Source organism: Elgaria multicarinata, chromosome 3 (genome assembly GCF_023053635.1).
Source record: "Elgaria multicarinata webbii isolate HBS135686 ecotype San Diego chromosome 3, rElgMul1.1.pri, whole genome shotgun sequence".
Lineage (NCBI taxonomy): Eukaryota > Metazoa > Chordata > Lepidosauria > Squamata > Anguidae > Elgaria > Elgaria multicarinata.
Window position 1 is genome coordinate 151,051,415 of NC_086173.1, and position 72,089 is coordinate 151,123,503.

Genomic DNA, 72,089 nt, shown 5'->3' on the forward strand with positions numbered 1-72,089 from the left:
ATTGTGTTCTTACTGATGGCAGCCCAAGAGTCAGAATTAAAAGTTGGAAAACTGCAGAAGTTCTATCACTGGAATCGTGATGGAGCTGTGACAAACAGCCATGGCAGGAAAACTGACATATCAACTGAAACTAGCCGAAGTCAAAGAGATCCATCACACCTATTTCCCCCCCTGGTTTGCCAACACACTAAACCATAGGCCGCTAACTCTTTTGCAGCAAATGGTTAGCTAGTGTATTTAAACCATGGTTAGGAATGGTTCACAAGATAGGCTATATCATGGTTCACACAACACACTACGCCATAATGTTTAGCTCAAAATGTTTTGGGCACCGTGGCTTAGCGTGTTGTCTGAAAAGGGTCACTGTATTACAGTTAATGTGTTCATTTTCATTTCCATCTTCTGATTATCCCAATCTGTATATATTTATTTAGTGCCTCTTAGGAAGGATTTCCAAAACAGGATTGGCTTACAAATACATCTTCTTTTGGCATTTGGAATTTCTCCCTCTTTTTTCCTCCTTCTAGGACAGATGGGCCAAAAACTGTACCTGTTCTGAGTGGATCCCCCCTACCTGAGTTTTTTTTAAATTATTAACTAGCTAAGGTCAGCTCAACTGCTCCCTCATTAATCTATTTCAATAGATTAATAGATTTCAATTAATCTATTTCAATAGACACTGAAGAGTTGTGCAAAGTTGTTTTCTCTGGATGTGAATCTGCACAGGGAGCCACACAGACAGTCAATGATGCTGCGGGAGTGATTTTTCCTCCCTTATAATTATGAAAATCATGGTGATTTATTCCACTCCTCATCAAAGTACAAGGGATTTTTATTTCCAAAGATGACTTTGGAAATTGCTGCAGGTGTCCTCGCATCAAGAGCAACTTTTGCTGACTCGTCATATAGGAAGCTTGACAAGCTGGTGCATAAACACCACCTGTGCATCCGAGAGCCTAGGGTGAGAATTAGGGAAGAACAGGGGCTATGCCAGTGTGAGGTTTAAGATCATTCCCTTCAGTTCTGAGGATGTTCTAGACTCCACCTTTATTAGCAAAGTCTCTGCGAGGGAGTCTGGCTTCTAAAAATTAGGTGTTTCTGAGATGAGACACAGGTGTTTGTGTGTGTGCTTGTGCGTGAGCAAGCATTTGAGTGAGAGAAAGACTATAGCAGGCGTCTCCAGCATGGTGGTTCTGCTGTTGCTTATTCTACTGCCCCACGTTTCTTGTGGGATGCTGAAGACAAAATGCCCGTTGAGTTCGATAAGTGATCAGAATGAGCCATTTAATTATTACAAGGCGGGAGACTACTTGATTAGTGGAATCACATCGACAGCCAATACTGTATTTGAACCATTTCTTTTCATGGAGCCTCCCACTACCAAATTTACTTCGTAAGTGATGAATTGCCTAAGTTTGAATTCATACTTTCCGGCTTTTCTTTTCCAGGTAGGTGGGTGGGGGACAATGAATCTCTCTTTCCTGGGGTACATCTATACGGGCTCTATAAACTCGCCTGAGCTGCGCATTTCCGCATTGCTCATCACATGACGCAGCCGTCCATTTGCTGCTCTGCCGTTTTAAATCCCCTAAAATGCACATATTCGTGGGTGCCAATTTGCCACGACTTTTGTGATTTACCGTGCCTTTAATAAAACGACCACCTATCCAAGCTCTGAATGTGAAGTTTAAATTATATGTTCATAGATCTGCACGGACGGGGCTTTGTTCCTTTGTATGTTCCTTTGTATGTGGAGGTGCGCAGAAGGATATATACTTTAAAAAAATGATTCAACCCCCCCCCCCAAGGAACGGAGTGTCTTCCCCATGTCAGAGTAACTTAAACAAATGCCTCAGAACAGGCAGGGGAAGTGGTGGGTGGAGGGGCTGAGATGAGGGCAGGCTGCTGCAGTGTAACACTCTTTGAGCAGAAGCAAATCACGGAAAATGCAGGTTAAAAAATATTATTATTATTATTATTTATTTATATAGCACCATCAATGTACATGGGATGCAATCTAGTGGTCGTATAGCTGAGGGCCTGGTAGCTGAGTATAGTAAACCCCGGCCTTATTTTGACCTGTATTGAAAAAGTTCTATGGGAGGGTGGACGAACGCTCAAGCGTCATCTAGTTAGTACACAGCCTGTAAGTTCAATGCTACAGCACGTGAGGTTCATTTTGTTCAAATGTTTGTTGAACAAAATGTCCCACCTGTCCCACCTGTCCCACCTGTCCTCCAAGGAACCTGAGGCGACATACATATCATCACAACAACCCTGCAAGGTAGGCTATGCTGAGAAACTAGGCATAGGAGGCATAGAAACTAGGCATAGGAGAATGGGGATGTGGAGTAAATGATACCCATTGTATTCTTACAAAGTACTGTGAAGAAGGACGTGAGGGTCTGAAACATATATGAGCTCTCTTATATTAAACATCCTTTTTTCTATCCCATGGCCTTTGGCTTTTGGGGCAGTTCTTGTTGGTTTTTCCCTTCTTGTTGGCTTATCCTGAGAATCAATCATTGGCTTTATGGCCGAGTGGGGATTAGAACCTAGGTCTCCCAAGTCCTAGTCCAGCACTCTAACCACTACACCACACTGGCCCACTTCAGAAGACACCATCAACCACAGCTTTAACTGTGGTGAATAAGGCAAAAGGCCTTATTCACCATGGTTAAAGCCATCGTTGAAGGTGTCTTCTGAACGGGGCCAGTGGGTCTCTTTGAACCACATGTTGAGCTCTTCCATAAAACCATTTTGAGATCTTCTATCAGGACAGGTGTCAACATCTAAAATCCTTGGGCAGCTGCTACTGCCAGCAGTAGTACAGTTGGGCTGGACCACAGTGTGAAAGTCCAGGGTCCCACAGCCTAAGGGTCTACCAAAGATAACACCACCTCATGGGAACAGTGGCATGCTGGGGCCAGCCAGGGTGGACACTGTTCACCGCAGCATCTTTAGTTATTATTTTAAAATATATGTTTTGTAGTGGGCTGTAATCTGCATGGCATGTGCATTGTTAGAGATGCTCATTGTATCAATTTAGAACAAATATTATCCGATTTTGTTTTGTTAAAATGAACTGGTGCTTATTCCCAACTAAACGTGTTTACCATCCTCTCTCGTGCAAGCACTGAGTCATTACTGACTCTTGGAGGGACACCAGCTTTCACTGACATTTTCTTGGCAGGCCTTAGAGCGGGGTGGTTTGCCGTTGCCTTCCCCGGCCATGATTACCTTTCCCCCAGCTAACTGGGTACTCATTTTACCGACCTCGGGAGGATGGAAGGCTGAGTCGACCCGAGCCGGCTGCCTGAAACCAGCTTCCGCTGGGATCGAACTCAGGCCGTGGGGAGAGTTTCAGCTGCAGAAACTGCTGCTTTACCGCTCTGCGCTTTATTATGTAAGAACATAAGCCGATTTAGCCCAATGTTGCATTCACACATTACCCAACCAGCTGCCAGTGGGAAGCCTGTGTTTTCAAACATACAAATAGATGCTGTGAAGGGCAGACAATGAGGTCCAGGAGTGCAGGGAGTGGGGAAAGAGAGTGGTCCCCCTGCCATGGTCTCCCTGTCCAAAACAAGGGTCATCCCCTTGATACTGCTGTTCGCAATGGGAGGAAAGCTCCCATTGGTGTCAATAGGAGTGTAGTTCTAAGAGTAAAGTGCAGAGGTTTCTAGTGCCCCTTTTAATGTTTGTATGGGCCAGGTTTAAGGTTCTTTACTAGTGTACCAAACCCTAAACAACTTGACCCCAGGATACCTGAGAGCGCACCTTCTCCCTTACCAACCTGCCTGGTCACGGAGGTCATCGGAGGGCCTGCTCCTGGTGGTTCCACGTGGACCTGTGGCCTGATTGGAATCCACCAGGAGAAGAGCCTTTAGTGTGGTGGCCCCCTTCTATGTAGAACTCTCTGCCCCTGGAGGTCAGGCAGGCACCAACACTAAGCTGCTTCTGGTGCCTCTTGAAAACAACTCTTCCAGAAAGCATTCCTCAGCTGACCAGCCATTGTATTTATTAGTACTTTGTTTTAATTTATTTATTAAATATTTATTTATTTATCAAATTTATATACCGCCCCATAGCCGAAGCTCTCTGGGCAGTTTACAAAAATTAAAAAACAGTCGACATTAAAAAGTATACAAAATTTTAAACCATCAAAAAATATAAAAACAACAGTATACAGTATCCATTTTAAACAACAACAGTTCTGGGGTCCATTAAAAAACAAACTTAGCATATGTTGTTAAATGCTGTTAAAAGCCTGGAAGAAGAGAAAGGTCTTGAGCTGGCGCCGAAAAGATAACAATGTTGGCGCCAGGCGAGCCTCATCGGGGAGATCATTCCACAGTCGGGGGGCCACCACTGAAAAGGCCCTCTCCCTTGTTGCCATCCTCTGAGCTTCCCTAGGAGTAGGCACTCGGAGGAGGACCTTAGATGTTGAGTGCAGTGTACGGGTAGGTTCATGTCAGGTCAATTCTAATTAGCTGTTTTAATCTTCTTTCTTTTTTACTATTTTAATCCTATGTTCACTCCGGAATCTATTTTAGATATGGAGAGGTATATAAATATTATAAAGGAATAAATAAACGTATGTTTTCATGGAATAGAGAATGAAAATCTCATGACACCTATTTCTCTTGCAGTATAGAACCTATGAGGTACTGGTACCTCCTTCCCTTCTTGTTTGCCATTCATGAGATCAACCAGAATCCGAGGCTCTTGCCCAATATCACCCTGGGCTACAGCATGTATGAGAACTATTTCAGCGGAAGAATGACTTACGAGGCCTTGGTAGACCTGCTGTCTGTTGGGGAGCAGAATATTCCAAATTACAGGTGTGGAAGACAGAATAACCTGTTGGCAGTTCTTGAAGGGGCTGACTCTGAAATCTCCAACAAGATTTCAATTATGTTGGGCACCTACAAAATCCCACAGGTATGAATGGGGATTTAAGCAGGGTCTAATTCTACTCCGTAGTCTCTCTGGAGAAATCCAGGAGGTGGCATTGGGGTAGACATCACCGAGTAAGGCTGGGGACAGATACTATTTATCAAAAGAGCTGGATAAGATTTGAGAGAGGTTTTATTTTCCCTGGTGCAAACACACACACACACACACACACCATTTCTTTTGTCCTGTTGTCATCTCTGTACAAGGAATGTTGTGATTTTTGAAACAGCAGAGATAGTGTGGTGAGTTTTCAGATCTTGATATTGGATTGAATCCAGACTAAGAGCATCATCACGGGCGGGGCGGGGGGGTTGCATTTGTTTACCATCACTTCTCCACCTGCACGTTTGTCCCTCATTACTTCCTCTTTTGAAAGAGGAAGTAAACCATGAGCCCATGGCCCATTCAGTGGGCCATTTTGATCTCGCTGCTTCTCCTGCACACAGCAGGAGCTAGAGGCAACTTCCAATAAGTCGGACTTCCTGGGGTGTTTTGTGCGTGTGTGTGTGTGTGTGTGTGTGTGTGTCGTGAGGAAGACTAGAAGGAGCAGGAGGCGCATGGGAGGCAGACGACATTGTGAGAGGACACGTGAAGCTGTTTGGTGGGAGAACCAGGGCAGATAAAAGGAAGGACTTCTTCAGACAGCACATAGTTAAACTCTGGAATTCGCTACCATGAGATGTAATGATGGCCACTAATTTGGATGGCATTAAAAGGATAAATTCCTGGAGCAGAAGGCTATCAATGGCTAGTAGTCCTGATAGCTATGTGCTACCTCCAGTATCAGAGGCAGTGAGCCTATATATACCAGTTGTAGAGAAACATGGGCAGGAGGGTCTTGTTGTAGTGCGTTCTGCTTGTGGGTTCCTGGTTGACAACTGGTTGTCCACTGTGTGAACAGAATGTTGGACTAGATGGACCCTTGGTCTGATCCAGCAAGGCTCTTCTTATGTTCTTAACCTAATTGGCCATCACTACATCTTGGAGGAGTAAGGTTTTTTTTTCCCTCTTCATTATGCCCCAGGTTCTACTATTATGCACAGGCTAATGAATATCTGCATTTTGTTTTTAATCAAGACTAAGGGGGGATCTACACTACAGCTTTTAAAGGGCTTTAAAGCACTTTGAAAACGTTTTGAAAACTGTATATGCAGTGTGTCCTGGGCCCCAACAGTTGTCAAAACTGTTATAAAGCGCTTTAAAGCACTCTAAAGCAGTAGTGTAGATCCCCCCTAAGTATCAACCTCTTTCTCTCTTACTAGTTCAGTTATGGAGTTGTCAGTCACGTTGCTGAGGATAGAGACAAGTTCCCTTTTTTTTACCGGATGGTCCCCAAACAAGAACCCCCTTACTTGGCGATTGTGAAACTGCTCCTGCATTTCAAGTGGACGTGGGTCGGTCTCGTCGCTCCAGACAACGACAATGGGAAAAGATTCATGAGCACCTTTGTTCCCGTGATCACAATGAGCAGTATTTGCATTGCCTTCTCAGAAATCATCCCACAACTGGATTTGGGCACAGTAAGGAAGAACCTGATTTCGAACTTTCTGGACACTCATGCCAGTGTAGTTGTTTGTCCAGCGGACACTCAGGTCATGTTAATGCTAGGAACACTGATGCATGTAGTTAAACATATCAAAAAATCAACTATGGGGAAAGTTTGGATTGCGACAGCCCTGCAGGACCTCAGTGCGAGATTGTTTTTCAATCTGGTTGATTTCCAGGCCTCCCATGTTATGTTCTCCTTCTTAATCCACACGAACAAAAGGACACAATATGAGAATTCCGATCCTCTTTTCTTTGCTATCCAGCAGTTTGGGGAGAGAGCATTTCATTGTTTCTATTCCAGACACGTGCTGTCTGTGAAAGTCTGGAAAAGATGCACTGAAAAAGAGAAATGGGAGGACGTGCCTCAGGATGCGATGGAAAAAATCCTGTCTCAAGATGCCTACAATATTTACAATTCCATCCAGGCTCTGGCACAGACCTTAAATGCTGCATACTCGACTCGATCAAATCGGATGGTGGGTGGAGTCGGGTTGGCACTTCAAAGGATACAGTCATGGCAGGTATCTCTTCTCCTTCACTAAAATTATTTATTTATTTGCATTTTTATGCAGCCATATCTTCTAAAAAGCCAACAAGGTAGTGAACAACAATTAAAAAAAAATAAAACCAAAGAAAAGTAAAAAGAACAATATTCAATACATCAGAATATTAGAACTAAATATTTTAAAATGCTAAACTGGGAAAAAAAATGGTAAACTGGAAAGAGGCTGGGCACTGTAGTCCAAAACATCAGAAGGCACCAGGTGTTTTTTTGGGGGGGGGGGGGAAGGGCTGCTTTTGGAACATACAGCAGCCTTTCTGTTCTTAAAATTATTTTATGCATAACTTTGTTTGCTGGTAAAATAATCACTATATCTTAAAACATCTAGAAGTAAACTCAGTAAATTTGTAATTATCGGCTGAATAGATTAGAATGACTTTAAATGACTGCTACAGCATCAGAACGCCTCTCCCGACATGAACCTACCCGTACACTGCGCTCAACATCTAAGGTCCTCCTCCGAGTGCCTACTCCGAGGGAAGCTTGGAGGATGCCAACAAGGGAGAGGGCCTTTTCAGTGGTGGCCCCCCAATTATGGAATGATCTCCCTTTTTTTTTTTTTTTAATAATTTTTATTTGTTTTCTACACTATATAAACATACAACATTACAATAGTAATAATAATAAAAAAAGAAAACATCAAACAACTGCTACATACATATTGAATAAATGTTGAGTACATATATGTTGAATAAGTATTACCTATACATTATCATACTACAACATAATCATTCTTAACATAAAAGTGCACCCCCCACCTCGGGATCTATTCCTGAGTCCAAAATCTGATCGTTTCTTCTGCTGGCGGTTTCCCACTTCCCTTAGTAAACACAAATATTAGGAACTGTTTCCAGATTCCTTCAAACTCATTTATTTTAGTTACGCCTTTTCTCCACTTAATATTACATGTCAGTTTATCATTAATGGCTATATCCCATACTTCTTTGTACCATTCTTCAATAGAATATTCCCCTTGAATCTTCCAGTTCCTGGCTACCATCAATCGTGCTGCAACCAGCAAACTCGATATCAGGTCTATAGTTTCTTTTCCACACTTTATATCTTCAAATAGTGACAGTAATGCAATCTTTGGTGTTTGTTCTATTTTCATTCCCACTATTTCTTCAATTTCTGAAAACATCATCTTCCATAATCTTTGTACATATTTGCATTGCCACCACATATGTAAATACGTTCCTTTTTCCCCACAACCTCTCCAACAATTTGCTGAATGCTGATCATTTATCTTATTCAATCTAATCGGGGTTAGGTACCACCTCCACAAAATTTTAAAATAATTCTCCTTTATTCTCACTGATAAACTTCTCAACACTCTTTGTTTCCATAGTCCCTCCCAGCTCTGTCGCCCTATTTGTACCTTCAAATCTGATTCCCAAACCATTTTCTCTGTATTCTCTCTAAACTCCTTTTCTAACAATATTTTATATATTTCACTCATTAACCCTTTTAAAACTATACTTCCTCCTTTACCTTTTTCCTTATTTGCTATTAACTCTTCAAACTTCGTCATCTTTCTGCAAACTCTATTATCTTTAATCCACTTTTTATTCCATTGTTCTAATTGCCCATATTCTAACCAAGATAATTTTTTCTCCTTTAACAATTTTTCCATATCTTCTCTTGTTTTTATATCTCTTAACCAATCCTTTAGTTTCATTTTACTTTTCTCTTTTAATATTTTACATAATCTACCCTTCAGATCCTCTGGGAAATTCTTTAACATTAGGAATGATCTCCCTGACGAGGCTCACTTGGCGCCAACATTGTTATCTTTTCGGCGCCAGGTCAAGACTTTTCTCCCAGGCATTTAACAGCATTTAACAACATATGCTAAGTTTGGGGGGGGGGGGTTGTTTTTTTAATGGACTCCAGAACTGTTGTTGTTTAAAATGGATACTGCTGTTTTATACTGTTGTTTTTATATTTTTGATGGTTTTAAATTCTGTATACTTTTTAATGTTCACTGCTTTTAACTTTTGTAAACTGCCCAGAGAGCTTCAGCTATGGGGCGGTATATAAATTTAATAAATAAATAAATGAATAAATAAAACACAGGACTCTGTAGAACAAAACCCAAACTATCAAGAATGCACAATGGTGACTCTACTTACATGTTGCAAAACTGAGCAAATCAGATGAGTGTTTTTATTAGGGGTGTGCACGGACCCCCCGCTCCGCTTCACTTGCAGATCCGCCATTTTTCGGAGCGGGTCGCTCCGCCCCGCCCCCGCTCCGCCCACTTCCGCTCCGCTCCGCCCGGAGCTCCGGATCGGATCCGGAGCTCCGTTTTTGCCCCCCCATAGGCTTGCATTGAAAGCTAAAAAAGTAAACAACTTTTTTTCCGTTGAAGTTAGAAACCTCACGTTTGGCACCATGACACCTCATGGGCGTATACACACACACGCCAAGTTTCAAGGCAATCCCATCATCCCCTGATTTTTGGCGAATTTTTGAAAATCGGGCACCCCATTCACACCCCTTGGGATAGCTCCGTCAATTTGCATGTTACAAACCTCAAACTCGGCACCAGGGCAGCTTATCCATGTGTCCACATGCACGCCAAGTTGCAAGCAAATCCCATCATCCCCTGATTTTTGGCGCGGCTCTACCCTCTAACGCACCTCCCATAACCCTAATTCACACCCCTTTAGATAGCTCCGTCAATTTGCACGTTAGAAACCTCAAACTCAGCACCATGATAGCTTATCCACGTGTCCACATGCACGCCAAGTTTCAAGGCAATCCCATCATCCCCTGATTTTTGGGGAATTTATGAAAATCGGGCACCCCATTCACACCCCTTGGGATAGCTCCGTCAATTTGCATGTTAGAAACCTCAAACTCGGCACCAGGAGAGCTTATCCATGTGTCCACATGCACGCCAAGTTGCAAGCAAATCCCATCATCCCCTGATTTTTGGCATGGCTTAACTCACCCCAAATTGTCCCATTCTACAACTACGTCAATTTGCACGTTAGAAACCTCAAACTCAGCACCATGATAGCTTATCCACGTGTCCACATGCACGCCAAGTTTCAAGGCAATCCCATCATCCCCTGATTTTTGGGGAATTTATGAAAATCGGGCACCCCATTCACACCCCTTGGGATAGCTCCGTCAATTTGCATGTTAGAAACCTCAAACTCGGCACCAGGAGAGCTTATCCATGTGTCCACATGCACGCCAAGTTGCAAGCAAATCCCATCATCCCCTGATTTTTGGCGCGGCTTAAACTTTTTAACTCACCCCAAATCAAGTCCCATTCTACAACTACGTCAATTTGCACGTTAGAAACCTATCCTTTGGTCCCATGACAGCTTACCCATGTGTCCCCATGGACACCAAGTTTCAAGGCAATCCCATCATCCCCTGATGTTAGGGGAACTTTTGAAATTTGAACACTCCAGTATGTCAGGGATTTAAAGTTGCAATTGCAGACAGCTCAATGGGGCCAGTTCCAAGGCAATCCCAACATGCCACGAGATAACCCTAAATCTTCTGGCACATTTGAAAAAGGGATTATTGAATTTGATAAAGTCTAAGTGAGCGCAGGAAGGACTTCTCCCCTTAGTCAAAGCAAGACACATACACCATCGCTGCAAGGCGGGAAGGGGAGAATTATTATTATTATTATTATTTATTTATATAGCACCATCAATGGAAAGCAGGCAGGCAGCATGCATTGTAGTGCCGCAAGGATGGCTTGAGCACTAACGCATAGCAAACCAACCCATAAGTGGGCGCAAAGTGAGGCAAAGATGGCTGGTTGTTTCTTTCTAAGCCAGCAGTTACGCCTTGAGGGGCACAGAGGAGGACGATTGGGAGCAAACCAGGCACCAGGCGGGCAGAGAGGCAGGCAGAGTAGGCGAGGAGTCAGTCCTGGCAGATGCCCCACCACAGCAGCACCCCGGGGGAGGCGGGCAGGCAGGCAGGCAGGCTGCGGGCATTTCTGGGGGCACAAGGAAGTGATGGCTGGTTTCTAAGCCAGCATTGCAGTTAGTCACGCATTGCAAACGCAAACCATCCCAGCGAGTCGGTCACCGAGGAGGACAGGCTAGCAGAGGGGCAGGCAGAGTGACATGTCATAGATCTAGTATTGGGGAGGAGTCAGTCCCGGCAGATGCCCCAACACAGTAGCACCCTGGGTGGGCATTGGAAAACGCCATCTTGTGGGTCAATACTTCCCCCACCCCATGTCCTGCAGGGTTGCCTGCCTAACCCTTGTGGGGATGGGAGATGGAGAGCTTAGAGTGGCAGTGCCAGCAGCAGCCTTCGGCTTTCCCCTGGAACCAGTCGCCTTGCCCGCCTCTTTCCCCAGCAAGATCGCCTGGTGCTGCCTATGAAGATGCATCTTCATGCTGCTGGTTCCATAATGCCCTGTCGATGAACCCCTGCTTAGGCTGAGTTTGCAGTGGCGACAGACAGCAAAGCGGGGATCCGCTCCCAACTCAAAGTGGTCCCACACGATGCTTGTCTTTCGTTTCTGTGGTGACACCACCAATTGCCCGCCTGAGCTCTCTGGTGTTGCCACAGAAACAGGGGTGTGGGATGAGACTGGGGAGAGAGCCTCGGCCTGCTGCTGCTCCTCCTCAGCCCCCACATCCTGGAGGCCCACCGCCTCCTCCTCCTCCCCCCCCTCCACTGTGCTGAGGACCTCGTCTAGGTCCATCAGCGGGCTCGTGGGCTGAAAGGAGAATGAAGGAGTTGGGGATACTCCTCCTCCTCTAATGGCACTGCTGCCACGTGCCTCTTGCAAACGGGCACTTTTCCCATTCCCACCCTCAAAAAGAGAACGCCGGGCACAAGTTGCAGAAGAGAGTGGCTCTGCCTGCTGCTTGTCCTGCTTCTGTTTTGGAGCAGTCAGCCAAGGAGTTGCCCGTTTGAGTTTCACAGGAGGAGAGGAAGCCCTGCTGGCAGACTGAGCCTTGCTGCTTTCAGCACGCCTGCTTTCTCTTTTCATGATGACTAACAAAATATTAATACTACTAATACTATGTATAAGGTACTACTAAGAATATGTATAAGAAGAATATAATATGTTTAAATGTAGGGAAATGGGACAAGAACAATAAAATATACTACTACTAATATGTATGAGAATATACTACTAAGAATATCTACAAGAATATAATAATATGTTTTAGAATATTACTAATAAATGTAGGGAAATGGGACAAGAAATGGGACAACCACTACTATAAGAAGAACAAAATATGAATACTACTACTAATATGTATGAGAATGTATACTAATAGACTACTAAGACTATGTCAAAGAATATAATAATAATATGTTTAAGAATAGGGAAATGGTGTGCGTATGCTTTCCCCAAAATGCTCAATCTGTGGCTGCCTGTTGAACTTGACAAAAGCAGCCCACTCCGTCGAAGTTACACAGAGAAGAAAAAGAGAATCCAATTTTTTTGGTATATTTGGTATATAGAAGATAGAAGGAAACACAATCAGGATTTAAGAGAGGGGAGGGGGAAAAAGAACCAACCACTACTATAAGAAGAACAAAATATGAATACTAATATAATATGTATGAGAATATATACTAATGGACTATGTGAAAGAATATAATAAAATATGTTTAAGAATATAAATGTAGGGAAATGGGACAAAAAGTGTGTGTATGCTTTCAAAAGAAAGCTTTCACAAAAGCAGAACAGTCAGGCTTTAATACAGGGAAGGGGGGGGGCAACCAACCCAACCACACACTCCAAAATTCAAAAATAAAGTTTATATTAAATCAAAGTAAGGGGAAAACACAGGGCAAACTAAGCTACAAGTCAGAAAGAAGCAAACAAACACACACACGCGCCAAACTAAACCTATATTAAATTAATCTATCTCCAAAGCAGGAGCACTAGCTAAGTAAGTGTTCCCTCCACGAACGCCAACCCACAAAGAGACACAAAACAGAAAGTTCTCAGGGTGGGTCTGCCTTAGTCCCCCCTCCAACGCTGGGATTGGAGGAGGATGCTTTCTGAGGAGATGAATTCTCATCAGGATTGGGAGTTGAATGTGCCTGTCATCGCTTCCAAAAAAATAATAATAATAAAAAAAAAAAACCCAAACCCCGATTTTTAAAAAAATATTGCACGTGAACCACAGCACGCAGAAAGTTGAGAGTGGTCTCAAAATGACCCCCATCCACGACTCTCTGTGCACAAGAATTTTCAGAACGATAGCTTAAACCCCCCCCCAGTTATCCCCGATTCTTTCCCTCAATGCAATCCTATGGGCGAAAAGCCGAAACGGAGCCCCGCGGTTGACCCTATTTTTAAAAAACTTCTAGCCCGCGACCCGTACGATGCAGAAAGTTGAGAGTGGTCTCAAAATGACCCCCATCCACGACTCTCTGTGCACAAGAATTTTCAGAACGATAGCTTAAACCCCCCCCCAGTTATCCCCGATTCTTTCCCTCAATGCAATCCTATGGGCGAAAAGCCGAAACGCAGTTTGAGCCCCGCGGTTGACCCGATTTTTAAAAAAATATTGCACGTGAACCACAGCACGCAGAGAGGTGAGAGTGGTCTCAAAATGACCCCCATCCACGACTCTCTGTGCACAAGAATTTCCAGAACGATAGCTTCAAAAACAACGTAGTTATGCGCGATTATTTGCCGCAATGCAATCCTATGGCGAAATGTTTTCAAGATGGCGACCGGAGCGCTCCGACTGAACTCGGAGCTCCGAAAAATGGTCGCTTCTCTTCGCCTTGCTTCTAGGGGGTCCGCGGTCCGCTCCTACTCCGCCTCTGGGTAAGGCGGAGCAGGCCAATCCGCTACTGCTTCTACGCTCCTAATCGGAGCGGAGCACATCCCTAGTTTTTATTGCATGCTCATTACTGGGCACTCGTGGATTTTTGCAGGTCCCTCTCATGCCATCGTTTGCATCCCCCTTCTAGCCTTCTTTGAGCAACAACTCAACAACAAAAACACCCCAGTAAGTCTGATTTATTTTTAAAGACGGAAGTTGCCGCTATCTCCTGCTGTGTGCAGGAGAAGCAGCGCGATCAAAACGGCCCACTGAACGGGCCCTGGGCACAAAAGAGGAAGTAATGCCCTCCCCTTGGAGGCCCGATTGGCACCAACCTTGATTTCATTTCGACGCCAAGTAAAAACATGGCTTTTTAACAAAGCCTTTGATGGTTAAACTCACTGGCACATTGTTTTAACTGTTTTAACTGTATCTATTGCTTTTAAATTATATATTGTTTTAACTTGGATCGTGGTTTAATTTGTTTTTAACTGTGTATATTTATTGTTTTATACTGTATGTTTTTATCTGCGATCTTAGTGATATAGGGCGGGTTATAAATATTTTAAATAAATAATAAATAAATAAAATAATAATGGGGGACAAACGTGTGGGTGGAGAAGCAATGGTAAACAAACACGATCCCACCCCCCATATGATGACACTGTAAATGTCTATCATTAAAATATAACAATAATTTTAATGAGGAATGAGAGAACTAACTATGCTGGGAATACTACAGAGCATTAATTTATCTATTTATTTATTTATTTATTACATTTCTATACCGCCCAATAGCTCTCTGGGCGGTTCACAAAAATTAAAAACATTCAAGGTATAAAACAACAGTATAAGACCATAATATAAAATACAATATAAAAGCTCAACCAGATAAAATCAGCAGCAATGCAAAATTACAAATTTAATTAACCTCCCCCCTCCATGGCTTCATTCTTTCCAGACATTTTACATCTCTAGCCTTTCTATAAAAGTGTTCTTATCACACTGAGAACCAGTGTGGTGTAGTGGCTAAAGTGTTGGACTGGGAATCGGGAGATCCGTGTTCTAGTCCCCACTTGGCCATGAAACCTACTGGGAGACTTTGGGCCAGTCACAGACTCTCAGCCCAAACCACCTCACAGGGTTGTTGTTGTTGTGAGGCAGGATATAAATGCAACAACGTAGTTTTTCTAAATAATTTTGGGAGGTGTAAAGGTTAGGTGACAATATATAAATACCATGTGTTAAATTCTAAAAGAAAGCATTTCAGAATCCAAAGCTGTTCATTTCCCCCCCCCCAATTTTTCAGGAAAACCCCTGGATCCTGGGGGGGGGACAGAATAAACTGCAGTTTTTCTTATTCCGCCCCACCCCCAGATTTTCCCCCTTGACCATCACATCTCTAAGTAGAACACATTGTTGTTGTTTGTTCGTTCAGTCGCTTCCGACTCTTCGTGACTTCATGGACCAGCCCACGCCAGAGCTTTCTGTCGGCCGTTGCCACCCCTAGCTCCCCCAAGGTCAAGTCTGTCACCTCCAGAATATCATCCATCCATCTTGCCCTTGGTCGGCCCCTCTTCCTTTTGCCTTCCACTTTCCCTCGCATCAGCCTCTTCTCCAGGGTATCCTGTCTTCTCAATATGTGGCCAAAGTACTTCAGTTTTGCCTTTAATACCATTCCCTCAAGTGAGCAATCTGGCTTTATTTCCTGGAGTATGGACTGGTTTGATCTTCTTGCAGTCCACGGCACTCTCAGAATTTTCCTCCAACACCACAGTTCAAAAGCATCTATCTTCCTTCGCTCAGCTTTCCTTATGGTCCAGCTCTCGCAGCCATAGGTTACTACGGGGAATACCATTGCTTTAACTATGCGGACCTTTGTTGTCAGTGTGGTGTCTCTGCTCTTAACTATTTTATCAAGATTTGTCATTGCTCTCCTCCCAAGAAGTAAACGTCTTCTGATTTCCTGGCTGCAGTCAGCGTCTGCAGTAATCTTTGCGCCCAGAAATACAAAGTTTGTCACTGCCTCCACGTTTTCTCCCTCTATTTGCCAGTTATCAATCAAGCTGGTTGCCATAATCTTGGTTTTTTGAGGTTTAACTGCAACCCAGCTTTTGCACTTTCTTCTTTCACCTTTGTCATAAGGCTCCTCAGCTCCTCCTCGCTTTCAGCCATCAAAATGGTGTCATCTGCATATCTGAGATGGTTAATGTTTCTTCCTGCAATTTTAACTCCAGCCTTGGATTCGTCAAGCCCAGCACTTCGCATGATGTGTTCTGCATACAAGTTGAATAGGTAAGGTGAGAGTATACAGCCCTGCTGTACTCCTTTCCCAATCTTAAACCAGTCCGTTGTTCCGTGATCTGTTCTTACTGTTGCTACTTGTTCATTATACAGATTCCTCAGGAAGCAGACAAGATGACTTGGTATCCCCATACCACCAAGAACTTGCCACAGTTTGTTATGATCCACACAGTCAAAGGTTTGTGGAATAGATGTTTTTCTGGAACTCCCTGGCTTTCTCCATTATCCAATGGATATTGGCAATTTGGTCTCTAGTTCCTCTGCCTTTTCTAAACCCAGCTTGTACATCTGGCAATTCTTGCTCCATGAATTGCAGGAATCTACCTTGCAGGATCTTGAGCATTACCTTGCTGGCATGTGAAATAAGTGCCACTGTCCGATAGTTTGAACATTCTTTAGTGTTTCCCTTTTTTGGCATGGGGATATAAGTTGATTTTTTCCAGTCTGATGGCCATTCTTGTGTTTTCCAAATTTGCTGGCATATGGCGTGCATCACCTTGACAGCATCATCTTGCAATATTTTAAACAGTTCAGCTGGGATACCGTCGTCTCCTGCTGCCTTGCTATTAACAATGCTTCTTAAGGCCCATTCAACCTCACTCTTCAGGATGTCTGGCTCTAACTCACTGACCACACCGTCTGAGCTATCCCCGATATTATTATCCTTCCTATACAGATCTTCCGTATATTCTTGCCACCTTTTCTTGATCTCTTCTGTTTCTGTACTGGATGCGATGATGGTCATCTGGCTATGTTGGTAGAGTATGTATATCATGAAAAATCACTACCTGATTTGGTTTAGAGAGTTGCAAGAACTGTCCGACTTTGCCTAGCAATAGGACCAGCCCCTGCAGTCAGAACTCTCTTTAGGATGCAAAACTAAATTCATATGTCACTCACTCTTTCCCCACAATAAAACAGTGAAAAAGCAAGATGAACCTCAGGAATGGAACTCAGGTCCATTGTAAATGTAAGCAATGAAAATGCATATATTCTTTTCATAGTGACGGTGTGTTTTTGTGTGAGTAGTGGTATAGGGACACACATGCTGCCCCTCACACAGATGACCCCACCTCATCAGCCCCTGATCCTGCTGCATTGAGATCTGAATGGGAATTCTACTCACGTTCACTTGAAATGAGTAGAATTCTCCATGTGATCATAGACTCTGCATACAGGTTAATGTAGCATATTCTGGCATAACACGTGAATTGGGCTTGTGAGTCTCAAGGAATCCCTGGAAATTAGAGCTCCGGATGGTCAGAGACAGGATGTGCAATACTGCAATAGGATTTACTGTTTCCTAAATCTCTCTGTTTTTCTATGTCCTTCTAGTTTCACCCTTTCCTGAGAAACTTCCTGCTTTACAATGCTTCTATGGATGGAGCCTATTTGGATGAGAATGGGGAGCTGGCAGCTGACTTTTACATCGTGAACTGGGTGGTGTTTCCCAACAAGTCCATAGCTAGAGTGGAAGTTGGGAGCATAGAGAGACAGGCCACCTCCGAAGTCAAGTTCACCATTGACCAGAATGCCATTGGGTGGCCCAGGAGGTTTAACCAGGTAGGGGGAAACACTTGTTTCTTTTGATGCCCTTTAATATCTCATACCAGGCAATACTATGCATGTCTACTCTGATCATAGAATCATAGAATCATAGAATCATAGAATAGCAGAGTTGGAAGGGGCCTACAAGGCCATCGAGTCCAACCCCCTGCGCAATGCAGGAATCCACCCTAAAGCATCCCTGACAGATGGTTGTCCAGCTGCCTCTTGAATGCCTCTAGTGTGGGAGAGCCCACAACCTCCCTAGGTAGCTGATTCCATTGTCGCACTGCTCTAACAGTCAGGAAGTTTTTCCTGATGTCCAGCCGGAATCTGGCTTCCTTTAACTTGAGCCCGTTATTCCGTGTCCTGCACTCTGGGAGGATCAAGAAGAGATCCTGGCCCTCCTCTGTGTGACAACCTTTTAAGTATTTGAAGAGTGCTATCATGTCTCCCCTCAATCTTCTCTTCTCCAGGCTAAACATGCCCAGTTCTTTCAGTCTCTCTTCATAGGGCTTTGTTTCTAGACCTCTGATCATCCTGGTTGCCCTCTTCTGAACACGCTCCAGCTTGTCTGCATCCTTCTTGAATTGTGGAGCCCAGAACTGGACGCAATACTCTAGATGAGGCCTAACCAGGGCCGAATAGAGAGGAACCAGCACCTCACGTGATTTGGAAGCTATACTTCTATTAATGCAGCCCAAAATAGCATTTGCCTTTCTTGCAGCCATATCGCACTGTTGGCTCATATTCAGCTTGTGATCTACAACAATTCCAAGATCTTTCTCATTTGTAGTATTGCTGAGCCAAGTGTCCCCCATCTTGTAACTGTGCATTTGGTTTCTATTCCCTAAATGTAGAACTTGGCATTTATCCCTATTAAATTTCATTCTGTTGTTTTCAGCCCAGCACTCCAGCCTATCAAGATCACTTTGAAGTTTGTTTCTGTCTTCCAGGGTATTAGCTTTCCCACCCAATTTTGTGTCATCTGCAAATTTGATCAGCGTTCCCTGCACCTCCTCGTCCAAATCATTAATAAAAATGTTGAAGAGCACTGGGCCCATGTCCCATTGTCCCATTGAAATCAGTTGGGCTTACTCCCAGGTTTGCTATCTTGCGATCAGGTCCAAAGCACTTTGGGCCACCTTGCTGGGGGCTCTGTTGTTTCCTAGACCTAAGGTTGCAAACTACGGCAGCCATAAAGGGCCAAAATATGGCAGCCATAAAAAGTTCGGGGGAGTGAGTGGGGAGGGGGGAGTTGAATGGGCTCTCGGTTGGCCACACACCCTGGAAACCACAACAGCTGACCCAGTTCTGATCCAAATCCATGGTAGGTTAGCCTGGGCCCAAAGTGACTCGAGTCAGATGGGAGGCAATTTGGAAGCTCTGAATCAGCCTCTGAAGTGATTTGGGGGGTCCATGCACAGTAAATGGGCTTCAATGGTGCACCAGAATTATGGCAATTTGACCCTAATGATGGCCTGAAACATGATGGGGAATCTTCAGGAAATGAATTGTTGCTGTCAAACTGCAACTTGATGCCCACATTTCCCCTTGCTCCATCTTCACCAATACAGCCCTCCAAAGGTGTGTGTGTGTGTGTGTGTGTCACTGAGTGATAAAATCAGACTTAGGTTTAACTAAAGGTTCCTGTTATGCACTTTCCAACTGTATAATTACTTTCCACCAATGTAAATGAAACCTTGTAACCAATACCTTTTGCTTCACGGTCCTCCTTTTGCTCAATAGACCGTGCCTCTTTCTATATGTACTAGAAGTTGTTTCCCTGGATACTCCAAGGTGATGAAGGAAGGAGCACTGATCTGTTGCTACAATTGTGTCCCATGTGCAGAAGGAACCATCTCTACTCAGGAAGGTGGGTGACCCCAAAGCAAACAGTTACTCTCAAGGGATAGGGGCTGTCGTGACGGCACCACATCAATGCTGCATCCCCCAAACCGCCGCACTTTCACTCCTCTGGGGTTGCACTGGCCTTCCCCCTTACCCGCTGTGAAAGGAGGTGAGGCAGGTGGCTACCAGGAGGAGGGCCTTCTCTGCTGTGTCACCCCAGCTGTGGAATGAGCTCCCTAAGGAGGTTCGCCTGGCACCTACATTATATGCTTTTAGATGCCAGGTGAAGACCTTTTCATTCTCCCAGTATTTTAACAGTCTATAAAAATTTTAACTTTGCTGTTTTAAATTTGTATTTTAAATCTGTATTTTTGCATTGCTGCTGTTTTTATCTTGGTTGTGCTTTTATACTGTATTTTATATTATGGTTTTATACGGTTGTTTTGTTTTGAATTGTCTTAATTTTGTAAACCGCCCAGAGAGCTTTGGCTATTGGGCGGTATAGAAATGCAATAAATAAATAAATAAATAAATAAATACAGGCCATAGCTAGACAGGGCTTTATCCTGGGGTGATCCCCGGGATCATCTCTGTGTATTCACATGATTCACAGGGGATCCGGGGATCAGGGAGGTATGATCCCTCCCTTGCTCCGGGATATGGCCCTACACTTTAGGCCCATTTTTCCATGGTCTCGGGCTGATCCCGAGACCACGGAACGTGTGGGTGGGCGTCGTGGTTTGTCCCAGCTCCTGAGGAGCTCTGCCCGCATCGGGGTTGGGGTGGGGGGAGTGGGGAAAATAGCATTTACCTTTTGCGCACGAGCGCTCATGCACTCCTTCCTCTTTAAAAAAAAACACACAAAATGGTGGGTGCAACTTCCTCTCCCTCCCAGGTCATCATGCACCACGTGTAAACAGAGGGGGAGATCTCGTGATAAAATTATCGCAAGATCTTCACCCTTCCATTGCGTTAGACCGGTAGGTCTACCTGAAGCCACAATTGGCTCCTCTTCAAAAGGGAAACTTTTCTCCCCACACCAGAGGCATCATGGGGTGGGGGGCATACCGGCAGCCACTCGGCTTGCTGGCCTACCCCCAGTGAGTAATAGGAAATTGTCTTCCACCTGGGAATGCCCCCAGAGTGGCTCCGAGCAAGGACAGACTGGTGGAAGAGCCCGGTTGGCCTTGCTCCGGCTGGAAAAGTCGGGATACGCCCCTGACATTTCAGCCACGCCTCTTTGCTTCTTTGCCCTGGGGTGGCTTCGAATCTGTGGCTGCGTCATATAACTGACACTGTGTGTATTCAGAGCTACCCTGTGGCAAAGGATAGGTTGTCTGGGCTGGGAGTTGGATGCATTGTGTTGCAGTGGTTCCACTCCTACTTGGATGGCTGATTCCAGAAGGTGGTCCTAGGGGATTATTGCTCTGTGCCATGGCATTTAGGCCATGGGGTTCCACGGGGCTCTATTTTATCCCCTATGCTGTTTAACATTTATATGAAGCTGCTGGGAGTGGTTATCTGGAGATGTGGGCTGAGATGTCATCAATATGCGGATGACGCCCAACTCTACCTTTCCTTTTCATCAAACCCAGGTGAGGCAGTGACTGTTCTGAACCAGTGCGTGGGCACGGTAATGGACTGGATGAGGGCTAATAAACTGAGACTCAATCCAGACAAGGCGGAGGTACTGTTAGCGGGTGGTTCATCCGTTCAGTGAGGTGATGTTTGCCCTGTCCTGGATGAGGTTGCACTCCCCCTAAAGGATCGGGTTCATAGTTTGGGGGTGCTCTTGGGTCCAGAGCTGCCACTTTAGGCACAGGTGAACTCAGTGCCAAAGAGCACCTTTTATCAGCTTAGGCTTAGGACAGAGATAGCCTAGCTACAGTTATCCAAGCTCTCATAACCACTTGTTTGGATTACTGCGACGCATTACACGTGCGCTGCCTTTGAAAGCAGTCCGGAAACTTCAACTTCAATTTGCTAGACATTTTAAGGGCATTAGAAGTGCCATGCTGGATTAGATCAAGGGTCTATCTAGTCCAGCACTCTGTTCACACAGTGGCCAACCAGCCGTTGGCCAGGGATGAACAAGCAGGACATGGTGCAACAGCACCCTCTCACCCATGTTCCCCAGCAACTGGTGCACACAGGCTTACTGCCCACTGTTGCTATTGCTCCCAACCATTTCCATTGCAGGTCGTGCTTGCTCCATATGAAAAGGAATATTCCCAAGCAAGGCTGGAGGTATGTACTCTAGTGGGTGCATAGCCTGCTACTTCCCAATTTTACCTCCAGCACTACTTACTGTACAGGTGGGATAGGAGACCTTTTTCCTGTTGAAGTCCACGTTACCTCAGATAAAACCTGTCCGCATTTCCCACCACCACCACATTTCAGTACTTCTCACACTTTATTTATTTTATTTTATTATTGCATTTATATCCCACCTTTTTTTCCCTCCAACGAACCCAAGGTGGCATACATAATCCTCCTCCTCCCCTCCATTTTATCCTCACCACAGCAACCCTGCGAGGTAGGTTGGGCTGATAGTCTGTGACTGGCCCAAAGTCACCCAGTGGGTTTCCATGGCTGAGTGGGGACTAGAACCCGTACCTCCTGACCCTCAGCCCAACACTTTAGCCACTACACCACACTGGCTCTCCATTCCAGCAGTGGGTGTGGCCAAAGCCAATACTGGGTGGAGACAAAGCAAAAATGGGTACAGAAGTGACTAACTGAAGATGTAGAATAGCTGAGATGTTTACAGATAAGTAGTGGTAAAATCAAAATTTAGCACTTGAATCAACATTTTGAATTCTTTACATGCACGTCTGTTATGAAATCTTTCACTGTGTCATATATATTAAAATATGAAGTTCCACACATACATATATCACACAGACTACAGCAAGCAGGATATAACAGTATGAAACCGGTATATAAAAGGCAGGAGCCACACCAAGCAGGGTGTAGCACTATGAAAGCGGTATATGGTCCGTGTCAATGAGCCCCAACAGTTGTCAGTGCACTTCAATACCGCTATAAAGCACTAGTGTGGCTCCTGCCTTTTATATACCGCTTTCATAGTGCAATATCCTGCTTGGTGTAGAATAGGCCGCAGATTTAGCGAAAAATTCCAAAAACCACTTTTAGGGCTAATTTCATCAAAACAGTTAGAAAAATATGTTTTTCTATTATGCATAACTCCAAAACTGGGTGTCATAGCAAATTCTGTTTTTTTTTAATTATTATTTTGAAAAAGGGTTTTCAAAACTGAACAACTTTCTCATTTACAGTAGTCTAACAATTTTAATACAAATTCAATACAAATTTGTAAAATTGATTTGGAATGGGTGCATTAACTTCTTTTTAAAGCTAGAGCTATCACCACATATTTTGGCACAGAATTTTGAAATCTGGCCTCTTCTCATTCCTAATACAAGTTGTTAGTTCATGCTACCTCCCCCATCCTTGCTAGATTGCTCTCATGGCCTTTAGGCTCTCAATACTCTAACATAATTTTTAGGGAATGTAATAATTGATAGGGATGTGCTCCGCTCCGATTAGGAGCGTAGAAGCAGTAGCGGATTGGCCTGCTCCGCCTTACCCAGAGGCGGAGTAGGAGCGGACCGCGGACCCCCTAGAAGCAAGGCGAAGAGAAGCGACCATTTTTCGGAGCTCCGAGTTCAGTCGGAGCGCTCCGGTCGCCATCTTGAAAACATTTCGCCATAGGATTGCATTGCGGCAAATAATCGCGCATAACTACGTTGTTTTTGAAGCTATCGTTCTGGAAATTCTTGTGCACAGAGAGTCGTGGATGGGGGTCATTTTGAGACCACTCTCACCTCTCTGCGTGCTGTGGTTCACGTGCAATATTTTTTTAAAAATCGGGTCAACCGCGGGGCTCAAACTGCGTTTCGGCTTTTCGCCCATAGGATTGCATTGAGGGAAAGAATCGGGGATAACTGGGGGGGGGTTTAAGCTATCGTTCTGAAAATTCTTGTGCACAGAGAGTCGTGGATGGGGGTCATTTTGAGACCACTCTCAACTTTCTGCATCGTACGGGTCGCGGGCTAGAAGTTTTTTAAAAATAGGGTCAACCGCGGGGCTCCGTTTCGGCTTTTCGCCCATAGGATTGCATTGAGGGAAAGAATCGGGGATAACTGGGGGGGGGTTTAAGCTATCGTTCTGAAAATTCTTGTGCACAGAGAGTCGTGGATGGGGGTCATTTTGAGACCACTCTCAACTTTCTGCGTGCTGTGGTTCACGTGCAATATTTTTTTAAAAATCGGGGTTTGGGTTTTTTTTTTTTATTATTATTATTTTTTTGGAAGCGATGACAGGCACATTCAACTCCCAATCCTGATGAGAATTCATCTCCTCAGAAAGCATCCTCCTCCAATCCCAGCGTTGGAGGGGGGACTAAGGCAGACCCACCCTGAGAACTTTCTGTTTTGTGTCTCTTTGTGGGTTGGCGTTCGTGGAGGGAACACTTACTTAGCTAGTGCTCCTGCTTTGGAGATAGATTAATTTAATATAGGTTTAGTTTGGCGCGTGTGTGTGTTTGTTTGCTTCTTTCTGACTTGTAGCTTAGTTTGCCCTGTGTTTTCCCCTTACTTTGATTTAATATAAACTTTATTTTTGAATTTTGGAGTGTGTGGTTGGGTTGGTTGCCCCCCCCCTTCCCTGTATTAAAGCCTGACTGTTCTGCTTTTGTGAAAGCTTTCTTTTGAAAGCATACACACACTTTTTGTCCCATTTCCCTACATTTATATTCTTAAACATATTTTATTATATTCTTTCACATAGTCCATTAGTATATATTCTCATACATATTATATTAGTATTCATATTTTGTTCTTCTTATAGTAGTGGTTGGTTCTTTTTCCCCCTCCCCTCTCTTAAATCCTGATTGTGTTTCCTTCTATCTTCTATATACCAAATATACCAAAAAAATTGGATTCTCTTTTTCTTCTCTGTGTAACTTCGACGGAGTGGGCTGCTTTTGTCAAGTTCAACAGGCAGCCACAGATTGAGCATTTTGGGGAAAGCATACGCACACCATTTCCCTATTCTTAAACATATTATTATTATATTCTTTGACATAGTCTTAGTAGTCTATTAGTATACATTCTCATACATATTAGTAGTAGTATTCATATTTTGTTCTTCTTATAGTAGTGGTTGTCCCATTTCTTGTCCCATTTCCCTACATTTATTAGTAATATTCTAAAACATATTATTATATTCTTGTAGATATTCTTAGTAGTATATTCTCATACATATTAGTAGTAGTATATTTTATTGTTCTTGTCCCATTTCCCTACATTTAAACATATTATATTCTTCTTATACATATTCTTAGTAGTACCTTATACATAGTATTAGTAGTATTAATATTTTGTTAGTCATCATGAAAAGAGAAAGCAGGCGTGCTGAAAGCAGCAAGGCTCAGTCTGCCAGCAGGGCTTCCTCTCCTCCTGTGAAACTCAAACGGGCAACTCCTTGGCTGACTGCTCCAAAACAGAAGCAGGACAAGCAGCAGGCAGAGCCACTCTCTTCTGCAACTTGTGCCCGGCGTTCTCTTTTTGAGGGTGGGAATGGGAAAAGTGCCCGTTTGCAAGAGGCACGTGGCAGCAGTGCCATTAGAGGAGGAGGAGTATCCCCAACTCCTTCATTCTCCTTTCAGCCCACGAGCCCGCTGATGGACCTAGACGAGGTCCTCAGCACAGTGGAGGGGGGGGAGGAGGAGGAGGCGGTGGGCCTCCAGGATGTGGGGGCTGAGGAGGAGCAGCAGCAGGCCGAGGCTCTCTCCCCAGTCTCATCCCACACCCCTGTTTCTGTGGCAACACCAGAGAGCTCAGGCGGGCAATTGGTGGTGTCACCACAGAAACGAAAGACAAGCATCGTGTGGGACCACTTTGAGTTGGGAGCGGATCCCCGCTTTGCTGTCTGTCGCCACTGCAAACTCAGCCTAAGCAGGGGTTCATCGACAGGGCATTATGGAACCAGCAGCATGAAGATGCATCTTCATAGGCAGCACCAGGCGATCTTGCTGGGGAAAGAGGCGGGCAAGGCGACTGGTTCCAGGGGAAAGCCGAAGGCTGCTGCTGGCACTGCCACTCTAAGCTCTCCATCTCCCATCCCCACAAGGGTTAGGCAGGCAACCCTGCAGGACATGGGGTGGGGGAAGTATTGACCCACAAGATGGCGTTTTCCAATGCCCACCCAGGGTGCTACTGTGTTGGGGCATCTGCCGGGACTGACTCCTCCCCAATACTAGATCTATGACATGTCACTCTGCCTGCCCCTCTGCTAGCCTGTCCTCCTCGGTGACCGACTCGCTGGGATGGTTTGCGTTTGCAATGCGTGACTAACTGCAATGCTGGCTTAGAAACCAGCCATCACTTCCTTGTGCCCCCAGAAATGCCCGCAGCCTGCCTGCCTGCCTGCCCGCCTCCCCCGGGGTGCTGCTGTGGTGGGGCATCTGCCAGGACTGACTCCTCGCCTACTCTGCCTGCCTCTCTGCCCGCCTGGTGCCTGGTTTGCTCCCAATCGTCCTCCTCTGTGCCCCTCAAGGCGTAACTGCTGGCTTAGAAAGAAACAACCAGCCATCTTTGCCTCACTTTGCGCCCACTTATGGGTTGGTTTGCTATGCGTTAGTGCTCAAGCCATCCTTGCGGCACTACAATGCATGCTGCCTGCCTGCTTTCCATTGATGGTGCTATATAAATAAATAATAATAATAATAATAATTCTCCCCTTCCCGCCTTGCAGCGATGGTGTATGTGTCTTGCTTTGACTAAGGGGAGAAGTCCTTCCTGCGCTCACTTAGACTTTATCAAATTCAATAATCCCTTTTTCAAATGTGCCAGAAGATTTAGGGTTATCTCGTGGCATGTTGGGATTGCCTTGGAACTGGCCCCATTGAGCTGTCTGCAATTGCAACTTTAAATCCCTGACATACTGGAGTGTTCAAATTTCAAAAGTTCCCCTAACATCAGGGGATGATGGGATTGCCTTGAAACTTGGTGTCCATGGGGACACATGGGTAAGCTGTCATGGGACCAAAGGATAGGTTTCTAACGTGCAAATTGACGTAGTTGTAGAATGGGACTTGATTTGGGGTGAGTTAAAAAGTTTAAGCCGCGCCAAAAATCAGGGGATGATGGGATTTGCTTGCAACTTGGCGTGCATGTGGACACATGGATAAGCTCTCCTGGTGCCGAGTTTGAGGTTTCTAACATGCAAATTGACGGAGCTATCCCAAGGGGTGTGAATGGGGTGCCCGATTTTCATAAATTCCCCAAAAATCAGGGGATGATGGGATTGCCTTGAAACTTGGCGTGCATGTGGACACGTGGATAAGCTATCATGGTGCTGAGTTTGAGGTTTCTAACGTGCAAATTGACGTAGTTGTAGAATGGGACAATTTGGGGTGAGTTAAGCCATGCCAAAAATCAGGGGATGATGGGATTTGCTTGCAACTTGGCGTGCATGTGGACACATGGATAAGCTCTCCTGGTGCCGAGTTTGAGGTTTCTAACATGCAAATTGACGGAGCTATCCCAAGGGGTGTGAATGGGGTGCCCGATTTTCATAAATTCCCCAAAAATCAGGGGATGATGGGATTGCCTTGAAACTTGGCGTGCATGTGGACACGTGGATAAGCTATCATGGTGCTGAGTTTGAGGTTTCTAACGTGCAAATTGACGGAGCTATCTAAAGGGGTGTGAATTAGGGTTATGGGAGGTGCGTTAGAGGGTAGAGCCGCGCCAAAAATCAGGGGATGATGGGATTTGCTTGCAACTTGGCGTGCATGTGGACACATGGATAAGCTGCCCTGGTGCCGAGTTTGAGGTTTGTAACATGCAAATTGACGGAGCTATCCCAAGGGGTGTGAATGGGGTGCCCGATTTTCAAAAATTCGCCAAAAATCAGGGGATGATGGGATTGCCTTGAAACTTGGCGTGTGTGTGTATACGCCCATGAGGTGTCATGGTGCCAAACGTGAGGTTTCTAACTTCAACGGAAAAAAAGTTGTTTACTTTTTTAGCTTTCAATGCAAGCCTATGGGGGGGCAAAAACGGAGCTCCGGATCCGATCCGGAGCTCCGGGCGGAGCGGAGCGGAAGTGGGCGGAGCGGGGGCGGGGCGGAGCGACCCGCTCCGAAAAATGGCGGATCTGCAAGTGAAGCGGAGCGGGGGGTCCGTGCACACCCCTAATAATTGATCCTGTTCAGATAAAATGTTAAACCACCGTGGTCAAGCATTTTGAACTTAATATTATAGTTGAGTATGTTATGTGAGCCATTCCTATCCATGGTGGCTACCTAAACTAGAAGAAAGGAAAGGAACCTCTCGTGCAAACACTGAGTCATTACTGACTCTTGGAGGGATGCCAGCTTTCGATGACGTTTTCTTGGCAGGCCTTATAGCAGGGTGGTTTGCCGTTGCCTTCCCCGGCCATTATTACCTTTCCCCTAGCTAACTGGGTACTCATTTTACCGACCTCGGGAGGATGGAAGGCTGAGTCGACCCGAGCTGGCTGCCTGAAACCAGCTTCCGCTGGGATCGAACTCAGGCCGTGGGGAGAGTTTCGGCTGCAGAAACTGCTGCTTTACTGCTCTGCGCCACACGAGGCTCTTACCTAAACTAAGCATGGTTTAAATTAAACATGCTCACTAACCATTTGCTGCAAAAGGGTTATTGGCCTAACCATGGCTTAGCACAGAGCTTTCCAAACTTTTCATGTTGGTGACACACTTTTTAGACATGCATCATTTCGCAATACAGTAATTCAGTTTTACTAGCAAACCAGAGGTTAAACTAACCCTTTTTAAGAGATACTGACGCATACATAAATTGTAATAACAAAATGTATGGGGACGCAACCTATCTCATGAAAACCTTTCATTTATATTTTTAAAAATATACGATTTGTAAGATAATAACATACATTTCCAAGATTGTTGTCATTTATGAGTAACATTGTTGAAAAGGATGCTTCACAAATGTATGTAGTAGAAAACTGCAGAAGAATTTTCCACACTTTTTTACCCATGTTTGGATGCATTTTTGAAACGCGAATCCAAAAGCTGTCTAAGTCACCCTCTTCATACATCATTAACAGACTTCGTTACGTTCGGACGACGCACCTACACGCTGCAGCCGACACACTAACGTGTCGCGACACACAGTTTGGAAAGCTCTGGCTTAGCGTGTTGTCTGAACAGGCACAATGACAGACTATCAGTGATGTAAAACAGGTTATTGTGGCCTTCCTCAACCTAGTGCACTTCAGATGTTTTGAGGCCTCGACTTCAATCAGCCCCAGATTATTGCAGACTTCCCAATGGTCGGTCAATAGTCAGGAATGCTGGGAGGGTGCCAGCTTTGGAGTAGGCTGGACAATAAAGATGCTGCATCTGGTCTTCTTCTTTTTTCCAGATGCAGACAATTGCAACAAGTGTCCAGATGATCAGCATCCAAACAAGGACCGGAATCAGTGTATTCTTAAGCTTATGAACTTCCTCTCCTATGATGAATCCTTGGGGATCATCCTAGCTGTCTTTGCCCTATTCTTCTCCTTAACCACTGTTGCTGTTATTGGAATCTTCATTAAACACCGAGAAACTCCAGTGGTCAAAGCTAACAACCGTGACCTCACCTACATGCTCCTCATCTCCCTCCTGCTTTCCTTCCTGTCCTCCTTCCTCTACATTGGTCGGCCCCAGAAGGTAACCTGCCTTCTCCAACAAACAGCCTTCAGCATCATCTTCTCGGTTGCCGTCTCTTCCTTGTTGGCAAAAACTGTCATGGTGGTGGTGGCTTTTATTGCCACTAAACCAGGGAACAGAATGAGGAAATGGCTGGGGAAGAGTGTGGCCAACTCCATTGTGATTTCTTGCTCTAGTGTTCAAGTGGGCATCTGTGTGATCTGGCTGGGAATCTTTCCTCCATACCCAGACTCTGACATGCACTCTCTGCCTTGGCAGGTAATCCTGCAATGTAACGAGGGATCTGTCATCATGTTTTATATCGCTCTTGGCTACATGGGCTTCCTGGCTGCCATCTGTTTCACGGTGGCCTTCCTAGCCAGGAAGCTGCCCGGGGCATTCAATGAAGCCAAGCTGATCACCTTCAGCATGCTGGTATTTTGCAGTGTTTGGGCGTCCTTTGTGCCGGCCTACCTGAGCACCAAAGGGAAATACATGGTAGCTGTGCAGGTCTTCTCTATCCTGGCCTCCAGTCTGGGCTTACTGGGTTGCATCTTCATCCCCAAATGCTACATTATTCTTTTGAGGCCAAACCTGAATAAAAAGAAGCATATAATGATGAAACTTAAAGTTGGCATCTGATTTTTTTAGTACATAATTTTTGTATGCTAAAAAAATACTAAAAGCAATGTACCAGCCTTGGGAGCAAGCATCTTTTGTATGCTATTCTAACCAAACTCTTTTCTCTCCATATATATCAGAAAAGAAACTATTTTTAATAGGGCTGTGCGTGGACCCCTCTGATTAGCTTTGGATCCCAATTTGGATTTTCTGAATCAAGCCTGATTCGCTTTGGATAGATTTGGACCCTGTCCGCTTTGCCTCAGATCCAAATCTGAATCAAGATGCGGGTGTCTGAATCGTGTGTGTGTGTGTGTGTGTGTGTTTTCCCCGTAGACTTGCATTGGAAAAAATAAACGCCTATAACTTTTTTATTTTTCAACATAGAAATATGAAGGTTGGCTATTGGGTGATATAAAAATGTGTAATAAATGAAAAAGAAAAAAAATGAAACAATTGCAGTGGAAAGATATTGTGCCCGTCCACTCATGGGATCCACTGCTCATGCAGCAAGGATTTGGTGCAACCCCAAATGAGTGGAAAGGTTTGTTTCTGAAACAGGGCAGTGCAGATGAACTTTGAAATAGTGACCCTGTTCAGACGACACACTAAGCCACCCATGGTGGATAAGCATTTTGAGCTAAACATTATGGCTTAGCGAGTCATGTGAACCATTCCTAACCATGGTGGCTACATAACCATGCTCACTAACCATTTGCTGCAAAAGGGTTAGCAGCCTAACCATGGCTTAGTGTATTGTCTGAACAGGCCCAATGAGAACTTTAGGGTGGATTCCTGCATTGAGCAGGGGGTTGGACTCGATGGCCTTGTAGGCCCCTTCCAACTCTGCTATTCTATGATTCTATGACTCTAAATAATGCAAAATTTCCATAAGAGGCTCATTTATTCTTTTACTGAATAGCAAATGTATTAAATTAACTTGTAACACACATAAAAAATTACATTTAACCAATTTTTGTTTTTTAAAATAACAGAGCTTAAAACTTTTGTTTTTAGTGATTTTATTTTAGTCTTGACTACATTCTTCATCACACTGACACATCACAGTACAAGGTAGTCCAGCAGTACTGCATTTGCATCTGGTATTAGTGTCACATTTTGTTTTACAGGCACAAGAAACCAACTTGAGGCAGGATTTTAAAGCAGGAGGAAGTGTAGTCCATGTAGGTAGCCAGCCAGATTCAGCGTCTTTCTCTCATCCCCAGTTGCTGGGATCAGGGTATGATGGTATTGGCTGTAAAGAGGTTCCCCACACACATGATGTGCTTCAAAGACGGCACATTTTACATGCTGTAACAGAGCACTTGAAGTTGGTGGGATCCATTCCATGTGTCTTCCTTTTTTTGCAAATAGTTCTTCCCTGTTTATGTGTTCTTTGATGCTAGTACGATCATACATTACTATAACAAACTTTTCTATTGTTTTCAATTGTTGCTGTGTCACATCAGAGACTGGCATGCTGAACCAGAGCAGGGCTCCATCACACCTGTGATTTAATGCACTCTCGGCACGCCTGGTGTGTGGTTTTGCAGCATGGTACTCACATGCCTCTTCCCCAGCCTTTTCTGTCTTTTCCTAGAATGGGGAAAGTCTGGATTATTTTCCCCAAGTGAATTTAATGCACCCTGAAGCCTCCGTGTAGTGCTCTCCTCTTGCTTTTTCCTTTGTTGGGGGCATGTGCTGTAAGGGAGAGCTTGCTGATGAAAGGGGAGGGTGAAGTGGTTTTCCTCCTCCATGCCTTTCAAACCAAGGGGCTGAGCCGGTGTAACATACGGTACTTTTGCTGCTCCAACCCTACCCCCCTCCTTGCCCACAGCTCCCTTATTTTTAAAGATAAACAGATGAAAGTTGGGATCCTGAGAGCTTTTAAGCAGGGCTTTGGGTATGCCAAGCTTGAATCAGATCGGTCCATCCCTTGATTTTTTTTTAAATGATTTTTTTAATTCCCCCCCCCTTAAGCCATTGTCCTGCTAGCCCACCAATGTGAAATTCCACATGTTTGCATCTGTGGAGGATCGGTTTTCCTTTACTTTGATAATGTTGAACAATGTGTAAAATGTGACCTCTGAAAGTTTCAGCCTTGCAACACAACGTGCAAGATTGGAATGAGGGTGAGATAGTGCGTCTTGTTGACTTCTCAAACAAATGGGTAGGAATAAAACCTTTATATCTCGATGAGGGTTGCTCCTATGAAAAGATTGTTAATGATTTTTTTTGTAGCAAATTTTATGCTCTTTCATTTTGTATTGAGACAACTTTTCTGTGAGATTAACAAATAATAGAGTTATTGTGCAAAAGCTGGATTTTGGCCGCCATTTTCCAAGATGGCGGCCGTTACGATGATTTCCCAAGATGCCCCTATATCTCATTTTAATCTACATGGTCATAAATGCCACCATACCAAATTTCACACTTGTATCACAATATGCATGATTTTTTTTTTTTTTTGCTAAGCCACTGTACTATTTGGCCTATTGCAACATCAATCAGTTGGTAAAGAAGACTTGCTAACTTGTCAACTGCCAGTTTCAGAGGAGGGCAACCTCAGGGCTCCTTGAGAGCCAATGTGGCCTAGTGGTCAGAGTGTTGGTCTGTGATTCAGGAGACCTGGGTTCAAGAGCCCACTCAGTCATGAAGCTGACTGGGTGACTTTGGGGTAGTTGGTGATACTCAGCCTAATTTACCTCACAGGGTTGTTGTGAGGATAAAAATGGAGAGGAGGAGGATTATGAAACCGCCTTGGGATCTTGGCAGAGAAAAAGGCAGGATATAAATATAATAAATAAACTTAATCTGTGGTTGAGGTGGGCTCATTGCAGTCAACTATTGCAGCCCTGGAATGTGAGCCTGTTTGTGACATCACAGTAGTGGCTCAACCCACTAAGGAAGATAATAACAATAAAATTCAAAACAGAAACAAATTCACAATCAATAGGTTCCCTCCCCGATCTCATGCATGCCTACTCAGAAATAAGTCTCACAGAGTCCAACGGGGTTGGGGAGGTGTTAACGGTGGCGGCGGCAAACCCCACACCAAGGAGCGCCCGGCGGGGCCAAAATGCTTCTGCAAGAGAACGCATGTGCTTAAAAAGCAGGTCAATCACAGCAGTCTCCTAACTTAATTTTTTTTAAAAAAAATCTCCATTTTTTGCAAACCTCTGCTAGAAGGAGGCACTCTGAGGAGGGCCTTAGATGATGAGTGTAGTATATTTGGGTAGGGTCATGCAGGGAGAGGCGCTCCATCAGCCAGAGTTGTCTGGAGCCGTGCTGCCAACAAGACCCTCCTCAATCCACACATGTATTAATACCGTTTAGGAAGAATCCTTTTAACGGTGAATTGAAATGTTTCAAAAGCACCAAAACGCTAATGAAGAAACATACCCTGCTTGGTGTGCTCCGCCACGCCGGCTTCAAATGGAGGCGTTCACTCTCTTTTCCCTCCCTCCCTACCTCAGCAAGCCTGTGGCGGGCACTTCCCTTTTAAAGGGGCGCGCTCCTCTGGATCCTGTTGGTCTGGGCACAGTATCAAAAGCTTTATATAGATCCAATGTCATTATTACTGTAGTGATCATTTTTATCTTACATATATTGATCATACCGAATGCTTTCCTAATTGTTTCAGCAATAAATCTGTTTTTAAAAAAACAAACCCATATTGATCTGGCCCTATACTTTCATTAATGACTTCCTTTAGTTCTACTTATGGGTCTGTGGTGGACAGCTGGTTGGGCAGTGTGTGAACAGAGTGCTGGACTAGATGGCTTCATAGTTTGATCCAGCTTGGCTCTTCTTGTGGCCTTATGTTCTTAAATAAATAAATGGAACAAGTTTTGCATGATAATAAATGAATAGTGGAACTGGCATAGCCTTGGGCCCTTTTCTTCTGTAGATTCCATCCATTTCTATATGGCAACCTGAGTGCCAAGTAGAATCTCAAGTCGAATTAATTAGGGGTGTGCCTCAAGGGTAAGATTCAGTTCAGCTCCCACTTCCACATGTCAGGAATCCCGTTTAGCTGGGGCACATCAGAGCATGAGGGAAGGGAGGCAGGGCTGGCCTCAGGATACCTTGTATGCCAGCTACGGATGTCCCCTCCACCTGCCCCCTTCCTCTCCCCACTGAGGTTGCTTTCGTGAGCTCAGAGAGGGGGAGAGGGGTGCTCAAACTCCTGGGTTTGATATTAGAGTCAGGAATCCTAAATATCCTATGTCCCAACCAACCCCACCCCTGAGTCCATCTACAGGCCATTGCTCCCTACAGCTATATTCTTTTTCAGTGATAAAGAGCAATTATAGTAATATTCGTCTGTTCACTGTTATACTTTGTGGGGTGTTGAAGAACTTCTTGCAGTTCCCTTAAACATTTTTATTATGTAAATGTATTGAATTTATAAAATGACTCCTGACAGAATCATTGGATTCTTCCTTCTTCCTCATCTTCACATTAGAGGGACACAGAAGTAACCCAATAGTTAAGGTGAGTTTAGAGATGTTGGGGAAATCCACAAAGGAATCAAATGAGTTTGGATTTATATGTCTCTGACCTAGGGGTTCTGCAGCTGGTCAGCATGGATTTCAAAGATTTGCAGGACTTTTTTTGTTTTGTTTTTAACCTTCTGGAATTTTATGCAAATTTAGAAAAAATAAAAAAAATAAAAAAAACCATTGGCTAAAGCATAAAATTTACATTTGAGGGGAGGGGTTTGCATATTTTCTCAAGTGTGAATTTGTGCAAGTGCAAATTTGCACAAATGCAGGAAAATGGGGGGAGGCAATTCTGCCAATGAGTGGACAACAGAATAACAAGCACCTGACTATCCATGAAACACAGACGGAATTCCCTCTTCATCACAACCGTTAAAGCTGCAACAACCCTGCCTATCATGACCAGATACAAAAGAGGGAAGGGCTCCTGCAGTTTTAACTGTTGTGATGAAGAGGGCATTTCACCAGGTGCTGCATGCATACAAATGACACCTGCTGAAATTCCCTTTTTAATACAACCGTTAAAGATACAGGAGCCCTGTCCTCCTTTCCATATGGTCACCCTATCTTTGCCAGGCAAAGTAGACAGCAATGGACTAGATCCGGAGTGTTGAATTTCTTTTAGTCTGACAGTTGAATTCCATTTTGGAGACGCTCACAGGAGCTGCCTTCCCGAGGTGGGCGGAGTCAAGGGCAGAATGGGCAGGACCAAAAGGCCACCATTTTGTTGCTTAAAGATACAGGAGCCCTATCCTCCTTTCCATATGGTCACTCTAGGTAAAGACCTTTCATATCACCTGAAGAAGATCCAGTGAATACTAACCAGCAGTATTCTCAGGGGCAAAGGGGACTTTGCATGCCTCCATTCAGGTACAATGTCTAAAAATATTTCCCCAAAATGCAATTTCAATAAACTTTGAATGATACATTGAAAGTGTATTATTAAGTAAAGGCCTGTTCAGATGGCATGCTAAGCCATGATTAGTCCGCTAACCCTTTTGCAGCAAATGGTTAGTGAGCGTGTTTAAGCCGTGATTATGTAGCCACAGTGGTTAGGAGTGTTTCACACAACTTGCTAAGCCATGTTTCACATGACACACTGAGCCATAATGTTTAGTTCAAACTGCTTAACCATGGTGGCTTAATGTGTTGTCTGAACAGCGTCTATGTGGGCTTAACTGGCATACCAGAACACTGGCATAGGTAGACCGTTTGCTCTCTAAGGAAGACTTCTGCCTCAAACACATTGGGAAATGTGTTCAGGGGGTCCGTGCACAGCCCTATTACAAGCCATGGATAAGCTGTTCTCTGTGGATTTTTCAAATCCTTTTGAAACCTAGAGTCCATCACATATTACGGCATGGGATTTTGAAATGTGACCCCTTCCCATCCCTTCTGCAGAACGTGAGTGCACAACCTCAACCCCATCCCAGTCTTTATCTTGTTTTTCTGGCATATAAATTCTCACCCTCCAAGCATATATTTTAGGGAATAGAATATAATAGAGGATGTGACTGATGTGAGGCAGATGATGATACAGCTCTCTTCTCCACCCTCCTCTTCTAACACAAAGCACATAGCGGCACAGTGATGAGTCTCACAAACATGTTTTTTGTAGGTGTGCACACCTGGGCATGGAGTGACCGAGAGAGCCAAGGATGCTGCATCCATTTCTGTACATTACAACGATCAGAATCATGTCAATTTATTCTCCTTTTTTGCCGGAACTCTGAAGGTGATTGCAAAGGTCATCTGTGTAACTGATATCATAAACATCACAAGCAAGAGTAACATGAGATAACTTCTAATATTAAATGTGAAAGGGCTGGCGCATAAATAGCCCCTCTTCCAACAACAGCCTGGGCTGAGGCGATGGGCGTCTGTTCTGTCGGCACTCACCACCCGATTCACGATAGACAGCTTTGATTTTTCTGGTCACTTCTGTTACATCACCTAGCAAAGCTGGGATTCAGTGATGAGTCTTGTAAACATGTTTTCTGTAGCTGTGCCCACCTGCGCATAGAGCGACAGTGACAGCCGACGATGATCCCTGCGCTGCTGTACATTATAATTACTAAAATTATGGTGATTTCTGGTTGTTTGTCTTTATGCCACAGCTCTGAAGATTTGTGCAAACATAATATTTCTAGCTAATACCATAAACATCAGAGAAGGATGAGCAAGCATGTCTTAGACAAATGTGAAATGGCTGGTGCATACGCCTGTTGTGCCACCAAGACTCCGGCCTGAGATTTAGGACAGGCAGGGACTATGCTGGGGTCTACTGGGCTAGTATTAGTTCTTCTGAAGCCACAGTTGGACTCCCATCTGGATTAGTGAGGTCATGGCGGCCTTATTCTTTTAGTTTCTTCTAATTAACTAGATCTGTGGTTGAGAGTAGTCACAGGTGAGGTGACTTTAGCAGGTATACCGAAAATGATGGTACTCCTGCACCTAACGCTTCTGCTTTGGCTGCCCAATGCTTTCCACATGAAGCTGACGTCAAAATGCCCATTCATGGAGAGGTATGATCGCAGAGACCCGTGTAATTACTACAGGCCAGGGGACCACCTCATTAGCGCTATTGTATCTACAACAAATATTGTCCTCGAACCATACGTTTTCTTCAAGCCCCCAGATGTTCTTTACGACACGTAAGTTATTAGAATCATAGAATAGTAGAGTTGGAAGGCGCCCTATAAGGCCATCGAGGAATCCACCCTAAAGCATCCCTGACAGATGGTTGTCCAGCTGCCTCTTGAAGGCTTCTAGTGTGGGAGAGCCCACGACCTCCCTAGGTCATTGTTCCCATTGTCGCACTGCTCTAACAGTCAGGCTGTAATCTGCTCTAACAGTCCAGCCGTAATCTGGCTTCAAAGAATCATAGAATAGCAGAGTTGGAAGGGGCCAACAAGGCCATCGAGTCCAACCTCCTGCTCAATGCAGGAATCCACCTTAAAGCATCCCTGACAGATGGCTGTCCAGCTTCCTCTAGTGTGGGAGAACCCACAACCTCCCTAGGTAACTATGCTGCTCGATTGATTGCTGATCAGCTCAACTCTAATTTCATTTTCTCCCATGTTGTGGGTAACAGCCACTGGTAAATTACATCCCTTTGCCACTCCTTCCCAGTATAACCCCACGGTTTCAGTGCTACAAGGTTGGGTTAGGAAATGCCCATGCCAGGAAGGAGCATGGCCATTTGGCTCAGTGGACCCACCCGCTGCCCTCTTCCCAGCTTCCGGCGACCTATCAATGGTCACCATCTGCCCCAGAACAGCCCCAGCTCGATGCTGAAGTGAGGTCACACTTAGAAGGACCGTGGTGACCACGCTTCCCAGGAAAAAGTCAGGGTAAGTCCCTGACTTTTTAAATGCGAAGCTTCGAGGGAAAGCCCCATGGTGGCTGCAAGTTGGTGGCTGTGTCATATAACCATGGGGCAAATAAGGTGCATAAACAGCCTCTCAATCTTGTCCCTGTTTGGCCTCAGGACAAACAGGTTTTGAAGGGATGTGTGAACACTAAGGCACCATTTTGGTGCACAGCCTGTCATATCTAGACCTGACGTGCCACGGGCTGTTTCCCCACTGTTCCTAGTATGGGGCTAGTTAATATTGCTATGTGTGCTTTGAGTGAATGCTATTCTTTTGTTAATGCAGCCATCTCCAGTGTGGCATTAAACACTCTCCTGGACCTACTTAATATTTAAAACGAGGAAACCTACTAGCATATCTGCTTCGGAAGGTACTGCAGAACAGGCTATTGCTAAATTAATGATTCAATTAATGATTAAATTAATTAATTAAAAGGGATTTAAGAAATGCATTATTTATTTATTTATTTATTTATTACATTTAAATCCCACCTTTTTCTCTCCAAGGAACGCAAGGCAGTGTACATAATCCTCCTATTCTCCATGTTATCCTCACAACAACAACTCTGTGAGGTAGGTTGGGCTGGGAGTCTGTGGCCATAGCTAGACCTAAGGTTTATCCCAGGCTCATCCAGGGTTCGTCCCTGCCTGAGCGCTGGATGCCCTGTGTGGCACTTAGATGAACAGGTTTGACCCCAGGACAATCCTGGGATAAACTTTACGTCTAGCTACGGCCTGTGACTGGCCCAAAGTCACCCAGAGGGTTTCCGTGGCCAAGCGGGGACTAGAACTTGGATCTCCCGACTCCCAGTCCAACATCTTAGCCGCTACGCCACACTGGCTCTCTTTATTATTACTCTTGTGCACTCTGGTTAATTACACTCCTTGGGGTAGAAATAAGCATCTTACCAATCTTTTCAATTGTGGAATGCATTTGTTGCAGTAACCTCTTGCAAGACTTTAGAATTAGTTTCCCAAAACAGAAAATGCTTTTGAAATATGTTTGGGATAAAATGATTTGTTAAATTATTATTCATTTATTGCATTTCTATTCCGCCCAATAGCCGAAGCTCTCTAGATGGTTCACAAAAAACTGGTTCTCTAGTTCTCCAAAGCAGGCGAACCAATGACCTGCTAGTAACTCCTCCTTCTATACTGAAAGTCTGATCATATTTGCTTATAGTTGAAATTATTGTTAGAACCCTTTCCAACTGGTCCCACACAAATTTTCTTTTCCTACTCTGGTGGGCTGACCATATAGAAAGGAGGACAAGGCTCCTGTATCTTTAACAATTTCAGCAGGTGTCATTTGTATACATGCAGCACCTGGTGAAATTCCTTCTTCATCACAACAGAATGCTGCAGGAGCCTTGCCCTGTTTTGTACCTGGCCACTCTAATATAGCTAGTTTTCCTTTTACTCAAACATGCACAAGATCACACACGATGTTTTAAGATAAAAGCCAAGGAGTCAGAATTTTAAAACTTATGACTAGAGATGTGAAGCACTGGGGGGAAACTGGAAAATTTGGGAAGAAACAGGGTTTTCCTATTTTTTCCAAACGCCTTTTGGGGGGGGGGGTTCTGAAAAATTGAAAAAAATTGAAAAAATGGATTATGGGATGTTTTATTTTAGCATGATGAATACAGTGTTTAAGACAAGGTGTTCAGATATTTACTTCTCCAAATGATTTCTATAAACTATGTACAGTATTAGATTATTAGAATTTCTGTGCAGTGAAAACAAGCAAGTCTTAGGTTGCAAATTGAGACTACAGCTCTCAAATGCAAGAGCAAGATGCACTTCTTCCTCTAGGGGGCACTGCCACTGAAGCAGAGACTGAAACTGATAGTGATAGCTATAGCTCAGGAAACGAGTCTGATTAAATTTCATGCATATTCATCGAATCTTGGTTCCTCCCCTTTTTTTCTAAGTTCTTTTTATGGGAATGGGTGCTTTATGTCTGCCTGACACTGTGGAGGACTAGCGGAGTCAAAAATATTTTCTTTGTTACTAATGTTGATGGCTTCCTCTGTTGTTATTTTTTAAATATTTTTGCCTGCTCATAAACTAGCAAAACCAAAGAGGTTCCTTACAGTTCAGGTGTTCCTTACAGTTCAGGAACTTGTAGCTCCATTTGTTACCAAAAAGGTAAAAAATGATAATTAAAAAGTAAATTCAGTTTGTAATAATTGTTTGAATACACTGTACTTTTAATACACAAAAATGTAATAATTTCATGCCAAACCAACTTGAACATAATTACATTTTATGTTCCTAAAGTAACAAAGTGACTTTCAATCTGTGAAAAGTGCTAATATTAGAATTTCTGTAAACTGCCCAGAGAGCTCTGGCTATGGGGGCAGTCTATAAGTGTAATAAATAAATAAAATAAATAATATTGCATTATTTGAATTTTTCTTTAAAAATCTGTTTTTCCCCAAACCCCCCCCCCAAGAAAAAACCCTGTTTCTTTCCCCATGGCTTCAAAATTTCCAGAAATTTTACATCTCTACTCATGACCCCATCAGATTACGCTTCTAAGGACTGTAGTATAGTGGGTTTTGTCCTTTGCTAAGTGTTTTCATTCTATAGTTCCAGTGTTTAGGAACCCACTGGACTGCCAGTTAATTCTCTATAGCTGATACACTTCCAACAAATCTGACACACACATTTTGTTGCAGTTCAGCAGACATGAAACTCTGGCACATCCTTCCCTTCTTGTTCTCCATTCATGAGATCAACCGGAATCCAAGGCTCTTGCCCAACATAACCCTGGGCTACAATGTCTATGAGAACTATTTCAAGGCAAGAATGACTTACGAGGCCTTGGTAGACTTGATATTTGTCGGTCAGCAGGATGTTCCAAACTACAGTTGTGGAAGGAAGAATGACCTTTTGATGGTCCTTGAAGGGACCGATGCTACTATCTCCAATGAGATTTCAACCATGTTGAGCATCTACAAAATTCCACAGGTATGAATGGGGAGGGTATGCTGACCAAGTTACAATCTTTCAAGAAAACCTGAGGTGATGGCACTGGGCGTCACGAAGTAAGGCTTGAAACAGACAGTGGATCAAATCAATAAATAATCTATAATGATAAAGGAAGATATCTGTCCCTGCAGTATATTTGTTATATTAAAAATGCTCCTTGATGTTGTGTATCTAGCACATCTTGAATATGATAGTCTATTCGGAAATAGCTGGATGTATCTAACACAAATCAAATATGATAGTCCATTCAGAAATAGATGGACGTATCTAACACACATCGAATATGGTAGTCCATTCAGAAATAGATGGACATATCTAACACACATCGAATATGATAGTCCATTCAGAAATAGATGGACGTATCTAACACACATCGAATATGGTAGTCCATTCAGAAATAGATGGACATATCTAACACACATCGAATATGGTAGTCCATTCAGAAATAGATGGACGTATCTAACACACATCAAATATTATAGTCCATTCAGAAATAGCTGGATGTATCTAACACAAATCAAATATGGTAGTCCATTCAGAAATAGATGAATGGGATGGGAGTTTGGTGTGGAAGGAATATAATGTGGAAGCAATGTGGATGTGTTGGACTGTAATTCCCATCATTCCCAACTGGCCTGGCCAATGTCCTTACTGGCAAGGAATGATGAAAGCTGTAATCCAATACATCCAGAAGGCACTAGCTTGGAAAAGATTGGGCTACTCCAAGTGGCAGCGGCCATCCTATCACTCATAACTTTTGCCTTAACAAATATCTGAGCTTTATCCTGAAAGCATCAAATCTCTTCCTTTCTTTACTAGGTCAATTATGGTTTTGTTCATCATGTTCTTGATGAAAAAAGTCATTTTCCTTTTTTTTACCGAGTAGTCCCAAAACCAGAACCCCCCAACTTGGGGATTGTCAAGCTACTCCTGCATTTCGCGTGGACGTGGATTGGGCTCATGGCACCAGACAATACCGGTGGAGAAAGGTTCATGAGCACCTTTGCATCGGTGGCCACAAAGAATGGGATTTGCATTGCCTTCTCGGAAAGCATTCTATCCCTGGATATTTACAGCCAGCGGTCAAAACGCATCATATTTCTTGAACAGAGACAAGTCAATGTGGTTGTCTATTATGGGGACTCTCACTCGACACTTATTCTAGCTGTCCTAATGGAAAATGCTCAGTTTACTAATCCATCGTTTGCAGGGAAAGTTTGGATCACGACCGCATTGCAGGATCTCAGTATGAGTTTGGTTTTCAGCAATTTTGAAAACCAGCGCATTCCTGCGTCTTTGTCTTTTTTTAGCCAGACCAAAAGGGCAACATACCAAAACATCGACCCAATTTCTTCTGCTGTCGAGTGGTTTTGGAAGACAGCCTTTAATTCTCCTTCGCCAAACCATTCCGTGGAAGACCTGACTAGGTGCACAGAGAACGAGCAACTGGAGACTTTGCCCCAGGATGTAATCGAAAGAATCTTGTCTCAAGACAGCTACAGTATTTACAACACCATCCAGGCTGTGGCACGTGCTCTAACCGCAGCATGCTCCTCCAAATCAAGTCGGATGGAGATGGTGAACAGTGGTGGTTACAAGGTGAATGCCCCCCCCCTCTCTCTCTCTCACACACACACACACACATACAGACTAGGGCTGTGCACAGACCTCCCGAACCACTTCAGGTCAATCCGGCCCTCCCCCGCTCCACTCTGTGAAGCGAGATCCAGAGGGGTGGATCACGAATTCCCCCCCCCCATGTGCTGATTGGCTTAGCAATCCCTTCCTGGGAAGGAGTTGCTGTTGCTGAAGCTATTCAGCTGCTCCTCACCAGCCTTTCCCTCTTCACTGCTGGCATGCTTGCCTCTAGAAATCACAGCTCCCCTTTAAGAGGGGAACTTGGCTATCCATCTCCCACCCATTCCATTCATAGCCACTGTGAGTCTACGGATAGTCCCTATGCATAATCCCTGCACCACAGTAATTTAGCCCTGCCTGTTTGGAACCCTGAGACCTGCAACTGAATTTCTTGTTTCCAAAACACGTGTTTTTTGATGTCATTCTAGCTTCACTCTTTCCTGAGAAACTTCCACTTTTACAATGCTTCCATGTATGGAGTTTATTTGGATGAGAACGGGGAACTGGCATCCGACTTTGATATCATGAATTGGGTTGTGTCTTCCAATATGTCCTTTGCGAGATTAAAAGTTGGGAGTATAGAGAAGCTGGCATCTCCAGAGATAAAGTTAAACATTAACCAGAGTGCCATTGTGTGGCCCAAGCAGTTTAATCAGGTGGGGACAAACGCTGATTTCACCTTCTTCCCTTTTAACATTTCTTTGCCAGCCAATCCTATGGTCTTGAAAAATTAGCAGCCTGTTTATGCCTGCATAACTTAGTCAGTAACGGATGGCGACCCAGGACAGGTGTTAAGGAGAAAACAAAACCATGTTGCAAAAGCACAGAATGGAAGAAACCTGCCAGCAATGTCCCCATTTTATTTATTTATTTATTTATTTATTTATTTATTTATTTAAATACCTCTCCCCATTCAAGAATTTCGGAGTGGTGAATGAATAGAGTAAAAGAATAAAAACAGAATAAAAACACATAAAAATACTTTAAAAACAAAAAAACCCAAAGTGCAAATACAATCATAGTTGGTCATTAAGGGATAGCTTCCTCAAATAACAATGTTTTCAGGAGGCACCGGAAGGAATATGAAGTTGGCACCTGCCTGACCTCCAGAGGCAAGGAATTCCACAGAAGGGGAGCCACCACGCTGAAGGCTCTTCCCCTGGTGGACTCCAATCGGATCATGGGTCCATGTGGAAGCATGCCCTCAGATTACCTCAGTGACTGGGCAGGTTGACAGGGGAGAAGGTGCTCTCTCAGGTTTCCTGATTCCAAGTTGTTTAGGACTTTGTACATTAGTACTAGAGCCTTAAACATGACTCGGTAGTGAATAGGCAGCCAGTGCAGTTCTCTCAGCAATTGTTGCATGCTGGAAAGGGGCTGCTACATTCTGCACTAGCTCCAGTTTTCGGAACTATACTAGAATGACCCGATACAAAAGAGGGCAGGGCTTTTGTAGCTTTAACTGTTGTGATGAAGAAGGGATTTTACCAGGTGCTGCATGCATACAAATGACACCTGCTAAAATTCCATTTTCTATACAACTATTAAAGATACAGGAACCCTGTCCTCTTTTCCATATGGTCACCTTAGTTGTATGTCTGCCACATCAGTTCTATGCAGAGCTGGAAAAAGCATGTGACTGGAAGAATGTTCCACAGGGCTCTCGTGAAAGCTTGCCTGGGCCTTGCAAGAGACCCACAACCACTTCTGTCTGCATGACTCCCCACAGAGCTGACTTGGCCACTGTGGCAAACATAATGTCTGCATCCTTCCACAATTCAAGAAGGATGCAGACAAGCTGGAGCGTGTTCAGAGGGGGGCAACCAGGATGATCAGGGGTCTGGAAACAAAGCCCTATGAAGAGAGACTGAAAGAACTGGGCATGTTTAGCCTGGAGAAGAGAAGATTGAGGGGAGACATGAGAGTACTCTTCAAATACTTAAAAGGTTGTCACACAGAGGAGGGCCAGGATCTCTTCTCGATCGTCCCAGAGTGCAGGACACGGAATAACGGGCTCAAGTTAATGGAAGCCAGATTCCAGCTGGACATCAGGAAAAACTTCCTGACTGTTAGAGCAGTACGACAATGGAATCAGTGACCTAGGGAGGTTGTGGGCTCTCCCACACTAGAGGCCTCCAAGAGGCAGCTGGACAAGCATCTGTCAGGGATGCTTTAGGGTAGATTCCTGCATTGAGCAGGGGGTTGGACTCGATGGCCTTGTAGGCTCCTTCCAAGTCTGCTATTCTGTGATTCTAAGGGGCAGGCACAGCAAGGGAATTAGAAGGCAGGTGAGAGCTCCAGAGAGCCCTCCCCCTCACACACACACACACACACAGAGCCACTTTCTTATGGCAGCAAATGCTATGGTGGGAGAGCAGCTATCAAGGCTCTCCAGAGCACCTGCTGAAAGTCATGGTGGCTATCCTGGTGGGGACTGAGGAAGCAGTGCATTCAGCGCTCCTTTCCCTCTGCCGCCCAATGCAGGTGTCTCACCCTGATTCGTAGGAGGACCGGCCCTGCTGGGTTTGGTCCCCTTTGGAACCAGGTCTCTCTCAATGTGCATTATCATGGACCAGCAACCATGAGTGGTAGAAGAGCAAGCAAAATAGTTTGCCCCACTCCTTTTTGCCCTTCCCTTCCTGTGTTTTTTCCTACTGCCCCCAAGTGGTGATCTTCTTTTCTCCGGCACCCTCCATCAAACCAGCTTTAAGACTCTTTGGGTCTCAGGTATCTTGTTCAGGTAGTGTGCGGGTTAACTATAAGCAAGTGCAAGATTTTGGCCAGAGATGCCCTTATGCAACCTACACTTAAAGAGTGCGCATTCACAGAAATCAAACTCAAGAATCACTGAGTTGCAAGGTACGCCAAGAGGTCATCCAGCCCAGCCCCCCCCCCCAATTATATAACAATCTCTTTTCAACAGGGGGTCTTTTAAATGACATAGTGAATGACCAGGACGTCTTCTGTGGCCTCTATTGGAAATTCCATCAGGAAAAGAACCACTTTTAAAGTGGTAACATCTGAAAAAAGGGGGATCTTCCATCACTAGATAGCGCTGTCGCAATGGATCCCTGCCCTTGCTAACACGGGCTAGTGCAGGGGGCAGGCGAGGGAATAAACCAACACCATGTTCCTGCAGCTGTGTGTCAAATGTGCCATCCTGCAATGATGACCAAGGATCACCTGGGGTGATAAACTGAAGCCTAGTCCAGTTGGATTCCTTCCAACTCTATCCTTCATATCCAGAGACCAAGAAACAAGCAAAACAATCTAACCTGTCTTGCCTGATGCTTTTTGGCCTTCTGCCTAGAGCCTGCCTTATTCTAGGTGTGCCGAAAGCTGTCGCCCTGGATACGCAAAAGTGATTGAGGAAGGAAAGCCAGCCTGCTGCTATGGGTGTGTTCCATGCATGGAAGGGACAATCTCCCATCAAGAAGGTAAGGGACTCCTGTGGAAAGGGCAGCCCTTCGGGGACTAAAACAAAAATCCACTTACACAACTTCTAGGAAGTCATTTTAAGTGATGTTGGACCCGGGCCTGTTCTTGTGTTCTGTATTGTTAAGGATTCAAGCATCACTTAAATAAACTGTCAACAAGGGTTTAAAGAAATGGCCTTAGGGTCTGGCCTGGGGGAAAATGGTTGGTGGGATGGAGTTCCACAGGACCCATCCACGTTCCCCTTTCGGACGTACAAATTTCATGCACATCCTGCGACATCACCAGCCCTTTCACTAGGCTCGTCGCATAAACCCTCCTCAGGCCAAGCGCCACCACTTGAAAGCCTGAGGGAGGGTTAAATAAAACCTTTCCCCTGGCTATGAGGGGAACAGGTGTAATATGGGCTTTCTCACAATATACTGTGGGAATACGCTGGTTTGGGTGTTTAATAACTGTAAGGCAGGTAAATATAATGCCAAGCTGACACATGATATTTGGTAGCTAACAAAATAATAAGTTTATTGTTATTTAAAAGCTTTAAATAAAAATATACTTTCAATCCTGCCTAATCTAAACTCTCCAAACACCTCACTCTCTTTATTATTATTATTATTATTATTATTATTATTATTATTATTTATTAAACTCTATTTAACAAAGTGGTTAAAAAAGTTAAAAATATATATAAAAACATACAAGTCAGACAGTGTTTCTAATAAATGTAAACCGCCCAGAGAGCTTCGGCTGTGGGGCGGTATATAAATGTAAATAAATAAATAAATAAATAAATACACAAACACAATTTCTGTAGATGCCGAACCAAGCTTGTTTCCTTCAATTTACTGTGGTCAAAGGAAGATTTGTTAAACCAGAGTTGGATGCCACATCTGTACCATTGATGTAATCGAGAAAAGGAGACCATATTTCATTGAATGGGTCATAGCTAAATTGGCCCAACGAAACTCTGCGGTGGTAGGTTAATTTTTCAGAGCAGGCTATATCCCACACTTTCCCTTTCCATCCAGTGAGCGTAGGGCCCTTCGGATCCTTCCAGTGTTCGGCAATTTCTAAACGAGCTGCCGTAAGGAGGATAAATACCAATTCTTTATGGGTAAGGGAGGGGTTTAGAGCGTTGGGCAGGGACAGCAGGGCCAGGCTTAGTTCTGGAAAGATTATCTGATCAGTGGCCTTAGAAATTATATTGAAGATAGTTTCCCAGAACTGCTTCAGGGCCTTACACTCCCACTACATATGTAAGTAAAAGCCCTTTTCATCGCATCCTCTCCAATACAATGGGGAGATTGAAGTCGTTGCATGCGAGAGCTGAATTGGAGTTATATACCATCTTAATATAACCTTAAGGGCTGACTCCTGTATGCGGGACGATATTGTTCGGAGGGGGGGATTTATCCAAATTTGTTTCCATTTTTTATCTTCAATCTGTATATGTAGATCAGTTTCCCATATGCTCCTCAGAGCCAGGGAGAAGCCATCACCCCTCTCAAGCAATAGGTCATAAATTGCTGAGGTCACACCTTTATCTTTCCCATTGGATCTCACACAGAGATGCTCAAAGGGGGAGAGAGGGCGAAAATCCATCTCGCTACTGAATCTTTTGTTTAAGAATGTTCTGACTTGTGTCAGTTGGAGCCAAGAGGGATTGATCCCTTTTAGCTTGTCTTTTAGCTGACTATCGTTAATTAAACGATTTAATTAACGATAGTCAACTTCACACCAATCCTAAGTCCCTAGAATCCAAACTCTTCTTACTCTACAACTAAACAACTCTCCTCACACACACTCAAACTCACATACCTCACAAACTCCCAACACTCTCCATATATATATATATATATATATATATATATTCCTTTCCCTCCCCACCTATTACATCATAAACCACACCCACTCAGTTCTAACATTCTGTACTTACTAACTAGACCAGCCTTCCTCAACCTGGGGCGCTTCAGATGTGTTGGACTACAACTCCCAGAAAGCCCCAGCCAGCTGGCTGGGGCATTCTGGGAGTTGTAGTCCAACACATCTGGAGCGCCCCAGGATGAGGAAGGCTTAACTAGACGTACATAATATACTCGATTGTGGGGTAATGCCGCCGCAGGTACCTCTCTTTATCCCTGGCAGTAAAAATACAATAATAAATGAAATTCAGTTGGCTGCCATTTTGTGAATTCCCAAATCAGCTGCCTCGCTTTGCCCAATAGTGGGACTGGCTCTGCCCACCCTCTGCATTGCATGTGAATGGGACAGACCCAAGCATAAAGACACCATTAGGAGTCATTTTGGCCCTACTAGGATAGATAGGTGGTTCTAAAGAAGAATTAGAACCTGATGAATCAAGAAATACCTTATTCAGCTAAGAGGTTTGTTGGGTGATCTTACACATATTGTGACATGCTCCCCTCCCCCATTTCCTCATGCAGAGAAATGTCCCGGGGGGGGGGGGGCAGTGTTTTCCGTGTGTGTGTGTGTGTGTGTGTGTGTGTGTGTGTGTGTGTGTTTCCTTTTGGAGAAAAGATCACTGCATACTTCTGGAGTTTTCTAATATTGGATTAATTTACCAATAGATACCAGCTGGATGGCAGGGTAGGGGTAAGTAAACTAATTATGGCACTCCATTTTACTGCTTCATTTTATTGCTCTGTTATTGTAGTTGGAAATGTTTTTATGCTCTGTTTTAATATTGTGTTCTTAATATCGTATTTTAATGTTGTGAACTGCTGAGAGATTCTATTATATTCAGAGCTGTATAATTATTATTTATTTATTTGTATCCCGCCTTTTGCCCAATACCAGGCATCAAGGCAGCCAATACTGGGCCTCAAGGCAGCCAGGACCTCACAACTACATTTCCCCACTTCACTGGTACCAACTTTGGTAGCAACAACTCCAAACTGTGATCTAGCATTGCAATGTTACAAATAAATAAATAAAAGGGGTGTCAGGTGTTAGAAATGCTGAAGTTACTGTTTTGTTTTTCAGATGCAGACAATTGCAACGAGTGTCCAGATGATCAGTATTCAAATAAGGACCGAGATCAGTGTGTTGTTAAGGTTATAACCTTCCTATCCTATGAAGAACCTTTGGGGATCACCCTAACTCTCTTTGCCCTATTTTTGTCCCTAACCACTGGTCTTCTGTTAGGCATCTTCGTTAAACACCGGGAAACTCCAGTGGTCAAAGCCAACAACCGGGACCTCACCTACATACTCCTCATCTCCCTCCTGCTTTCCTTCCTGTCCTCCTTCCTCTTCATCGGACGGCCCCAGGAGGTGACCTGCCTTTTCCAACAAACGGCCTTCAGCATCATCTTCTCAGTTGCCGTCTCTTCCTTGTTGGCAAAAACTGTCATGGTGGTGGTGGCATTTATGGCCACAAAGCCTGGGAACAGGATGAGGAAATGGCTGGGGAAGAGTTTGGCCAACTCCATTGTGATTTCTTGCACTAGTATTCAAGTGGGCATCTGCATTTTGTGGCTGGGAATCTCTCCCCCATTCCCAGACTCTGACGTGAACTCTCAGCATGGTCAGATCATCCTGCAATGTAATGAAGGGTCTTCCATCATGTTTTATACTGCCCTTGGCTTCCTGGGCTTCCTGGCTGCTGTCTGTTTCACGGTGGCTTTCCTAGCCAGGAAGCTGCCTGGGGCATTCAATGAAGCCAAGCTGATCACCTTCAGCATGTTGGTGTTTTCCAGTGTTTGGGTGTCCTTTGTGCCGGCCTACCTGAGCACCAAAGGGAAATACATGGTAGCTGTGCAGGTCTTCTCCATCATGGCTTCCAGTTTGGGGTTACTGAGTTGCATCTTTATTCCCAAATGCTACATTATTTTATTTAGGTCTGAATTGAACACAAAGGAACATCTAATGATGAACACTAAAGGTGATTCCTGATTCTTCATATATTCCTTTTAATTGTGGCAGTGCTTTGTACCACAGCTGTAATCGTATCAACATATTTCCTTTAGGATTGAACTAAGATGACATTATAGCAAATATCTTTTCCCTTTATATTCATTAGGAAAGAAACTAATGATTTAAGGGATTTTTTAAAAAATCAATGTAGCGGAAGAAACAAATGGCCTCAGAAAGAAAAAAATATTTATTTGGGGGGACTTCCTTCATCCATACAAACCTACCCCTGAGACTTTAACAAGGTCCTGTGCATAGCCCTACCTGTAAGATCAATCAGACTGGGGGTACAAGAAACAGGACTTTCTCAGTGTTGGCCCCACATTGTGGAACTCCCTCCCAAATGATTTGCAGATGGTTCCAGCAGTCCCAGGCTTTCAGACAGGCCTACAAAACACCTTATTCCACCTTTTCCTGTGGGGACTGCTAGGAAATTTATTTATTTATTTATTTATTACATTTCTATACCGCCCAATAGCCAGAGCTCTCTGGGCGGTTCACACCGAACTCAGACATTTCTGAAATTTTCAATGCATATAGACAGCCCCCAGGTCCTCCAACCAAAGATGTTAGGCGGACACTAAATATTTTTTTTGAGAACATACCAAAGCCTTTTTAAATTTTTTAAAAAAGCCTTCTATGATAGACCAGCCAAGATTTTATTTTATTTATTACATTTAAATACCACCCAGTAGCTGAAGCTCTCTGTTTTAAATTTAGCCCTGCCCTCTTTTGCATCTGGTCACTGTAGTTTAGCTCCTGGAGCTTTAAACTGTTGTGATGAAGAGGGAATTTCACCAGGTGCTGAATGCATACAAACATAGGGTGACCCTATGAAAAGGAGGACAGGGCTCCTGTATCTTTAACAGTTTTATTGAAAGGGGAATTTCAGCAGGTGTCATTTGTATATTTGGAGAACCTGGTGAAATTCCCTCTCCATTACAGCTGTTAAAGCTGCAGGTGCCCTGCCCGCTTTTAAATCTGGTCACAGTATAGCTCCTGCAGCTTTAACTGTTGTGATGAAGAGGGGATTTCACCAGGTGCTGCATGCATACAAAGGACACCTGCTGAAATTCCCTTTTCTATGCAACTGTTAAAGATACAGGAGACCTGTCTTCTTTTTCACATGGTCACCCTACCTTTGCCACAGCTGCCATTCTCAGCTCCCATGGTTACTCAACTGCTCTTCTAGAGTAGCCCTTTTTAAGCATTAATCCTGAACAGGGCACACAGATGTGTGAGTAGGGGCCCAGGCATTTTGGGCCCGCCCCCACCCACCCCTGTGCACGCTGGCCCTGTTACAGAGTCCCCAGCCGTGTGAGGGTACTTGCATTTGAGAGAGCATAACTAGAATTCCTCTTCAGCCTTTCCCTGCTCAGTGCCGGGAGGTTGGGGACTGAGGGGGAGGGTCCAATGCACACTGTGTGGCCCCATGCCCCATCTCACGCGTTTGTGAACCCTACTGAGGCTTAATGCCTCAACCAAGGCTAGTGCCAGAACCGAATTCTAATGAAATTCAACCCCTATTTGTGGATTCTGCCTCGCGCAAGCAACTAACAATTGCACATGGCAGAGAGCGCCGCCACACCTGGTGGCCCACCTCTGCCCTCTGCTGGTCCTGCCTGAACTATCCCTGGATTAGAGGGCAAGTCCATAGAGGGGAACATGCTCTATGCATGAAATCGCCTCCATGATCTAGACTCGTATAATAGTCGACTTGGAAGGGGCCTATAAGGCCATCGAGTCCAACCCCCTGCTCAATGCAGGAATCCACCTTAAAGCATCCCTGACAGATGCCTCTTGAAGGCCTCTAGTGTGGGAGAGCCCACGACCTCCCTCGGACATTGGTTCCATTATCATTGGTTCCATTCTTGGAAGGGATTAACAAGACAGGGTCTTGTTCCTATGCGGCAGGGTCTTGCTATTTACTGTTTTACTCTGTACAGCACCATGTACATTGATGGTGCTATATAAATAAATAAATAAATAATGGCAGAGAGAGTTGCATGGGCAGTGTGCTTTTGATCCAGAAGAGAACACACAAAAGAAAGAGGGAGACCAAACGTTTAATACATCTTAACGCATTAAAAACTGTCCAAAACGTGTTCATAGACAAGATACAAAAAGAGTGGAAGGTTAAACACATGTCAACACATGGGGGGGGGGGGGACCTGTCCAAAACCTTCAATATACATGATACAGAAAGGGGCCTAAAGGCTGTATCATCCATATCTGTTTGTTAAAGATTGTGTTACAGATGCCTTCCCAAGTTGGTGCCCTCAGGATCTTTCAGACTACAACTCCCAGGATTCCTGACCAGCGACTGTTAGCTGAGGCATACGGGGAGTTGACGTCCAAGTGACCTGGAGGGCACTGGGTTGGGGAAGGCTGTGTTACAGAATAGCTGTGTAGAACAGTGTCCCAATAACGTCCTCTGTATTACAAGAGGGAAGCGATGGGTTAAATGCACCCCAGAGCCCATTCTCTCCCCTCACAGGGGCTTTCAAAAGAGGTTCCTCATTTGCTGAAGGAAGAAACTGAATAGGAACAACAGAACTGGCACTCCAAACACAAGACATCTGGCCTGCAAATTTCACAGCATCTGGTCCAAGTAGCAGCGGTTCCATAGAAAGGAAGGGAAAGGGGGCAAACGGACATTGAAATTAGGAACGAGGGTCCTAAAGGCAGGAGACCTTTGCCAGCAAAGGCCTGTGAGGTGGCTTCGACTGCCTCAAGGGGAAAGAGAGAGCTGGGCTTTTCTTTGAAGCCAGAAGAAGGGGTGAAGGGGCTCTCCGGAAAAGGAAGTGCCCGAGAAGGCATAAAGCAAGGTCCCTCTGTCAGCATCCAAAAAAGCCAACTGCCGCCCCTCGTAATTCAGACACACGCGGATCCTCTTGAGTTCCCACTCCACAAGCAGTGAAGGGAAATCGGGGGGGACGAGGACCGCACACTGATCCCCCCATTTTGCCATGGCCCAGATGCCGTCTGCGGGGCTTAAGGAGACGATGCCCTTTCTCTTCACAGAGCTCCTGGCCACGCCCAGGCCCCAGCCATCCTTGCTCCCCACCACAACTTCCCAGTAATGGCGACCTGCCATGAACGCCTCACGTCCGAGCGCAAAGAGGCACTGGTCAAACCTCTTGCCACTGTTGACCAGATCCAGAGCTTTGTCACCCAGTCTCAGGCTTTTACAATCTTCAGAAAGGACAAGCTTGGGATGAGCCGTGTTTGGATCCAAAGTCACATTTGCTGTGAGGAGCAGGAGAGAGGAGAAAAGGGGGTGAGCAGAACAGCTGGGGTGAGAGTGACCTACACCCTGAGCCTAGATACATTATTATAGATCAGTGGTTCCCAAAGTGGGCGGTACTGCCCCCTTGGGGGCGGTGGGATTGCATAGGGGGGTGTTAAGAGGCAAAGGGGCGGCAGGGGGGCGCTTGAGGTGTTCTTTTCCGAGAAGCGCCTCTCCAGTAGGTCTTAAAACCCAGGGACATTTTTATGGGAGAAGGTAGTTTGGTCCCAAGCCATATAGGGGAAGAATCCACACATGTATTAATACTGTTTAAGAAGAGTCCTTTTAACGGTGAATTGAAATGTTTCAAAAGCACCAAAACGCTAATGAAGAGACATACCCTGCTTGGTGTGCCCCGCCACGCCGGCTGCAAAACAGAGGCGTTCGCTCTCTTTTCCCTCCCTCTGCAAGTCTGCGGCAGGTACTTCCCATTTAAAAGGGCTGTGCGCAGGGGGCACTGGGCATGAGTTTGTGGAACCAAGGGGGCGGTTACCTGAAAAAGTTTGGGAACCACTGTTATAGATGATCACAATAACAATACCAATAACGAAAGATGGTGTGCGTCTGTCCGTCTTTTATACACATCTTCAGAGAAGGCTATTTAACACTGTTTAACTACAAGCACTCCCAATGCTGAGCAGTACCCTTTCATTACCCTTCCTATCATAATGTAATACACTTTTTTATCTTTATTGTTATAGTATGGGGCCTCTGAATCTTGATATGGCTTAGGGCCTCAGCATATCTTAATCCAGCCCTGAACCTAGACCTTTGAAACTTGCATGGCTACAAAAGGGACCCTAGCTGCCTCATATTATCAGGGGCCTCTAAAAAGGTTGGCGATCACTAAGTTGAAATCGCTTTGGCTTAAATATGTTGGAAAGTCTTGTGTGACTTACAACGGAATTGCGTTATAGAGAGAATGCATGGCAACACAGCATTTAGTATTGAAGGCAATAAGTGTAAATTACAGCCAGTTCAAATCAACTTCAAATCTGGGCTCCACAATTCAAGAAGGATGCAGACAAGCTGGAGCGTGTTCAGAGGAGGGCAACCAGGATGATCAGGGGTCTGGAAACAAAACCCTATGAAGAAAAACTGAAAGAACTGGGCATGTTTAGCCTGGAGAAGAGAAGATTGAGGGGAGACATGCTAGCACTCTTCAAATACCTAAAAGGTTGTCACATAGAGGAGGGCCAGGATCTCTTCTCGATCCTCCCAGAGTGCAGGACACGGAATAATGGGCTCAAGTTAAAGGAAGCCAGATTCCAGCTGGACACCAGAAAAAACTTCCTGACTGTTAGAGCAGTACGACAATGGAATCAGTTACCTAGGGAGGTTGTGGTCTCTCCCACACTAGAGGCCTTCAAGAGGCAGCTGGACAACCATCTGTCAGGGATGCTTTAGGGTGGATTCCTGCATTGAGCAGGGGGTTGGACTCGAAGGCCTTTTAGGCCCCTTCCAACTCTGCTATTCTATGATTCTATGATACTCTATGAGTGCCTTTATACACATCTTCAGAGAAGGCTTTCTAAATCTGTTTAACTACAAGAACTCTTAATGCTGAGCGGTACCTTTCATTACCCTTCCTATCATAATATAATACACTTTTCTCTCTTTATTGTTATGGTATGGGGCCTCTAAATCTTGATATGGCTTAGAGCTTTAATCTGGCCCTGAATCTAGACCTTTGAAATTTGCATGGATACAAAAGGGACCCTAGCAGTGTACACATTGGGGTTATTTTGCCTTTAAAACACATACATTTTAATCCATTAAAGTATTCCCATGTGGTTGCAGTCTACACCGACGTCTTCACCCACTAAGGGCAGGCTTTGCTAACCAACAAGTAACTATGTACCCCATACAGCTTGAAGGTGAGGGGAAATTAGGAAGCCGAGGGATTGAGTAATAGACCTGCCCTTTCTCCTTGCTGAGGGGCAGCCCCCCTCAGAGGAATGGAGAGGATAGACCCATCCCTCAGGGGGAAATAGGGGTGCCAATGGACATGGCTTCACTCAGAGGGGATGGGCACAATGCATCCAACTCTGAGAACTGTGTAAGTCTGCTTGCATCAAAATAGGGGTTATTCCAATCCGTGCAAAGCCAAGTCTGTTTCCTAGTTATTAATAAAAACAAACAAACAAATGAGAGCCAGTGTAGTGGCTAAAGTGTTGGACTGGGAGTCGGGAGATCCGGGTTCTAGTCCCCACTCGGCCATGAAAACCCACTGGGTGACTTTGGGCCAGTCACAGACTCAGCCCAACCCACCTCACAGGGTTGTTGTTGCGAGGATAAAATGGAGAGGAGGAGGATTATGTACACTGCCTTGGGTTCCTTGGAGAAAAAAAGGCGGGATATAAATGCAATCATACATACATACAAATAACAACAGACAGCATTTAGTTAACTCTCCATTGTTGGGTAGGTCAATATTATCCTTCACAACCTAGGTATGCAAGAAGCTGCCTTCTACCCTTGGTCCATCTAGCTCAGCAATGCCCACACTGACAGGCAGCATCTCCCAGGGAATCAGGCAGACATTTTTTCAGTTCTACTTGGAGATTGCTGGGGAACAAATCAGGGACTAAGGATGTACGGGTCTTATTAATTCTTTTCTCTGTGTTTCATCGATTGTCAGATTTTTCCATTCTGTCATCCATTTACTGATGAAATTATGTGGTGGTTGTTTGTTAACCAGAATTTTATTCTACTTGCGCAAGTGCACTAATCTGTATTAGTTAATGCATGTTAGTGCTAATGCAAATTAGTGCAAATCCATCCCAAACATGGAAAACTGATCCACAAGTGCGAGGAAACTGCTTTTTCAGAGCGGACTAGCTCTGAAAAAGCCGGTCCACTGAGGAAACTGCAGGTCGGATTCATAGAAATCCAAACTCTGTTGATTTCTCCAACAACCCTACCTGGGGGCTTCTGCAATGTTGTTAATTTATTATTATTATTATTATTATTATTTTATATAGACCGATGGAAATGGAAATGTACAGGGTAAAACAATAAAAGAGCAACTACTTGCCACAGAGGCATACATTCTGATAAAATCACAGTCAAACAAATAGGCACAGGAGATAACAAAACTAATCAACATTATAAAACAGTGAGTTCGGAGTGAAATTCCAAAAGCTTTGGAGAAAAGAAGGGTTTTCAGCTGAGCTTTAAAAACCGTGCTTGAACTCACGGCACGCAAATGCTCTGGAAGACAATTCCAGGCGTAGGGAGCAGCGAGAAAAAATGGATGGAGCTGAGCAAGGGAAATCGAGACCCTAGGGCGGCCAAGAAACGGGGCATTCAAGGAACGAAGAGCACAGGCAGGGGCTATAATGTGAAACAATAGAAGAAAGGTAAGGAGGAGCTAAATCAGGACAAACTCTGAAAGTCCACAGGAGACGTTTATAATGAAGTCTAAAGTGATTTGGAAGCCAATGAAGGGATCGCAAGAGTGGATTAACATGATCAAAACGAAGAGCCAATGGGCTATGGAGGTTGAGCTCCTGCACTTCCCAATTTATCACCCCACCACTGGTGAACACAGGGGACAACTGGGTGTGTCATGTCTTAAGAGAGCTGGATTTAAGTTCAAAGAAGGCAAACAAATGTCAACACAAAGAACTGCTCCTTCATTGCCCTTTCCAACTCCTTGTTTTGTTCCAGAGACACAAGTTCAAACTGCTCAACCCCAATGAAATACCAAGCGGGAGATCTCTTCACAAGGCCCCTCGTCCCTCCCCATGGGTTTGGTCCTCCATTGACCCCAGAAATTTACCTTTTTGCAGCAGATGACCATTATTCAGAGTGTCTGAGGAAGAAAAGGGAACAAAGGTTAATATTATGCTTTTTCTCTTTATAAGTATGTTTGTTTATTGCATTTCTATACCGCCCAGTAGCCGAACATCTCTGAGCAGTTGTTTCTCTGATTATACCCTCTATTCTCTATATTTCAAGTTGCAGCATTACGTAGAAACTAAAAAGATGGATGGGGTTGGAGAATACTCACGCAAACGCCAATTGACTAGCATAGATTCAAATTTGTCTTTTTACTAACGCGAATATTGAAATTTTGTCGCAAGTAGAGCTTAGAAAACACCCAGACTCCAGCCAAACACAGCTTCAGAACAGATCATTTGAACAACTACATCCTTCCAAATGAGGCTGCCCAGGTTTTAGGGTGCACAAGAGAAGCCCTTATCTGGGCCCCGCCACTGTTAGAGGCACACTTGATGGGAACGTGACACAGGGCCTTCTTGGTGGCTACTCTGAATTTTTGGAACTCACCCCCAAGGAAGGCCAGGCTAGTTCTATTTCTATCCAGGCAGGCGTTTTTCTTGGTAGAAAGGCAAGGAACAAATCAACCAACTAACTAAAGTTAAATTGATTTGCTGCCAACTTAAGTTTTTTCTTTCTGCTGGAATTTTGTGTCTTTTGGCCCCCACCCTTCAACCCCGCCCACCACCTCTGAGAGCTTCTTCGAAATTGAATTCAGTCCCTGGAATCAATGAAAGTGAAAGCTGACACTCTTTAGGAGAAAAGCTGCACTGCAGGAAGTGGAATGACTCGGCAACAGGAAACGCCCGGCAAACCAGAGAGAAAGGAGAGGCACCCCTAACACGTCATTTAGCTTCCTTACGGACCATGCCTCCCACCCTGCCTGCCTCCCTTCCCATTTTCCTGTGCACACCTGCAAAGAGACAGTGCTTCTATCCCACGCCTTCCCCACCCCCAAGATGGATTTCCTGCAGTAAGAAAAAAATGAACAGAAGCAGCACTGGAAAAACAAGAGACATAAGAGGATGTCTGCATCTTGTGAGCCCTCTATTAGACGCAAGTGAATGGGGCAGAGTTACTCCATTGTAATCACTGTGCCTGGAAGAAGCAAAAGGGTTGTCTAAATCAGAGTTTCCTAGTCTTCCAGAGTTTCCTAGTTTTCCAAGATCCAAGGCATACTCCTGAATTGAAATGGGCAGCCCACGCTTCTCTCTCGAGGCCAACGTTTTTTTGGCACGAGCCACAGTAATGACCCCACGCATAATGAAGCCACGCCTTCATCGCTCTGCATAAGAGCCAGTGCGGTGTAGTGGCTAAGGTGTTGGACTGGGAGTTGGGAGATCCGAGTTCTAGTCCCCACGCAGCCATGGAAACCCACTGGGTGACTTTGGGCCAGTCACAGGCTCTCAGCCCAACCCACGTCCCAGGGTTGTTGTTGTGAGGATAAAATGGAGAGGAGGACGACGATTATGTACGGCACTTTGGGTTCCTTGGAGGAAAAAAGGTGGGATATAAATGAAATAAATAAATAGCTGTCCTGATTAGGAAGATAGGCCAGAGCAATAAATCATCCGAAAATGCATCAGAGCAACCTCCTCTGAGCGGGTGTTCGGGTGTCCCTGCGCCGGAGGATATGAGACACACACACCCCACTTGCAGTCCGAAATAGTACAGCCCAGAAGCAAGTCAACTTCCTAAATTGTTTGCTAGGACTATGCTCGAGGGTGCACGTACATTCTGGGCATGTTTTCTAACCTATGTCTTTACAGGAAGGAATGCCCCTACAGTGCCACCAAGGAATTGCCACGAGGCCACTGGAGGTGGGACATTGGTGTGATACTTCCTTAGTCAGAAGGGAGAGGCGAGAGAAATATTGCGCAGGATACAATTCTGAAATAAACACTGCAAGAGCAATTGTCACCCAATCACTTTCCACAATGAATTAAAACAGTCTTCTCAAAAGGCATCCAAAATTCGTTTTAATTGGTTGCGTCTTGTTGGACTCTTCCCCCACCCCCACAGGGCAAACTGTCATCTTGGCCCTGTGGGGAAGAAGAAAGTGCAAGGGGATAGGAGCAGGCGGAAGAAACATCACGGCCTGCTCCCGTTGGACACTCTCCCTCTCCCTCTCCAGGCAGTTTACAAAAGTTAAAAACAGTGAACATTAAAAACAAATATACAAAATTTAAAAGCATAAAAACCATCAAAAACAGACAACTTCTGTTTAAAACAACTATTCTGGGGTCAGTTAAAAAACTCAGCATATGCTATTAAATGCCTGGGAGAAGAGAAAGATCTTGAGCTGGTGCCGAAAAGATAACAATGTTGGTGCCAGGCGAGCCTCATTGGGGAGATCATTCCATAATTGAGGGGCCACCACTGAAAAGGCCCTCTCCCTTGTTGCCATTTTCCGAGATTCCCTCGGGACAGGCACCCGGAGGACAACCTTAGATGTTGAGCATAGTGTACGGGGAGCCTTTCTGACTGAAGAGTGGGGTAAAATACGTGCGTTAAAGCACAATCATATGTATGTTTAGACAGAAAAAAATCATACAACTCCCAGGATTCCCCAGCTGGCAGTTGCTCTGTTACCTTTCACTTGTCTGGCAACATTCTCCAGAGTGGCGCTGAAATCACACACTTCCCAGAGGTCCCATTTCAATGCAGGAGGATAAACCACCGGACTGCTAAACATCTCCTTCGTCACAAACCTGGAGGGGAGCACGTTGCATTTCCCGATCAGCCATGCAATCCAGAACTCCCAAAACAGAGGCACGCCAAAGGATCAAGGAGCAAAAGTAGTGAGAAAGCAAAGCCACAACCCTTGATATTACCTGCTCTGTGTGTAGGCCTCTGTATGTAGCTTGGTTCTTGCAAGTGAACTGCATGATGGGATTGGAATGATGGATGTGCCTGAATGTGCCGCAATGCTGAAACTACTTAATTGGCAGGAAATGCTTAATTAGAATTTCTAACTGTCAAGACCTTTTGCTATGGTATAAGACAAATAAGCTACGTAGCTTGATAAGGAGGACTGACCATCCAGGTCAATCTGACATTACTGGAAGAGTTATGGGCCATTTGTTGATAAGGTATAATGAAGAACTTTTCTTTGATCTGTCTTTGTTTTGCTTCAGAATTTTACCAACTGCTAATTGGTTAAGATGCTACTGTGGATAAATATACCTGCTTTTCACACTGCCAGGGGAGAAGTTCTTTGTCTGCAGGACTCTCTCCATACAGCTGTATCACGCTCAATGAAACTAAGTTGCCTTACAACCAAAGCGGATTTTTATCCGTGACTGTAGTTCATCTGAGACTGAGTTTGTCTAAGGCAGCCTTCCTCAACCTGGGGCGCTCCAGATGTGTTGGACTGCACCTCCCAGAATGCCCCAGCCAGATTCTGGGAGTTGTAGTCCAACACATCTGGAGCGCCCCAGGTTGAGGAAGGCTGGTCTAAGGGTTGGCTTCCTCAACCTGAGGCCTGCCAGACATGTTGGACTACAACTCTCATCACCCTCACCCAGCAGAGTCTGTGGCTGCACTGTCTGGAGATGATTAGTTGTGGTCCAACATATTTGGAGGGCCTCAAGTTGGGGAACGCCGGTCTTGGGTTAGATTCCATTTCCTCATTTCTCAGCTTGCTGTATGCAGACGTGAAGGAACCAATTGCCCTCCTTCTCCTCCTCCTCCCCTCTCCCCTACTCCAAAGGTGAATAGGGACACCAGGAAAAGCAACCGTTGGGGAAATCGCTGAGGGGCGGGGGCACATCTTATGCATGCCCTGTAAACGGCATGCCCTATCTGATCATGGGACCAGGACTACATTTTGCTAGCCAGAATTCGTACGTCCTACAGCTCACTTACCTCTGCAAGGTAGTATCAGCGTCCTAGAAGAGAAAGAAAAAGAATACTCTGCGACCAGGCTTGCAAAATCACTGCAGCCCACTGTGGGTTTTATCCACTTGCGGCACCCACAGTCGCCAGTTCAAACCACCACCACCACCATTGCGGCATCTTGAGTCTGCTGAACCCAATGAGGGTGGCTTGTTGGAGTGGTTAACAAATCACCCTACAGTGTTTTATATTCACTGTTGCTCCCCGCCTCAATCCAAGTGGAGAGGCGGGTAAGAAATATTATTATTATTACTATTACTATTACTATTACTATTACTACTACTACTACTACTACTACTACTACTACTACAGGCAATGGGTTCTGAGTGGTTTGCTAACCTCTCCAGCAAGACACCCTCACCAAGTTTGGACGGCACAAGAAGCCACACCCAGTCTGAGGCAAAGGATCTCTTCTCGGTCATCCCGGAGTGCAGGTCACGGAATAATGGGTTCATGTGACAGGAAGCCAGATTCCAGCTGGACATCAGGAAAAACTCCCTGAGTGTTAAAACAGTACAACAAGGGAACCAATGACCTAGTGGGGTGGTGGGCTCTCCCACACTAGAGGCATTCAAGAGGCAGCTGGACAGCCGCTTGTCAGGGATGCTTTAGGGTGCATTCCTGCGTTGAGCAGGGGGTTGGACTTGATGGCCTTATAGGCCCCGTCCAGCTCAAGTATTCTATGCTTCTATGACAAAGATGGCCCCTCCCCATTCCAGGTACTGCCAACCAGAGTGACATTTGATTCTTACTTCAACAACAGTGCTGGGACAGCTTTCTTCACAATGTCAGGGAGTGCAGGACAAGTCCCCATCTCACCCACTCCCAGTAGCATCTGGGGCCTGAAACGGCCCTCTCTCTCTCTACCTAATGGTAGGGCCGGCTCTGTAGATTCTTTGCTATTTCTGCTCCCGTCTCACTACCTGCAGGAGTTCACTCGCTGGCTGCTGACACTTCTCCTCCAGCTCCCAGATGATTTCCTCCAGAGAAGTGAGTTCCTGGGAGATCCTGTCTGCGTGCTCATTCCTCTTCTCCTCCATCTCCTCCTCTATCTCCTCCATCTCGGACAGTAGACGGTCCTCTTGATCATAGAGGTAACAGTGCAGTTCGTGGAACTGGCTCTCTATGGTTACCTTCACCTTTTCCATTCGCCCCTGCGACAAGCCGATGGAAAGAGGATAGACACATGTAAAGACAGGAATTGAGTCAGTCGTTGCAGGGTCAAAATGTGAGATGTTGTTTTGCCAACAACAAATACCACCACCTAACGTTAGTTATACTGTTAGTTTTACCCTACCCTGTGCCTGTTTACCCTACCCTGTGCCTGTTTCCATTCTCTTCCCCTCCTTATTGCTTTACTATGATTTTATTAGAATGTAAGCCTATGCGGCAGGGCCTTGCTATTTACTGTTTTACTCTGTACAGCACCATGTGCATTGATGGTGCTATATAAATTAATAATAATAATAATAATAATAATAACGTTTACACAGATCATTAGAATGCCCAAGGCACTTCACCGCCATTCTCTTTTGTAACCCTTACAGCCCTGCAAGATAGGCTAGTATTATTGTCCCAATATTGCAGGGCAGGGGTTTAGCTCCAATGGGACATTTGAATTGTGGAGAAGGGGAACAACTCCTTTCTTGCACCCACAGTACCATACCAATTCTTTTTGGCTGAAGACAATGTATTTTTGGTTTCCCCATGCTCCTTGAATGTTTGAGAGGGGGACCAATTGTTACACTCCTTCACGTCTAGAAAAGTGGTTTTGAGCATCTCTGTGGCGCAGAGTGGTAAGCAGCAGTTTCTGCAGCTGAAACTCTCCCCATGGCCTGAGTTCGATCCCAGCGGAAGCTGGTTCTCAGGCAGCCGGCTCAGGTCGAATCAGCCTTCCATCCTTCCGAGGTCGGTAAAATTAGTACCCAGCTAGCTGGGGGAAAGGTAACTGCGACTGGGGAAGGCAATGGCAAACCACCCCGCTACAAAGACTGCCAAGAAAACAACAGCGAAAGCAGGCATCCCTCTAGGAGTCAGCAATGACTCAAGTGCTTGTATGAGAGGTTCCTTTCCTTAGACAAGGCAACAAGACCAAACACACACACCCCAGGTAGATCAATGCTTTTCTCAAGCAACTTTCAACTCTTGCTAGATTCAGACATTACAAAACACATGAAACTGCTGCAACTCACTGAATTTCCTCACCCCTTTTGTATGACACCACTACATTATGTCAGGGCAGTGGAGACTGTAGGCTCCAATGTCAGCGCGGATGGTGATTCCGCTCCGGGTTTTAGTCAGAACCCTAAAGGAGCTAGTCAAGGTGCCTCAAACCTTGGAGAGCTCCTTTAGAGTTCTGACTGAAACCTGGGGCAGATTCACCACCCCACTGGCATCAGAGCTAACAGCCTCCACTGCCTCAGGGAGGGGGTAAGTGTGGGCCTCCAGATGTTGCTAGGCTACAAATCCCATCCTTCCCATCATTGGCCATGCTGGCTGTGGCAGATGAGAGCTGGAGTCCAACATCATCTATATGGCGACAGGTATCCTACAAGTTGCTGTCCCCTCACCTCAGTGACTTTCGCCTGCTGGATCAGGGCAACTTCTCAGCGCAAGAACATGCATTTGCCTAGATCAGGGCTTCTCAAACTGGGTCACGAAACACAGGTTGCTACCAAAGTGTTCCTGGATGCCAGTGTAGTGGCTAAGGTGTTGGACTGGGAGTCGAGAGATGCGGGTTCTAGTCCCCACTCGGCCATGGAAACCCACTGGGTGGCTTTGGGCCAGTCAAAGACTCTCAGCCCAACAGCACACCAACTCTACCTAAAGATTATGTACGCCGCCTTGGGTCCCTTGGAGGAACAAAAGACGGGATATAAATGTAATAATGAGAAGCTCCCCTCTTTCCAGAGTGTTTGTTTAGGTGCAGCGATCAGAACTGTATACGATATTCCAAGGATTACTGAAAGATTTTTAGTAGCCTATCCTCAATTCTTTTATGGACTTTCTTGTGAAAGAATGAGCCACTCCAAAAAGGCATTGGAAAAGAACACAGCATTTTACATTTCATGTTCTTATCTAAAATTAGAAGTGAATTGTGCATTTCCCAATTAAAGTTAACAGTTACACCTACAACCAGGCCTTGACATTCTTGTTCCACGCTCTCACAATGCTCCAGAATCTCTCCTCTCTCTTTCCTAAGGACCTCCAGACAGCAATGAAACGCATCCTGAAAGGAAAACACAGCCTTTCAAAGAAAGTATTAGCCATCGGATCTCTGCAGTCCTAGAACTGGATGGTCAGCTTAAATCAACAGGCCTGTTTGCCTGACACAACAGCCCACTGTGGATTAATTTATCTGGGAGAGGCTATTTCCTAGAAGTTCTACATCTAGGAAATAGAAACCAAATGCACAGTTACAAGATGGGGGATACTTGGCTCAGCAATACTACAAACGAGAAGGATCTTGGAATTGTTGTAGATCGCAAGCTGAATACGAGCCAACAGTGTGATATGGCTGCAAGAAAAGCAAATGCTATTTTGGGCTGCATTAATAGAAGTATAGCTTCCAAATCACATGAGATACTGGTTCCTCTCTATTTGGCCCTGGTTAGGCCTCATCTAGAGTATTGTGTCCAGTTCTGGGCTCCACAATTCAAGAAGGACGCAGACAAGCTGGAGTGTGTTCAGAGGAGGGCAACCAGGATGATCAGGGGTCTGGAAACAAAGCCCTATGAAGAGAGACTGAAAGAACTGGGCATGTTTAGCCTGGAGAAGAGAAGATTGAGGGGAGACATGATAGCACTCTTCAAATACTTAAAAGGTTGTCACACAGAGGAGGGCCAGGATCTCTTCTCGATCGTCCCAGAGTGCAGGACACGGAATAACGGGCTCAAGTTAAAGGAAGCCAGATTCCAGCTGGACATCAGGAAAAACTTCCTGACTGTTAGAGCAGTACGACAATGGAACCAGTTACCTAGGGAAGTTGTGGGCTCTCCCACTATAGACCTTCAAGAGGCAGCTGGACAACCATCTGTCAGGGATGCTTTAGGGTGGATTCCTGCATTGAGCAGGGGGTTGGACTCGATGGCCTTGTAGGCCTCTTCCAACTCTGCTATTCTATGGTTCTATGTTTCTACAGCACATGCCGTCCACTGTTATGAATTTGCAGTGCCCAACTGTGGGGGTTGCCATGTTGGTCTGTCATGTCCTACAAACCCAGGCAGCAGGGGTTATTTGAGGGTTAAAGAACCCTTGCATCACACAGTCTGTTTCAGGGTTAGGCAAGAGTTGCTTAACCCTCAAATAACTCCCGCAACCTAGCCTCGAACTACACTTTTTGAAGTAAAAATTATGGCTTAGTGTGCCGTGTGTGAACCACTCCTAACCATAGCGGCTACTTAACCATGATTTAAACACACGCACTAACCGTTTGCTGCAAAAGGGTTAACGGCCTAATCATGGCTTAGTGCGTTGTCTGAGGAGGCCCTCTCTCTCTCTCTTTACCTCAGTTCTCTCTCCTCCATTAAGTACCCTCACACAACCTCTTGCATAGGGTGACCATATGGAAAGGAGGACAGGGCTCTTGTATCTTTAACAATTGTGTAAGGGAATTTCAGCAGGGTTCATTTGCATGCATGCAGGAACTGTAGAAATTTCCTCTTTTTAGCAACAATTAAAGCTGCAGGAGCTATACTAGAGAGACCAGATACAAAAGAACACAGGGCTCCTGCAGCTTTAACTGTTGTGATGAAGAGGGAATTTCACCAGGTGCTGCATGCATACAAATGACACCTGCTGAAATTCCCTTTTCTTCACAACTGTTAAAGATACAAGAGCCCTGTCCTCCTTTCCATATGGTCACTCTACTCTTGCACCTGTCACCTCTTTCTTCCTTCCTTTTTTTTTTTAAAAAAAAAACCTCCAATTGTTCACCAGCCCCATAGATCAGAGACTTCCTACCTTAAACTCTTGGGCAGCTTCTTCCACAGGGAGGACATTGTGGGTCTGGTGCTCCTTGGATCGGTCGCAGACAGAGCACATGAAGGCCTGGTCCGTCTTACAGAAGAGTTCGGAGCGCTCTTGGTGCATCTCACAGATCTTGCCTCCTCCATCCCGTTCGCTCAGCTCTTTCAGCAATCTAACAACATTGTCCAGTCGCCGGTTTCGTTTGAAGATCAGCTGAGGAAGCGCCTCCTTACACTGAGGGCACACGGCATGCACAGAAGACTCGTTCCAGCTCTTCGTGATGCAGTCGTGACAGAAAACATGCCCACAGTTGAGAGTTACCGGATCAGCGAAGTACTCAAGGCAAAGGGAGCAAGTCGCTTCCAATAGAAGCTTCTTCTTCTTCGAGCTCTCAGTCGCCATGGGCCAAACACAAGAAAAGTGGGATTTCGTTTCGCTTGTACACTGGGATTCCACAGACATTAAAGGGAACTCCTGTTCCTGGAACTAACAAGCTCCGGTCTTGCGGGGGGCGGCAGGGGGAGACAAAAGTGAGAGACAGGTATCTTTCAATTCCCACAGTAGAGCTCTATCTCCCAATGGAGGCTGGTGGCTCTGACCTCAGTGGGGAAGTGAACCCACTCCAGGTTTCAGTCAGAACTCTAAAGGAGCTATCCAGATGCTTCTGCACCTTGGATACTCCTTTAGAGTTCTGACTGAAATCCAGAGCGGATTCACATCCCCAATGGCATCTGAGCCACCAGCCTCCACTGCAATCAGAAGAATACCTTGATGTCAGGAGGGCTGCAGGGACAGAGATAGTGTGTGAAGAGAGACCATGGCAAAATTTGAAGGTTTTGTTTTCTATAGAAATTTCGTATCCTACTCTACTAATGCCCATGCACCACTCAGAGTAGCTTAAAACCCCTATACAAAACTATACTTTTAAAAAAAGGAACATTGAAAAGTAGAGGCAATAACTATAAATTAAAACAGCTGTGGATGATGGCTGTGGATGATGTTGGTTGTGGATGATGGGAGCTGTTGCCCATGCACCACTCAGAGTAGCTTAAAACCCCTGTACAAAACCATACTTAAAAAAAAAAAAAAGAAACATTAAAAAAGTAGAGGAAATAACTATAAATTAAAACAGCTGTGGATGATGGCTGTGGATTATGTTGGTTGTGGGTGATGGGAGCTGTTGCCCAGCACATTTGGAAGGCCCCAGGTTGGTGGAGGCCAGACTTGGACCATCATTTAACAAAATAAGTAGCAGGCAAAAGCCTGCTGGAACAAATATGTCTTTACCAACTGGTGAAAGACATCCAGAGAAGGGGCCACCACACTTCACAGGGCAAGGTGCCACCACAATACTGGTGCAGCCCCCGAGAAGGCCTCGTCTCTTATTTATTTTATTTGTTGCATTTATATCCCACCCCTTTTTCTCCAAGGAGCCCAAGATGGCATACAGAATTCTCCTCTCCATTTTATCCTCACAACAACAATCCTGTGAGGTAAGCTAGGCTGAGAATCCAAGACTGGCTGAAAGTCACCCAGTGAGCTTCCCTGGCTGAGTGGGGACTAGAACCCACCCAGGAGGGACAATAAATAAGTCCACCTACAAGTAGGGTGACCATATGAAAAGGAGGACAGGGCTACTGTCTCTTTAACAGTTGCATAGAAAAGGGAATTTCAGCAGGTGTCATTTGTATATATGGAGAACCTAGTGAAATTCCCTTTTCATCACAACATTTAAAGCTGCAGGAGCTATACTAGAGCAACCAGATACAAAAGAGGGCAGGGCTCCTGCAGCTTTAACTGTTGTGATGAAGAGGGAATTTCACTGGGGGCTGCATGCATACAAATGACACCTGCTGAAATTCCCTTTTCTATACAGCTGTTAAAGGTACAGGAGCCCTGTCCTCCTTTTCATATGGTCACCCTACCTACAAGGGACAATAAACCCTGTGGTGGGAGAACAAGAGGGACTCCAGACCCCGCCCAGAGCTTACCCCAACAAAGCAGGATCCCAGAAAAAGATGACCGGACAAGCAGCAGTCTTCGGCTGGTACAACGGGATTGCCCCGAACAGATACAACAGGAGCTGCTGCAGCAACAGCTACGAAAATTTACCAGCCAAAATCAAACTCCCCGCGAAAGCCAGCCTCCCTTTTATGGGAGCGCAAGCCTGCCCACGTTGAACTACAGTTCCCGAAAGCCTCCGCTCCACCTGTCCTGCCCTCTTTGCCCGCCGCTGCGCAGAACCGCCCCTGGGAATTGTAGTCTCTTTGGCTCCGCATGCCCTCTCCCTCCCGTCCCGGACTGTGCGCGGCCATTCGGATTGGACGAGTTTGGGAACACCTGTATCCAATGAAGTCTTGCCTTTCATTACACCAGGCGCCCCTCCTCTTTCGTTTTGGGAAGATCCTACCCGTTGGAGTCATTTGGGGATTACTGAGTAGGTGGGAGGAAGTTGCAGGTGCGCAAGATCCCTGAGTGATGGGGAGGATTGTGTGATCCAGTTGCAGACCCTACGAATGCCGTAGGCATTGGGTTGTAGCCAATGTCAATCCTACTTAGAGTAATTTGAGAGCCAGTGTGGTGTAGTGGCTAAAGTGTTGGACTGGGAGTCAGGAGATGCGGGTTCTAGTCCCCATTCGGCCATGGAAACCCACAGGGTGACTTCGGACCAGTCAAAGACTCTCAACCCAACCTACCTCACAGGGTTGTTGTTGTGAGGATAAAATCCAGAGGAGGATTATGTACACCACTTTGGGTTCTTTGGAGGAAAAAGGCGGGATATAAATTCAATAAATAAATAATTTGGTTCCCATTTATTTCAATGGGCCTACTCTAATTATCCAGTCTTAGCACAACTAACAAGGTAACATTGTAGACATGGCTGCCGCCGAGGCTACCCCCAAACTGAAGTTTCTACCCTGAAGTGAATTGTCCCTTCTGCTTGATTTATTTCAGTGATCCTCAAGAAATAGGATCTGCTAACGCCCAAAATCCTTCCTTCAGAATCAATCTCTATTGAGGTCAATGGGACTTAAGGAAGGAAGCCAGGATTGTATTAGGAGGGAAGGGATCTGGTCACTTCAGAAAGATCAATCTTTCTTCACCTGGTTCCCTACAGATGTATTGGATTACAACTCCCATAATCCCACAGCCTCCAACACATCCAAAAGGAACCAGGTTGGGAAAGGCAGTCTAAGCACTTCCCTTCAATCTTTTACTCTTCCATCTCTTTCTCTGTAGCAGCACCCACCTTCTGGAAAACACTCCCTCGTGCAGTTCAGGAGGTGGAAAATGTCCCATCCTTAAAACTCCTCCTGAAAACATATCTTTTTAGACAGGCTTTCCCTGGACTATAATTTATTCTGGTTTTATATGATATTTTTAAAGTTTTAAATCTTGATTTGTTATATGTTATGGATTTAATTGTAAACTCCCCAGAGAGCAGCTATTGGGCAGTATAAAAATGTAATAAAATAAAAATACCAGTAGAGGGATCTGGAACAGCAGAAAGGCCATATTCTAATACAGGGGTGGGCAGGATTCCATCTTGTGGAATTCTACTTTTACCAGAACATCAAGGCCCCCCAACCAATCTCTGATGCAAAAGAAATACAATTTTGAAAAATGTCAAATCCTGATCCCAAGAATCAGTGTTCAGTACCAGAAGTGAACAGAGTTCACAGTCCTTCCACACTAAAATCCACTCCTGGTAATCCCAAGCTTTCTTCATTTCATCAATAGATTGTAAGCCTATGCGGCAGGGTCTTGCTATTTACTGTTTTACTCTGTACAGCACCATGTACATTGATGGTGCTATATAAATAAATAATAATAATAATAATAATAATAATAATAATAATATAATGGATATGTGTGTGTTTGCCATTTTTTGTAGTTGCAATTGTTAAACTGGGAATCAGAAAACCAATGGCCGTGCTGTTCTGGGAACATTGGGGATGTAGTCCAGCAGTTTTGGAGGGCATCAGGATGGGGCAGGTTGCTCTACGTTGGTCTCCTGCAGTGTGTTATGCATGGGACTACATTTGGAGACTCAGCACACAGGGGATAAATCACGTTTGCTTACCGTCGCTTCTCCGCCTGCACGTTTGTCCCTCAATACTTCCTCTTTCAAAAGAGGAAGTAAACAATGTGCCCGTTTTGATCGCGCTGCTTCTCTCGCACACAGCAGGAGAGAGCGGCAACTTCCGTCTTTAAAAATAAGTTGTACTTACTGGGGAGCCTTTTGTCGCACAAAGAAGGCTAAAAGGGGCGGGAGGCAGACAACGTCATGAGAGGGACCCACGAAAATCTGTGAGCACCCCGTAACGAGCATGCAATAAAACACTCATCTGATGGAGCTCTTGGAGACTTCTTCAACATGACAATGCTGACGCTATAGCGAACACATCTGCGCAGTGTACCCTCTTCGCCACACTTTTCCATACTTCAAGCAATCTTATCCCCCTATTCCTCCCAACAGAAACCCCAAACGTGGTTCATTACCCATCCATTCTGTGGTCTCATCCTACATTAATTTCACTCTGTCGTAGGGCCAGCTGACACATTCACGCACTTCCTTTTATTTCACTTCTCTACACTTGATGTGCAATGTTGGAAAATAACATACTTGAGCTGACAGAAGACAAAAATTCTGTTTGGGGCAGTGTGTGTGTGATGGCTAATTCCTACATGAACTATGTCACCTTAGCTTTGTAAAAAACACCACCCAGTTCCTAGCCAGTGCTTTCCTTTATGAGTGGTAAGATCCACCTCTTTTACTATGAAGAACATACCTAAAAGCCAGTCTAGGCTCTCCCAAAGAAGAACAAAATATAATAAAATAAATTATGGTTTCTAATTTTACCATGGTCTGGTCCTATACCTTCCATTAAAACGGCCAGGGGTTAATTTAGGCACTTCATCCATGATTCACTTATTAATACAGCAGGATCTGGCAGCATTTTCAAGAAAACCTGCCTCAAAACAATATCCTTGTGTCACTCTAGATATCTGTAAGGGCTGTAGCTCACTGGTAGAGCACATACTTTGCTTGTAGAAAATCCCAGATTCAATCCTTGGCATCTCAAGTGAACGTTGGGGGGAAAATTCTGCTAAACTGAACATTTATTTGTTTAGCAGCTTGTGCCAGTGGGAGGAGCCAAGCAGGAGCAAACCAGCAGTGTGCATCAACACAGAACTCTTGAGAGCCAGTGTAGTGGTTAGTGTTGGACTGGGACTTGAGTGATCCAGGTTCTTGTCACCACTCAGACATGAAGCTCACTGGGTGGCTTTGGGCTGGTCACTGACTCTCCGCCTAACCTACCTCACAGGGTGGTTCTGAGCATAAAATGGAGAAGACAACTAGGTAAACCACCTGGGGTTGTTTGCAGGAGGGAAAAAGGTGGGATATAAATGTAATGTATCAACAAGTTTTTAAAAAAAGTGTGAACGAAGAGCAGCAATTCCAGTGTAAAACTGTCTTTCTGCCAGCAAGCAAACATCTTTTTACGGAAGCAGGCCTTTGGCGTGTAAGCAAGCCTGTTGGGTTGAATGATGCTTTGTCTTAATGCATTTGTTTCCTTATTGTTTTAATCAAGTTTTATTTATGATTGTTAGCCACATTCAGCAGCTTTGTTCTTGGTAAAAAGGTGGGATACAAATGAAATAAAGAAAAAGAAATAGTGCAGTAGACTTGGAGAAGGACAGGGAGGTGAGAGAAGAGGCACCTCTTGGCCTTTCATCTCCAAACCAAGCCTACCTCATAGGGTTGTGTGGGGGTAAGATGGGACAGGAGCACCCATGTTTCTAGTTCCCAGTGCATTTTGAGAATATTTCCTTATCTAGGCCAAATCTTTATTTCGTCTGAAGCTTGCCAATGATGCTGAGGTCTTCCTTAAGTGAGTTAAAAGCAGGATATCCTAAGCACAATTTGCAAGTTTTGGGTGAAATAAAAATGTCCTTGATAAAGAGATGTTTTAAAAATGTGTTAGGAACTACAAATATTGGTGCAGCTCCCTTCTTTTATTTGGCTTTTATAACTGTTTTGTTTAAATCCCTTTGGTCATTGTTTAAGATGGAATAGAATCATAGAATAGCAGAGTTGGAAGGGGCCTACAAGGCCATCGAGTCCAACCCCTGCTCAATGCAGGAATCCACCCTAAAGCATCCCTGACAGATGGTTGTCCAGCTGCCTCTTGAAGGCCTCAAGTGTGGGAGAGGCCACAACCTCACCAGGCAACTGATTCCATTGTTGTACTGCTCTAACAGTCAGGAAGTTTTTCCTGATGTCCAGCTGGAATCTGGCTTCCTTTAACTTGAGCCCGTTATTCCGTGTCCTGCACTCTGGGAGGATCGAGAAGAGATCCTGGCCCTCCTC

The 72,089-nt window shown here is 44.8% G+C and overlaps 2 protein-coding genes and 1 pseudogene across 2 annotated transcripts; 2 read left to right on the top strand and 1 right to left on the bottom strand.

Annotated features, from left to right (window-relative positions):
* Positions 1-844: 844 nt before the first annotated feature.
* Positions 845-29,917, top strand: LOC134395547 (vomeronasal type-2 receptor 26-like). Its single transcript, XM_063121710.1, has 7 exons — positions 845-961; positions 1,242-1,393; positions 4,653-4,944; positions 6,222-6,983; positions 17,494-17,721; positions 19,453-19,579; positions 29,007-29,917. The coding sequence occupies exons 1-7, from the start codon at positions 845-847 to the stop codon at positions 29,915-29,917; spliced, it is 2,589 nt and encodes an 862-aa protein (XP_062977780.1).
* A 6,920-nt stretch (positions 29,918-36,837) lies between these two features.
* Positions 36,838-49,758, top strand: LOC134395548 (vomeronasal type-2 receptor 26-like; annotated as a pseudogene).
* A 2,749-nt stretch (positions 49,759-52,507) lies between these two features.
* LOC134395549 (zinc finger protein RFP-like) lies at positions 52,508-66,115 on the bottom strand. Its single transcript, XM_063121712.1, has 5 exons — positions 65,708-66,115; positions 61,669-61,899; positions 60,716-60,738; positions 59,441-59,559; positions 52,508-53,025 (listed from the first exon to the last, which is right to left on the bottom strand). The coding sequence occupies exons 1-5, from the start codon at positions 66,113-66,115 to the stop codon at positions 52,508-52,510; spliced, it is 1,299 nt and encodes a 432-aa protein (XP_062977782.1).
* Positions 66,116-72,089: the final 5,974 nt, after the last annotated feature.

Excerpts from the sequence above, each read along its gene's own strand:
- LOC134395547 (XM_063121710.1), top strand. The coding sequence starts at position 845 with ATGACTTTGGAAATTGCTGCAGGTGTCCTCGCATCAAGAGCAACTTTT. Across the intron at positions 1,394-4,652 it reads CCCACTACCAAATTTACTTC|TATAGAACCTATGAGGTACT; the intron begins GTAAGTGATGAA and ends TTTCTCTTGCAG. Across the intron at positions 6,984-17,493 it reads CGACTCGATCAAATCGGATG|TTTCACCCTTTCCTGAGAAA; the intron begins GTGGGTGGAGTC and ends ATGTCCTTCTAG.
- LOC134395549 (XM_063121712.1), bottom strand. The coding sequence starts at position 66,115 with ATGGCGACTGAGAGCTCGAAGAAGAAGAAGCTTCTATTGGAAGCGACT. Across the intron at positions 61,900-65,707 it reads AAGCTGCCCAAGAGTTTAAG|GGGCGAATGGAAAAGGTGAA; the intron begins GTAGGAAGTCTC and ends GGCTTGTCGCAG. Across the intron at positions 60,739-61,668 it reads CAGCGAGTGAACTCCTGCAG|GACGCTGATACTACCTTGCA; the intron begins GTAGTGAGACGG and ends TTTCTCTTCTAG.